Raw genomic sequence first — 72,089 nt, 5'->3', positions numbered from 1 at the left:
AAATATCATGTTAGCTAGAACATAATTTTACTTATGCATTTTACACATATCATATGAAATAAATCTATACAAATAAAATAGTCTATATATATATGTCCTTGCATGAGCATGATTCAATGAAATTTTCGGTTTGAAATATCAGGTATGTTTTACGGAGGGCTATAGTAAAGCCACAGGATTGTCTAATTCCATTTCTATACAGTGTTTAGATTAGTAGACATTAGATTGATTGCAATAGGCTCACGCATTCATGTTTATTTCCTGTCAATAAAATTGTCCTTGATAATTATAACAATTACTTATTTGCCTTTTCTTCCTACAGGTGGATAAAATTGCATTTTTTTTTTCCATTGGATTCATTTTCTTTGTATGCAGTTATCATTTCAGTGATAGTCTATATCCTGTGGTTTATGATGGCTATGTTGTTTTCATGATGTGAATTAATTGCCATCTTTATATCCTAGTGTATTAAGTTTCATATTACAATGGTTTTAGTTTCAAAATTACACTTTCTTCTTATAAGACTTTGATAGAGCAAAATTTGTGTTGGTATCATCCAAAATTAAATAGATTCATTTCAATATCATTAATTTTAATCATTTTCAAAATATATTTACTTATACAGTATCATGTATATTTGTAATCACAGTATCATGTATACACTGTATTTGTAATCACAGTATATCGTGTAAATTTGTAATCACAGTATCGTGTATATATGTTATAACAATATCGTGTATATATGTAATTATAGTATCGTGCATATATGTAATTACAGTATCATGTATATTTGTAATCACAGTGTTGTTTACATTTGTAATCACAGTATCATATATATATTTCAGAAACCAGAACGAGTTTTAAGTGTGCCAATCTTACATTCCGGAGGAAACCACTTCCGGCCAGGAATATTGGAGCTTATAATTCATCATATAGATCCAATGCATAAAGACAGTAAGAATAAATTAATATATAGGAGAATTATTGATTGTTCATTAATGTTGATTTAGTTAGTTCTAAAGCCAGGATAATGATACCATAAGAACTGGAAGAAAAATCTATGACATCGTGTGGAATACACTGTTGTTATAGAAATCTGCTCAATCATACTCTGAAGTTATGAATATTGACTGTGACTGCGGGGATGGAGCCCATTTTGAAAAGGATGATTTTTCACGCAACAATATCAGTGATACAATGCAAATAAAAACAAATAAAAAGATAACAATTCTACCTTCACTTCTAAGGAGCCTGAGGACTTAGAATATATTTGTTTGTTGATGTTGCCATAATATATTGGGATATCTTTTTTTGTCCTTTTTCCACACATTAGACACTAAGATTGATTGGAGCTGGTTCAGAATATATGTATTAATCAAGAAAGTAAAGCAGAAAATGTTCAAAAGTTTTTGGACAATGACAGACAAAAATGAATGTCACCTTAGTAAATCGAGAAACCTGATAAAGGGCTGACACCTATCTGGTCAACATCAACATAGTTACATTCTCAGCCCTCAAGTCCATTAATAAATTTGGTTACCTGTAGACTGTGTGATTAGTTTATACACAGAACATTTTTGTTTATTAGCAACTAAGTTTTTATAATTAGTGAATTTTTACAAAGCCTTTTTGTTAATTTTTTGTACAAGATAAGTATTTTCAACATAATTTTTTACAAGGTGAGTATTTTCAACATGTTTTTTTTTTCAGACATGTAAGCAGTATTGGAAATTATGTTTTAATCTGTTGCATTAGTGTGATAGATTTTTACACCAGTATATTCTTTAAAATTACTATTTTAGGCTAAAAGTAAGTTTTTGATAATCCAACTTATTTTGTGATAAACATAAATGAACAAAGACTGTAAAAATGCATAAATTAGTGACTCAGAAATTAGAACAATCTTCATCGTCAACAATTAAGCATAATTGTTAGTTAGTGCATTTGGAGCCAAGCTCCTGTTGGTATTTGTTTCAATCATATACTGTTAAATCACTCATTATCGTGGGGGTTTAATTTTCGTTGTTTTTATGGTTTGAAGAGACCTACGAATTCATGTCCTCCATGAAATGTAAAATTTCAAATAAATAACAGATAAGCACTTCTTCATCCATGAAATCAAATCCCCAAAACCAATACATTTTCCTCAAACCACGAAAATTTGACCCCATGAAAATACTGTAAAAGCAGAAATATTCATGGGGGTTTGAATTTTGTTTATTTCGTTGTTAACAATTATCACCGAAAATAAATCCTACACAAAATTTTCATATGACTATATATTGAATAGGGTTACTTTTGAAACAGGGAAAATTTTATGCCCATGAAACCTTTTTAGATGACGAATCAACGAAATTTTATCCCCACAAAAATTTGTGTTTCTACAGTATGTGATTGTACAGTAATAGTCTGTACTTGAATTACCAGACAATCCACAAAAGTCTGTACTGCTATTTATCAGTATAACAGTATGTATTGTAATAAACTTACATACTTTCAGGTAAACCTCATAACAAGGCAATGCACCTACATGCCATAGCAACATTAAAGGTCATCATAGGAACGACCCACACAGATGACCCAAATGGTGTCCACGTAGACAAGGACAATAACACCATACAGGCCAATGGCAAGGACCCGGGTCAGCCAGTGGCAAATGGCCGAGCCATAGATCAGAACAATCGGGCTGAAGACGGGGTTCTGCTGACCGTCGATGGCGTCGCTAAACAAAGCTCAGACACGGCCTCAGGCTCAGAGGACAGAGCTACGGCAGATATACAAGTAAGGAGCTGTGGGGGTTATACTGATTGAATTACTGTAGATCAACTTTCCTTCGTTTAAGAGTAGTTTCTTCATTTTTCAACAGAGAGATTTTCCATGTTTTTCTTTGTTTTTTTTTTTTTGCATATTGCATGCTTTGTGAATTTACGGAACTCAGAAAGGAAAGGTGTAGAGTGTATTTGGATAAAAAAAAATGTTAGTTCATAACAATAAGAATATATGTTCACAATGCATTAAGCAGTAATTAGAAAAAAAGATTGAAAAATGGATTGATGTACAGACTTTAGGTAAATATGTTTTACTGGTATTTCTCCAAAGGGATTGAGAAAGTGAAGTTTAGATTCATTAGGAATATCACATTCAAATTTATATTTATAATAACAAATAAATTACAATAAATTTCTTCATAAAATGAGAAATTTTGACAAATTTTCAGGATATTTTTACCTTTCCTAAATGCAAATGGAGAATTTACCTGAAAGATATCATTAATTATACTGGTATATATAAACCAAAATGAGAATTATGTACCAAAAAATCAACTGCTGAGATTAAACCAGAATATTTTTTATGTGACCCGTGGAAATGAAAAGTTTTTTCTATTGGTCAAGCCTTATGAATAAAACTCGGTCAGACATGCTTGATCTGTTCTCTCTAATTTTCTGCTGCTTTTGCAAAAAAAAATAAAACCCTAAAAGCAGGAGATCACAATTTTCTGAATTTGCTTGTTTTAATTTCAGACACTGGAAGAAGAGGAGGAACCTTTAGATTTAAGCTGGCCAAAGGGCTGGAGGAGTAGGATATCTTATATCCTCCTGGCCCCTCTAGTGTTCCCCCTCTGGATTACACTGCCAGATGTTCGGAGAGAGGTATTACAGCTACAAATTTTTACATTATGGAATCTCAATTCTTGTTAGATTAGACAACATTAAAGGTTAGATTAGATAAAACAGATGAATCTACAGTAACAAAACCATAGAGAAATCATGTAGATTGTAGTATCGCTATTGTATGAACACAGGTCACTGATTTGAAATTATGTCTGGTAATAGCTGATGTAATTGGATTTTATTGGCTCAGAATTGTAACAGATGCCTGATCAATACATAGCGATAAGTGAGTTTGTCCAGTGTCAACTGACCACCAGTGACAGAACAGATATACAGATTCAGCAATCGATTGATTTTTAGCTTAAGTGCACATAAGTAATGTTATGTTGTAATTTTCTGTTCTGGTTAATTGTCCTCGGATATCGATGTGACTTTATCATCCTATTTGTTATACAGCAGTCAGCAGCATGTATCAAAAAATACCTCATCACATCGTAATGTTTTTGATTATTCATTAATCAATATTTATAAGTTATTGACCTTATAAAACCCCAAAATTGACTCAATGATTCTGTCAATCCTTTAAATGTAAGGATCTTATACCAATCCCTTTAATTACGCTTGGGATCCGAAAGCAGTACATTTCAAAGATGCTTTTAATGAGGTAGCCTTGATATGCTAATCAAGCTTGCATATTTAGTTTACTTCTTCAAAATCCTGTCACATTATATCAGGGATTAAATTAATTTAAGACAGCTTTCATTTTAAAAATGGAAAAATGGTTTCTTTTAAGTCACACAAAAAAGGAATAATCACTTGTTATCAACTTAATATTATTTTGTCAACCTTTTGAAAGTGTTTGAAATTCTTTGTAATATTTGACCATTATTCACTGTAAATTATGAATTATCAATGTTTAGGAAAAGAAGAAATGGTATTGGTGTACTTTTTTCGGGAGCATTGTGTGGATTGCCATCTTCTCCTATCTGATGAATTGGTGGACCAACACTGTGGGAAAGACAATTGGATTAAGTGATGTGGTAAATAAACATACTAGTATACTAAGAAAATGCTCCTTTACACTTGATATTCTGGTAATTGGATCATGCTCTTTCTTAGATAATCAGATTTTTTATGTAAGATATTCTGGGTATATTATATATGGTAGTACACGAAGATATCATGTGCTAAGAACCAAGATCGAAATTGATGATAACTTTTTTTTTCAGGTGATGGGGCTTACAATCCTTGCAGCAGGAACTAGTATCCCAGACTTAATTACAAGTGTGATTGTGGCCAAGAAAGGCTTTGGAGACATGGCTGTCTCAAGTTCTGTTGGAAGCAATATCTTTGACATCACAGTGGGGTAATATTATCTCATATATCATAGATAAAAGTTTGTGACTAAAGCTCCTATTTAAGTCATCTTATAGTCCAAATCTAAAGGTTCACTGATCCTCTGAAAAGAGAGGTAACTCTCACAGGGTTTATTATTCTTTAATAAAATTGTCAAGATTACTGGTCATTTCTGTTACTTTTCATCCCACAAGGTATGCTTTAATTGTAAATTAGATTTCTTTTGGAAAAATCATTAGCATTAAAAGGAAAAGAAGAAATTTTTAAATTCAAAATTTAAAATTGAAATTTTTTAATGGCTTTATATAATTTTACAGCCTCCCAATTCCTTGGTTACTCTATGCGGCAGCCTTCCAAGAGCCAATCAATGTGGACAGTACGGGAATGGTGTGTTCCATTGTTCTCCTTTTCGTCATGTTAATCACCGTCATCATCTCAATAGCTGCCAGTAAATGGAGAATGAACAAGATCCTTGGTTTATCCATGCTGATCCTATATGTAGTGTTTGAGGTACTAAGTGTCCTGCTGGCCCTGAATATTATCATTTGCCCAGTGGAAGTTTAAAGGATCTCTCTCTTTTTTTTTTTTTTTTTTTTTTTTTTTTTTTTTTTGTATAACTTTGTTGAATTGGACTGGTTTAAATCTATACCTAGAATTTGAGGCCAAAAGAGCAAATATTTTGCAAATGTGAAAAATTCGACAAAAGGTTTTCAACAATTTGAATTGTGTGCATATTTATTTAATGTTTGTATTCTGCAAACAGAAATCTGTGAATTATCATTATGAAATATGTGATGTTTTATAATGTTTATGTGATTTCAAAGGAAGGGCAGAAAAATAGCAATTTTATGTTGAAGTTTTGAAAATTTTAACATTTTCTTGTGATAAATTTTATTTACTTGCAAATATGTAACAAAGCCTTGATTTATTGAAATACAAATAGCATTTTAATACAGGCATGACAAACCATTGTCGGAATCAGAATAGCTCTGACAAAACCAATTTATATTTCCTTATAAGATTTTTTCATTTCTTGAAGAATGAATAATTCTTTAAATTGTTTTCATCAGTTATTCATTATCAACTTGTTATAAATGAGCATTGCTCCATACACCATGACACATACTGTTTTCATCTTTAGTTACCTATTTTAAATTTTGTGTACAGTATTTTGAGAGACTTTAATTTTTGTCATTAGAGATTATTTTGTTTTAGTATTGTTCCTATTGCAATAACTGAACCATTTATTTTTTGAAACATGATCATGCAATTTGATATATCATAAATCTTATATGTACAACTCACTCTGAGGCTAAAATTATTTAAGTTAATAATTATGGGGAATGTTGACAAAATACATTTTTTTGTTTTTTTTAATGATCCATGACAAATATGTAGTCATGATTAATTTGCATGAATGAGGATAAAGGGTCCAACTTTTGGCTCATCTCAGCTGAAGATTCAATCAGTTTTTCTGATTAAGATTTTGTTTGTCCTCTGTTAGTTGCATACCTGTTTATGGATTTCTTCTTCATTACAAATTGAACCACTTCCAACCAAATTCATGTGTTAATGAAGAAAAATTTGGTGTGTTCGAAAGAACATATAATCAAAGTAGATTGTCTGGAGGTAAATGCAAATAAGATTAGGAAAATTCATGTTGTTGTGAGCAATATAGTACAATATGTCTACTTAAAAGGAAATATTCACAAGTACTTTGGATGAAAAAATTGCTTACAGTAAATCATTGTTATCTTGACAAAAATTGAGGCAACAGTATTATTCAGAGATTCAAAAGGCATATAGTATAATGAAAGGAGAAAAAAAAATCCATAGGAATTAGAATGGTCAAAGTGACATGCAGATTAAATCCTGAATACTGTGTAACGGTATTTTTACTCCTAAGTAGAAATAATTAAAACATAATAAGTGGGGTGAGTGTTGTGGCCTATGGGTCTCTATTTATTGATAAGCAATCCGACCAAAGGAAATCTTAGTGTTGAGCTAGTCATTTAACTTAACCATTGTTACAAGCATGTTTTATTTTTACACCAAAACCACCCACAGTATAGAATTCCATTGTTTTTTATATATTTATTTTATATAGTTATTGTTGATATTATTTGCTTCTATTTCCCCCCAAAAAATTCTCTTTGCCAGTCTTTTAGAGAAATGAATTATAGTGAATTTTCAGGGAATTAATATTTTTTCAGAGAAATTTGAGTCATTAATTTTTTTTTAAACTTGTATAGCTTTGCAGGCCAAAGTTATAATGCTTATTTAGTTTGTTTTTATGATATAATGAAGTGCAAACCATGACTTATTATTTAAGGATTACAATTTATGTTTTTAATTAAGGTAGAAACCAACTGCTACAATATTGAAAAAAAAGTTCTGTAGAAAAATATTGCATATTTGACTTGGGTTGTTTCAAATCCATAGGGACATTACTTTAGGTATTATTTCGTTTCATTTTGTTAGAGAAAATGTACATTCCTTTTACTCTAATTATAAATCACCATCAAGATACAACTGCAGGACTTAATTCATGATTCGTGACTGTGATTTGCATTTGCATCTTAATATTTTATATATGCATTAAATTTAGAATTTATCAGTGGATGAGTAAGACTTAACAGACAACCAATAATTAAAATAATTTACAAAAGGTAGTATTGCTACATTTAGTAATAATTTTTTGAGTATTAACTGACCAGTAAGACTTAACTCTGAATAAGGTGATATGAACGTTCTGTCTTCCATTGGTTAAATAAATGTATTCTTTCTAAAAGTGGTGGGTAAAATCTGAACAGAAGCAGAAAAGAAGACATATTACATATTTCAATAAGCTTATTTTTAATGCTTTAACTTTTATTTGCATGCATTAAGGACAGGAATTAATTTTAAAAAACTTTTCTCTGTTTTTCCAGTATTAAAGTGTTAAACATGTACATGCACATAATTTAATTAACTGCTTCTGAAAAGTTAGTATTTTAAATTACAATGTATTTGTTAAGCTTGTGAAGCACCTTATATTTTCCAGTGGATATTGCAGTTTATTTATTGTGTTGGTATTGGACAAAATATCCTGTTATTATTATTATTTAATGGTTACACAAAGATCAAACTCTCTTGGGGGGGGGGGGGGGGGGGGGGGCTGAGTACATTGAAGATTACTAAGTTTATCATATTTTACATTTGTTGGCTACGTGATTGACAAAGTTCATTAGAGGTTTTTAGCATTGACACATGGAAGGTGTTAACTAAGTGTTGTATTTTTGTTATAGTGTAAATACTTAACGCCTCTACCTAAAGAGAAACAATTTAACACATTACTATCATCTTTTGGTCCTCAACTCAGATAAATGTGATCATCTGTTTTGTGACTTCATTACTTTTAGGAATGATATATTCAGGGTAAAATTTTCTACATTTTGCAGATGAAAGGACTTTCAGATCTTGAGGAATATGCAACGTATTTTAAAACTTGGTTATCCATTCATTATTTTTCATGACATTATATATTTAAAATTACAGTTACATCAGACGTTCTTAAACAAAAAATCAGCATACATTACTGGAAGTTTTGAAACAATATCAAATGGTGAAAATCCTCGTGTTTTTCCATAGTTTCAGCTGAAATTTCCTCAAATTTTAAAATAAGTGTACAGCATTATAAGAGTCGCAAACTTATTGGAATAATTAAGTTACAGAAAATAGAAATCAAAACTACATTGAGTATACAGTCTTTAATTTCCCATCAAAAGTAGGATGATGATAAGGTATCAATATTGTATGAATTATTATTGGTCATGTACTTAATGGTAGAATTTTATTCGTAATTGATATTTGAACACAAATTATTCAGGGTAAATATATACATGTATTTAGTATTTATACTGAAAGAAAAATTATTTTGATAAACTGACATATTGGCAAACACAACTGTCACAGTGATAAATTCTTCACAGACACATACAGACCATTTAACTTGAAATCCATGTAGTGTGGAGATTTAACAGTAATATTGTCATTGATAATACTTTTAAGGATTTTTGATTACCTCTGTCAAATACCGATCACTGAACTTATACTAACTGTAGTATGCTTTAAGTTGATTAAACCTGAATGTGGTATTTTAATAACAGAGTAATATCTACATGTAGTTTGAATATTGAATGCTTCTCCAGTTACAACCATGATTAAGATATAGAATGTCAGTGTTTAGATATGTGAATTTTTTTCCAAGTATTTTTGCTCATATCTCTACATTTAGATCAGCTATTCTAGTTTTACTGTTGAAGTTGTTTATTTCAGAATTATTGTATTTGATGTTTATTGTTTTTACATTCAAGTCTCCGTCCTTTATAACAATAAATTGTTTTGAACATTTAGTTCAATGTTATTTTTTTTATAAATAAGGCACCAAATGCAGCTAGGCATTTTAGCAAGATGTCACTCTAAGGGGAAAGAGTTGTGAACTGGTCTGGGCCAAGACTGTAATGAGAAACTGAACAAGCTTTGGTTTGACAATTTGCTTTGGGGTTGAAGGTCTGTTTTATCCTCTAACAAGGTCAAGGTCACAAGGTTCAACTAAAAAAATCTTTACACATACTTGTGTCACAGGGTCACAGTCTTGTTTTTTTCAGTGAAAACAAAACTGGTTTGGTCTTGTAATTTAATTATGGATACATAAAAAAAACAGGCATCCAATATTAAAGTCCGAAATAAATAATGTACATCGATTGAATCGATGTGAGGTATAACATACGATCTGTTACCGTAAAGGCACAAATGCTTGGGGTGGGGAATTTGGCGGGTTTCTTGCTTTATATAGTGCACGAGTTAGTAAAAACATGCATAAAAATTAGTATAGTGAAATCCATTGGTCCATGGTAGGTCCGTATAGAAATGCTAAAAATAGAAATTCACCTGTACAAAACAAAACATTTGCACATGGCTCTCACATACCTGCAAAACTGGTTGTATTTGATTGGCTATGCGCGCCAATCACAATACGATACTAAATATTTCGCAAAGCATATATTTAATAATAATATTAATTTAATTACAACTGTGACACTTGTACAACACAATTTTTTAAGCTCATACTTAACAGGGAAGAGTGCATATGACCTTAGGACATGATTTTTTAAAGAGAACTGATGATTTCAATTTTTTCATTATGACTTAAATGAAAAGTTAAACTTGCAAGCAACAGGTATTCACAAAACTTTGTTGCATCCATCAAAATTCTTGTCACTTGGACATTAATGAATGATCAGAGGTGCAATATGCACTGTTAAAACTTTTATCTCAATAAAAAGTTCTTTTGTGGTCTGTAAACCGCTTGGTGAAGAACTAAAACTCTCTGGGAAAGAAAATTTGGACATACCTCTCTGGTATGTATACCTGAATTTTTTTTCTGCCAAGTGACAGTTCTGCAGCTACATGTATGTAAACCTCATTAGCACCATATATTGCATTCACTTTCTTTTAAGATATCAAATGAAAACAAAATATTTATACATTATTTTATTAACTTGTATAAAGTACTATATTTGTATGTTTCATATTTTGATAAAATTTTATGAAATGGTGCTGTACAAAATATTTTAATAACTCCAGACATGCCTACCAAAAACCAATGTTATCCATAATTTTCTAATAATTTGTGCATAAGATTTGAGTTTGATGCAGAAGATTTTCTACTTTCTACGTTCTATGCAGAAAATTTGAATGAAATTACATAAATTAAATTAAATTAAATTATAATCGGTGTACTCTCAGATGACACACCAAAATATGATACTCAGACATCATGTCACATTGGACAACTACACAAAAAGTTGAGGTGCAAATTTATTTCCATAACTATCCCATATGCCCATCTCAGTACTGGTGTTTGTGCATGTCTATTTGGGCAGATACTCACTGTAATATACTGTAAATGTATTTTATTTGACGTGTACGATATTTGACGGAAATTGATTTTTCAGCAAGTTAGCTTAGATTTGATTTAGCGCTTTCTGAATGTGCTTTATATGAATATATTTACACTTTACAGGCATTTACCAATGTACTTGATTTAGCAGAAGGTGCTTTCCACAAAAGGTGCTAAATAGAATACATAGCCAAATGTAATACATTTACAGTAGATGCTTGAAAATGGTATCACAATTTTCTATCACTCAAGCATCTGTACTGCTCCATTGAAAACAAGAACAGTCAAAATCCAGATATTAGGAGATTTCGCATTTAAATTGTAGAGCGTATTTAGGGGGTCAAAAATTGTAAAAATTACAGATAAATCGGGAGAGTAGGCAGTCTGTATCTCCTATAAAGCTATATAGTTGTATACTTGTATTTTACATTTTTGATTACATGTTATGAAATGATTTTGTATAAAATATTATCTATAATGTTGATAAAATGAATCTTTTATAAACTGCACTCAAAATAGTCTTATTGCACATGCATTTCAAAATATCACAGATAATTTTTAACACAGATAAGCTTTTAACGCGTTAAGTAGTTAAGATGGCCACCACAGTACAGTCTGTATTGAGTGAGGTTTGAGATCAACATTGATGTATCCTACAGAAGGATCTCGAAGTGCTAATGTGACATCTTGACTAGATCTAAAATACAATGGAAATTTATTTTAAAAATCAATCTGATGAACCTGATTCAATGCAATAAAATTTGGTCCACTGGCAATTTCCAGTGGCAAACCTGAACAATCTAGGAAAATCCTTAAAATTTATGGTTTATTTTTTTTTTAAATCTAGATCTTTTTAGAAAAAAAAGTGTTTGTGAAACACTAATGCCCCCAATTGACAGCTCAAGGCCAAGGTAAATGTTTTTAAAATGTAGGTCAAACTCCAAGGTCAAGAGTTCAAAAATGTTGGTAACCAAAGAAAGGTCTTGTCACAAAGAACACAAAAGTGAAATATGAAAGTCCTAGCTAGCACCAACAATTCAGAAAATATTGGAAAAGGTTAAAGTATTTCAAAAGAAGGTCATACTCCAAGGTCCAAGGTCAAAAATACTGGTACCAAAGAAAAAGTTTAGCACCAACCGTTCAAAAGTTATAGGCAAGGTTAAAGTTTTTACAAATGTGGGTCAAGCTCATAGGTCAAGAATGTTGGTACCCAAAGGGAGGTCTTGTCACAATGAATACACATGTGATATATGAAAACCCTTGCACCAACTATTCAAAGGTTATGGCCAAAGTTAAAGTTTTTCAAAAGTTGGTCAAAGGTCAAGGTCAAAAGGCCAAAAATATTGGTACCTGTACTCAAAGAAAGGTCTGTTACATGGAGTACATATGTGAAATATAAAAGCCCTAGCACCAATTGTTCAAAAGGTATGGCCAAGATTAAAGTTTGGTAAAATTTTGCAAAAGAAGGTCAAACTCAAAGGTCAAGAGGTCAAATGTGTTTGTACCCAAAGAAAGGTCTTTTCACAAGAAATATACATGTGAAATATGAAAGCCTGAGCACCAACCATTCAAAGGTTATGGGCAAGGTTAAAGTTTTTGAAGACACACAAACAGTTTAACAGACAGACAGGTGGATGGACAAACCAAAATCTATATGCCCCCAATCTTTGATTAAGGAGGCATAAAAAGCTAAAAGCATTCAACTTTTTATGTACTATTAAAAGCTAAAATAGACTCACTTGTTCAGTAAAACACAGACTATGGCCTTGTCTGGTCTTCGGAAGCCTACAATCTGGGTATCTTTCTCAAGAGCTTGGCTTGGTACTAGTTTAATTCTCACTGATCCAGGAAGGATAAACTTACTGTTTATGGCATGCAAGGAAAGGAAAAAGAATACATTGTACAATTCCTATTAAAACTAAAACCAGAAGTCTCTGATGAGACTGTAGCTCTACTGGTTGTATTTATAAAGGAAGATAAAAGTAGCACTTGGACTTGAAACTTTGCAACAGCAATAAATAGAATAATGATCCTTGGTTTAGTCTCTTTTTGGCAAGATTTATTATTATATCAGACTAAAACTGTAGGAGGAGTAGCCTTTTAAAACAATTTTACTGAAATTTTGATTTAAGTAACCATGGAAACATCATTCAACAAAATCAAAAAACAATAACACCAATTATGTATCTCTGTAGTCTACTTGTATGCCACATTATTCTGAAATCAGACAAAAAGTGTAGGAGGAGTAGCGTTTTGAAAGTATTTCAAGAAAATGTCTATTTTTAGTAACCATGGCAACACCATTCATCAAAATCCGAAACTGGTACAGAGAATTATGTATCTTAGTGTAGTTTACTTGTATGCTAAGTAATACTAAAATCAGACCAAAACTGTAGGGGTAGCATTTTGAAGGTATTTCAAGGAAATTTCTATTTTTAGTAACCATGGCAACATCGTTCATCGAAATCAAAAACCGATAAACAGAATTATGTATCTTATTATAGTCTACTTGTGTGCCAAGTTATACTGAAATTAGATCAAAACTGTAAGAGGAGTAGCATTTTGAAAGTATTTCACAGAAATTTCTATTTTTAGTAACCATGGCAACACCGTTCATCGAAATCAAAAACCGATACACAGAATTATGCATCTTAGTATAGTCTACTTGTGTGCCATGTTATATTGAAATCAGATCAAAACTGTAGGAGGAGTAGCATTTTGAATGTTTTTCACAGAAATTTCTATTTTTAGTAACCATGGCAACACCGTTCATCGAAATCAAAAACCGATACACAGAATTATGTATCTTAGTGTAGTCTACTTGTGTGCCAAGTTATATTGAAATCAGACCAAAACTGTAGGAGGAGTAGCATTTTGAAAGTTTTTCACAGAAATTTCTATTTTTAGTAACCATGGCAACACCGTTCATCGAAATCAAAAACCGATACACAGAATTATGCATCTTTGTATAGCCTACTTGTGTGCCAAGTTATATTGAAATCAGATCAAAACTGTAGGAGGAGTAGCATTTTGAATGTTTTTCACAGAAATTTCTATTTTTAGTAACCATGGCAACACCGTTCATCGAAATCAAAAACCGATATACAGAATTATGCATCTTAGTAAAGTCTACTTGTGTGCCAAGTTATATTGAAATCAGATCAAAACTATAGGAGGAGTAGCATTTTGAATGTTTTTCACAGAAATTTCTATTTTTAGTAACCATGGCAACACCGTTCATCGAAATCAAAAACCGATACACAGAATTATGTATCTTAGTGTAGTCTACTTGTGTGCCAAGTTATATTGAAATCAGACCAAAACTGTAGGAGGAGTAGCATTTTGAAAAATTGTTTACAGACGGACAGACAGACAGACAGACAGACGGACGGACGACGGACACATTACTATCGCATAAGCTCTTCTGGTCTCTGACCAGTAGAGCTAAAAATTATATGAAACATTAATCTCATCCTCCTATTGATGGTTTATTTTCATATTTTAACTTGCAACTTCAATAATACCCATATGTTCAACTTCCTAGTGGTGGTAAGGTTTAATTCCAAGTCTTTTGGATCCATCACCTTGATACTGGGTTAAATCAAACCAGTTCTACAGAAACTTATCGACAGTTCTTCACCATCCAAATAATCATTCAGTGTTTACATATCATAGAGTTCAAATTTGGTGCCTTTGAATCTTAATTTACATGTATCAAGCAATTTCTATTCTGGCCAGATTGTGATGCAAATTATGGCCTATACATGAAGATTTAAAATGTCCATCTTTATCAATGATTTTATTTAGCTCTTTCATGAGTGATATTTCATAATAAGTTGTACTCTCATTGGGATCAACCTTGAAATTTATGTTTTTGAACCTATTGGATAAAAAGAATAACATTTATTACTCTATTTCATGTAAAAGAAGTCACCTTCTATCCGCAGAGCCACTTTGAGTTATTGATGGTAAATTACTAGATTATGCACTGCATGGCTGCATTTTGACTTCAAAAGATCAAGGGTTTCAAGAAGCTGAGAATTCAAGAGATCAAGAGTAACTTTGCTTAATTACATGTATATACATGTAGGAGAAAAATTTGGGGATCAATAACTTCTTGAGATAGACGTTTGACCCATAGAGAGTCACCTATACTTTGCAACTGGGCCATACTATCTTTAATATCTAAAGGGAAATTACCTAAAGTGCCCCATAACATAGAACATGGGTTGTTTATAGAATTCATCTGTCTTGGCATTGACTATAATTGGACTGTCAACAAAGTTTTTCACCCAATTTGGTCCACCCTCCATGTCTAAGGCTATATTCCAATCTGTCCATCCACTGACAAAGTTATTCAGATCCTACAAAATAAAGATCCAACAGCAACATTCAGAAGAATAATGTTGCTCCTAAAATCACAGATGCTGCAAAATACTTCATTCAATGATGTTTAATGATGGAAATATTGGGAAATGTTGAACAAGTTCAAGCGAAGAAAAAGATATAATCATTCAATAATGACATTCAATTTTTTTCTGTTTGAAGTAAACTTCTTTTATTTTTTCCATTTTACTTTGAACAGAATAAATGGCCACTGTTTTTATGATCAATACCTGCATTATATCGTGAGCATAATCCTCCCCTCTTTTCCAGCTTCCTAGGGCTACTTTAGGGTAATTCCATGGCAGGGACCCAGCACAGGCCTCTGTAGCCAGTAGGAATTTATCTGGAAACATTTTGTGGGTGCTAGACAGGGCCAGAGTGGGGGCAACAAAATCTTGGTACCAATGGACCGCTATCCCTGACACAAACTTTCTGGCCTCTTCACTACTGAAAACCTAGTGTACATGCATCAAACAGATCAGAAATACACTAAGTAATTTACTGATGATGTTATAAGGACAAACATTTCTATAGAATATATGAGTCAGTTGGCTTTTGGATGAATTATCATGAAAAATGAAAATAATTTTCACTAGGAAATTGCCTATGAGGATTACATGCACTGTAAACAATAAATAACTTTTTTTCCACAGGATTTAGGAAAGGGTACCTGTTCTGCCCAGTAGGGTAGCTGAAGTCTGGAGTCATCTAAGATCATTAGCTTTACATCACCTAGAGAGTTCTGTTGTAAAGCGGGTCCAAGATCCTTAACGATAAAATCTCTCTGCATTTCTGGCGTCCAGCCCATCGCTTGGAATGGAAAGTTCGTAATCATTCCGTCAGTAGGCTCATTCTGTCCTGTCAGACCCCAAATAGGAATTCCATTATCTGCATAGGCCTTTAGAAACCTGAAAATAATTACAACTAATTACAATTAAAATTTCTTTCATACACTTTTCAATCATTTCTAGTATGTTGTCATGTGATTTTTAAGAAACTGTCCGCTGCTCATATATTTTTCAATATCATGATTCTTTAAGATTTTCCACAAACTTTTGTTAAAAATATGTCTTCCTTAAAAGCAAATCCTTATTTGAGGTTGATTAGATGTCAGAACTAAGATCATTTACTTTTATGTTATGACTCTGGTACAGCTGAACTCAGTATCTAGAACATTGACATCTCAATACCATGGATATGTCAAAAATAATCTCTGTTTTTTCTTAGTCCCATTGTGTTTCACAAAAATTTCACAAATTAAGCTATCCATATCTATACCCAGCATTTATGGAATTACAGGGCTAAAATTTTGAACCCTTGCAATGGCAGAAGTTAACATTATTTACAGATTAGCACTGTGATCTAAGATATTTTATTCATAATATGTGTAGCAGTACCAAGTCTGGCTCTTCTAGGAGTGGCACACCCCAAAACACAAATTATAATTATTATAAACAAGGTTAAACATCAAGCATAATCTTACTTCACAAAATACAGTGCCCAGGATTTGAAGTATGGTCCACCTGGTTGTCCAATCAAGGAGCCCTTTCCAGTCATGTTTTTGTTGGTCTTCATCCATGCTGGAGCACTCCAAGGACTAGCAAATAAGGTTAAATTCCTCTTGAAAGTCTTCATTACTGCTTGTGTGATTGGTATCTGCCACAATATAAATAGATAGATATGTTACTCTATAGATAAACTAAGAGCTTATTCCAGGCAAAATATAAACTGATGATGACATTCTAATTTCTAACATAAGGTACAACAATTAATGTATGTTATTTATGCAAGACTGAAAGATTCCGAAGTCCGATGGTCACCACCAAAGTCCAATGGTTTTGCCAAAGCCCAGTGGTCTGCGCCAAACCCCGCTGGTTTGGTGTCCTTCAGACGCCAAAGTCTGATGGCTCATTTCCTATGAGATACATAGCCTTAAAGTACAATGGTCTCACATGGCAAAGTCCAATGGTGCTGAGAAACAATCAACATTTAAGATGTCACAATATTCCGATGTCAATCCATGACACCATTTTCTGGCATTAAAAGCCAACAATTCAGGTTGAGTCCTTCCATACAATTTGACTGATTTTGCTTAGTACTTAGACTCTTCTGAGATATGAGGGTTAGTCCTTGCACAAAAATTGACTAATAAGGGTTAGTCCTTGCACAAAAATTGACTAATAAGGGTTAGTTCTTGCACACTATTGGACTAATTATGGGTTAGCTTCACAACCATCTGAGAGATTTAGGGTTAGTTCTTGCACACTCTTCTACTGAATAGGGTAAGTCTCGCGTCCACCATAGAGATTTATAACATTAGTCCTTGCATGTTATTCTACTGATGATGATCAGTCCTTTTCCCACCCAAAAAACATATAACTAGGTTAGTTGTTGCGCACTTTTCAAGTAATTGCTGTTAGTCCATCCAAGAGACTATGGTTAGCCTCGCACCCACTTGAGAAATTAGGGTTAGTAGTACGATCATATTTTGTTGTACATGTATTCCAGTGAATGGTCAACCATTTCACTTTGGCAATCAAATATTTAATAATCATTTGTATTTATTTAAAACCATCAGACCTTGGCCTGGTGCGGCATTGTAATTGGGGCAGTAGTACTGTAAAAGGCAAGGAAAAAAATGTATAACTGGCACGGGAATTGAACCCAGAACCCTTGCATCATTAGTCAGATGCTCTAACCACTGAGCCACCCAGGATTATGTAAATTATGTAACAGGCAAGGAAAAATGTTTGGATGAACTGGGAATCAAACCTGGGACCCCTGCATCACTAGTCAGGTGCTTTAACCACTATCCACAGCCCAAACCATTACATTCCTTCCTCCTTAAATTGTCTTTGCCCTTGAAAACACAACCCTGGATTTTATATGCACCTGGAAGGACTTTCACCTGCAAGTCCAGGGGTGATCAACGGAACTAAACAAGAAGTCTGTGAGCTAACGCTCACTAATAATACCCCCGCTCTGATGTAAATACACAAGTTCATTTATGGACAGACACAGGGATAAACAGGAAGTTGACATCAGATTTGTACAAGAATAAATTCGGCCATATAGCATGCCTAAACAAAGAGTGTGCTAAAATTTCAAGAATCTGTGATAAGTAATTGCTGAGAAAACTGTGACCAAAATTTGTTATGTATGGTACGGACAGAAGCGCAGATTAACAGAAAGTTGACATCAGATTCGCACAAAAATGAATCCCACCATATGGCATGCCTTAACAAAGAGTGTGCTAAAATTTCAAGCATCTGTAAGAAGTAATTGCTGAGAAAACTGTGACCAAAATTTGTTATGTATGGTACGGACAGATGCATGGATAAACAGGAAGTTGACATCGGATTCGCAAAAAAATGAATCCCACCATATGGCATGCCTTAACAAAGAGTGTGCCAAAATTTCAATCATCTGTGATGAGTAGTTGCTGAGAAAACTGCGACGAAAATTTGTTATGGACAGACACACAGACAGCTAGACAGACAGACGGACGGACACAAAAGGGTAAAACAGTATACCCCCCTCTCCTCCGGAGCGGGGGTATAAGTATGTAACAGGAAAGGAGAAGAGTATGGCTGGACTGGAAATCGAACCCGGGACCCCTGCATCACTACTCAGGTGCTACCCAGGCTGATATCCACAGCCAAAATTATTACAGTACTAAGACTTGTTATTAATGTTAATTGTTTATTTCACAACATCAGACTTTAGTGTGTCATACCATCATGGTTTGGTGCAAGACCACTGAACTTCAGCGGGACCATCGGACTTTGGATCCCATTGCACTTTGGAGTTGTGCAGTGCTGTACCTTATATTTGAAGTCCTCTTGGGCTAAGGAAAATTTGGTCAAGTTAAAATCCCCATCTGTGTCATCGTAGGAATAGGGGTGTGTTGAAAAATCACAGCTGGCCATAGGAATTCTCCCAAGTGTATACTCAATACCTGGAATATGAAAAGAACTAGATGTGTCCGGGTGACAAGAATGCCCCCCGCTGATATGCAAGTTTCAAATATGAAAGTCCAAGAGTGTGAAAATAAAATGGGTGAATATGGCGCAAAAATAAAATATCATACTGCTGCTTTTGTTTTCTGGAATCAGTTGTCTATACTGCAACATATTTAGGCTGTGTAAAATAGTGATAACTTACAAGCAAAGTAATAAAAAAGGTCCAAAAACAGTGAATGATTCAAAATTCTGAAAATCTTAGGCCCATAACTTTTGTAAAAATGGTCCAATCAATATAAATCTCATATACATTTGATCTGTAAGTCATCAATATAAAGAGACAAACCAAAGAACATTACCTACAAGGACAACAACAAAAAAGGTTTGGAAAACAGTGAATTATTAGAAATTTTCAAAGTCTAAGGTCTATAACTTTCATAAAAATGGATCAATCAACATGAAACTCAAATTTGACCTGTAAGTCATCAATGTCAAGAGACACTCCAAAAATCAACTTATTATATACAAGCATGCCAAAAATAAGTCTGGAAAACAGTGAATTATTTGGAGTTATCAAGGGGCTGTAATTTTGCAATCGGTGCAAAACTCGAATTTGATCTGTAAATCATCATCAATATCAAGAAACATACCAAAAATCAGCTCATTATCCTCAAGCATAGCAAAAAAAATCAGGAAAACTAGCTATGATAGAATGACGGTATAATGAACAGAAAAGGGTAACACTATATATCCCAGCCACCTCACGGTGGTGGAATGAGAGTGGAAGTATTTTGCATAAAATATTGTAAACATTATATGAATCAATAATATTTAGTCCACATTGTAATTCTCATCTGTTTTACTTAACCCACAAGCTGTAGATGAATTAAAGCCTCTGTAGACAATCTTTCTTAGCCAAGGCTTTTCTGTCTGCTCTGCTCCTCTGATAGCATCAAGCAAACCAAAAACCTTGGCAAGTGAAGACAGGATATGAATTCACCCATATTTATCCGGCCTTAACCTGGATAAAGTGTGTAGCACTGAGTGCCATTAAATAAACATAATCAAGTATCATTTTCCTTTGAGGCTACCTTCTGTTGAGTAGTAAGATGAGAGTAGATTCCGCTGTGTGTTAGCCGACAGAGACTGGATGTTGATTCCAGCAGCATCTGTGAAGGCTCCACCAAACCCAATAATGGACTGAAAGGTTGTATTCTGGTTCACCAGGATTTCTGTAAAAAAGTTAAGAATTCACCGGATTGTATGGATTAGCTGGTATGGATGTAAAATTGTGAACCAATTTTGGTAAAACTGGTTCATAGAATTACATCCTCATAATCCTGTGGATCCTTATAAATCCATAAGAATTGACCATGATTCCACAGTATAAAAGTAGTCTTCATCACACATATGAATAAAAATGTCACAAAAAAATATCATTTAGCATTCTGATCCTTTGAATTCTGCAGTATATCAATTAATTACCTTTTCCCTGTTTCTGTTTGCTGGCAGAGCCATAACTATGAACTAGACGGTTTCCTGTGTTGTCTGACTGATATACAGAGTAACCTCCCTTGCTAGCTTTTTGGGGTTCTGTGTTCTCTACAGTATCACAGTAGGTTGAATTACAAACACAGACGTAGGCATTGTCACCAAAAGCCTTTAACATACACCCAAAAGTCCCTGTAATAAACAAGTTCTTTTATTAATTAAAACATGGTCATTAGTGCAACAGTAAACTTCAAGTACGATTCCTTATGGTAGATTCCTTACTTTACACATCAAGTACTTCATTTGAAGCACGGGTGCCTGAAATTGAGTTAGGTACCTTTGTGGTAAAAATAAGTAGGGGATACCCCGTATACGAAACAAGAGCCTGTGAGTAACAAACAGGTTGGGCACAATTCCTTTTTCGAGGAAGTATTACTATAAAATGGGATTATTCCTCTTTTCAGTAATAAAAAACATTACTGTATACGGGAATTTTAGTCATTTTTTTAAAATAATGCCCCAAATCCATTTATTAAAAAAAAAAGTGCATGAAAAATACGATGTGATGTGTTTAAACTTTATTAAACCAACCTCGCTGACAAAAAAATTCGGTCCTTTAGTGCTGCAGACAGGAGTAAGATGAGATTTAATGATACGATATCATGAGTATTCTTCAAACAGATGTGAATATTTCCCTTATAAGTATATTATTATTTGTTCAAAAACGGAAAATTTCATAGCTTGCTTTCGTGGAGGTGACATCTTTTGAACATGCATAGGAATTTAAACTCACGTGCAGCAGACTTTTACTTTAATTTTCCCTGTTGATAAATGGTACGTAAAGTATGGGATCTTATAGAATATTCATTCTATTAATAAGACCATCTTTGAATGACTATCTTTTAAAATTTAGTATTTCAAGTAATTTTTTTCATCTGTAAAAGAAGCAGTGTATTAAACATTATTTTTACGATGTCTTTGAAAGAAATGATGTAAAATTAAATTAGAATGAATAATTTCATGAACAAGTTAGCAAGTGCTGAACATATTCAATCTCACAATCTGAACACAGATAAGCTTCCGTAAGAAATTTATATCGTAGAAATATTTCATCACTCCTTTTCAGCTTTTTGCAGCGACAAATATTGTAGTTTTGAGCATTATATAACATACACTTAATAGATTATAAATATTTAGAGAATGTGAAAATATTCTTGCACTTAATCTTTTATTCAAAGCAAACACAAGAATAGAGGGTAAACGAGTGAAAATTATCATATACAGTTATGTTTTTATTACTGAAAAGAGGAATAATCCAGTTGTATTGTAGTACTTCCTCGAAAAAGGAACTGTGCCCAACCTGACAAATAGGATATAAAAATGACAGGTTCTTAATTTAAAAGATTTTGTCCAGTCACAGGCCTCTGAATGATTCTATCAATAAGCCATTATAAGATTGATCAGAGTGATATATATATTCCCTCTATATATAAATACAGTGAATTTATTTATAGAGGGGGTATGTATATATCCTGATATCATTCTGATCAATCATATAACGGCTTATTGATAGAAATTCAGAGGCCTGTGGTTCAGTTGCTTATAATTACTTTTACCTTTTAGATTTTCTGAGTACGCAGATAGTATCAGAGCAAACAAAACATGTGTTAAAACAATTTTCACTCCCATTTTCAAGTTGTCTGCTAGATTCTATCATTTATGGTTCATGTGACTGATTTTGTAAAGCATTTGGTAAAAGTAGAGTTTGAGACTCCAAAACAAATGCAACACTCCACTCTTCAGTTTAATTTAGCAAAGATTACAGTAATAAGTCATACATCACTATTCTTGAAAATTCAAAAGCAATGTCCAGACTATTTAATCGAAAATTAATTCACTATCAGGGACATGATACTACTTTTACCGCCAACTCTAAGTGAACCTAACCCGACTTTGATAAAATAAATAAACATCGGGATTGATATTTTATTTTTTTATCAACATTGTTGCTATGTACAATATGGAGGCAAAGTGGTAGAGTTGAAAAGCATGAAGTAAAAAAAAAATGTCGAAAACTGTTGATGAACATGTATCGGTAAAATATTGTTGTTAACTACAATAGCAGTTTTTTTTAAATATCATCTACATCCTTATTAACCAGCCCCTTTATCATAATGAAAAGAATATTTATTTTGATTCGCTTTGTTTTTATCATATGGGCCTATTATTAATTGTACATGTAGTTTTTCCCCCTTTTTTAGGGACTGCTTCCAGTTGTTCCTGGAAAATGGATATGGAAAGAAGAAACAAAATCATTGGACTTTGTCAGGTTAAGCACTGTGCATTATTTGTATTTTTGACACTGGATAATTTGGGGTTATTTCGAGCTTACAGTAGTGTCCAGGAATGTTCGAAATTAATATATATATTTTCAAAGAAGGAGTTATTTGAGCAATTTAACTTTTAAACAGAATAGATTATTTCTGTAAACTTAATTTGACCACACAGGTGGTCTCAAATCACAATTTTACATTGGTCTCAACACAAGAAATTGTATGCATTCTACAGATGTTAAAATTTATTGATATGTTGAGTTATTGTTTAACTGACAAATTGCTGTCCAATATATATTTTTAAAACTTTTTTTACAGAGTCAATGCTTACAATGTTATAAATATACTCATTCTACACTTCACTATGAAATTTTGATCGTTTTCCAGTGCAAATCCAATGGCAGAGAGGGACAGAAAGAAAAGAACAAGGGAAGGAAACAAATTAAAAGATAGGTCAGTATTTTCATGCAATTTCAGGAAAACATAGATATTACCAATTTAATCAATTTCATTGATCCCAGTATTAAATCAATATTTTTATTGTTTGACTGGCTTGCTACAGTCAAACTTCATCATCTTGAATTTATTGGGGCTGAGAAAATAACTCTGAGACATCAGAGGATTTGAGATATTGAGGTTAAAATACATAAAGAAAAAGTAGTTGTAACTATTGTGCCTATCCAGTGTCAAAAATACAAATAAAGCACAGTGCTTAACCTGACAAAGTCCAATGATTTTGTTTCTTCTTTCCAATGTTCAATGTTCGGATTTCCAAAGTTCAGCTGTATTTTCATGTTTTTTTTTATTCAATTGTGAAATATTTGCTCATCAAACTTCATCAAATTTAAAATCCATTACATTTACAGTAAAACTTGGTTTTAAAGAATTTTTCATGAATCCCCTTGGCAACTTTTAACTCATGTTCGCTATACAGATATTAAGAATCTCAGATATAAGGAGGTAAAATTTGAGGTCCCAGTGACTGCCTTATACCTGAATTTTACTATATGGGTACATGTATAGTAATATTTTCTTTCAAAATTTCAATATCAGACAATTTGACATATTCAGAGTGTAATAATTTTACATTTGAATGAAAAAAAAATGTGATTGCTAGTTACATTCTTTTTATTCATTTGAGAAAATTAAGAAATTACATGTGTGATGTCTAACACAATTTGTTAAATGTAATAAAATTGATAATATTTTTAAAGAATTATATGATCCACAGTGAATGTGGTCTACAGTAAAATTACTTGAAAATTTTTTTAGTGAAAAATTTGGGAAATCATTTTTGGTTTATGATGTCATAAATACTAAAATGTCAGTGCTTTAGTCATCATTTTTTTTCTCTGTGTCATTTTACAGTTACATTAAGCACAGCTCTTTCATTTCACTGAAAGTTTTGTGTTAAGTCCAGAATAGACTCATGATGTATCATTTCTTTAATTCCAAATAATAACATTGACAACATTTTAATAATTTAAGGTTCTATTTCAACAGTTTTTAATTGTGTAATTCAGGGTAGCCTCCAGTGTGGCACGAGGTGGATACAATAGAGGTCAAACCCGCAGAAATACCACAAAATCTCCACACCCTCCTATAAAACAAACAACAGAACATTCCACAGTCACACTGGACGATGTCAAGGGAGTTGCGTACAGCCTAATATCAGATGGAGAAAATCTGTCAGACACATTTGAAGGAATATTTCAGTGAGTTTAATTAGCATCTCAAGTTGATTCCTGTTAATGGAGATAGCAAAAGATGGACTCAAACAAACACACCAAATGGAGGTTCCAAATGATCACTTCTATACATTTTATCATTCACCATAACTTTTTAGTGTGAAAATGGCAAGTGCAATAATACTCAAGTTGAGGTCCAAGCACTTTATTGGAAAAAGAAAAAAATACTTGCAAGGATAAAAATCTCTAATTGTTTGAATAAAACACCAGAGTATACATGTATGAAACAAACACCTTAAACAACTCATGCATTAATTGTTGGAAACCCATGGTTGATTATGGCCTACACTGAGTTTCTGGGCAAATCTGGCTGTATTACTCATGCAGCTATCTGTGTATATAGTAAGATTTAAAAGACTTAAGAATAAACTGAATATTACGGTAACAATATATTTAAATGGTAAGCTTTTATTCTTCATTTAAGAAAATATGCTGCTACATTTCTAAGCACCAAATGACTACCATGCAGGTACTAAGAAATTCTTATGTACAGTGTATATCTTTAATAATTTTTTCTTTTTGTTTTTCAGCACAGACCAATTTGATAATTTCCTACTACACCTACTGAGCTATTTTCATTGTTTCTTTGATAAACTTCACCAGGAACATAAAATAAACACAACAACATACATGTGAGTAAATCTTAAGTCCGAGGGCATGTCTTTAAACTTTATATTTTCAATCCCAAGATATATAATGATGATTCTTTTTTTTTACACCATTTGATTTTAGAGAACCCAGTAAATCAGAAAAAGAAGCTTATGAAGTAGCTTGTGCTAAGCTGAAGGTAGCTCATCGTTTGTTGGGTCAGTCGTACTGTCTGCTGGTGTTAGGTCTGGGACTGGAGACCGTTCATCATATGGCCTGTGGAGGGTAGGATTTTAACTTCAAAAGAGAACTTCAAAGTGAAAGTTTTGTCAAAAATTGTAACAAAAGGCCACAACACAACTGCTTTAAGTATCACTTATCAGATTACTAAGCCTTGACTGGAAATTTGGCCTGTATTTTTCAATTTCATTCATATAAATTCATTTATTTTAATACATTTTTTTAATATTTTAATTATTTTTTAGATCACGAGTCTCATCTACCCTGAAAGATAGGAGCATGTTTGAGGTAAAATAATAAAGCATGGCTAAGATTTTCTCTATGCATGACTGACTATATAAACAGTGACAGTGGACAATTCATTACTTGATTTTGTGTTCTCTTTGTCATCTCCAATTTATTAAAGATAAGTATGGACTACTTCAAACACAAATATACACAGTATAAGTTAAAGAATTAAAAGAATTATGAAATTGGATTACAATAGTTTGGGTGAAATGACACACTAAATGTCAAATACAAGTTTCCCAGTGTACAGCAAACAACGTTAATGATCGTAAGAAACTCCGTTCATTTACAGTTGAACCTCGGTATCTTGAATACTGATATCTCAACAAAAAAAATGGATACATCAAGTGATTTGGAAGTCCCCAACCACAAATTCTTTAAATATTTTACCTCTGATATCTTGAATCCTCGGATATCTTGAAGTTTTTTCTCAGTCCCATCAAGTTTGAGATAACTGTGAGATACTGTGTATAACATTATGACAGCTATAAATTGTGATTTTTCAGTGATATGCATAAGTATGAACAAGTAAAATTGACTTCTTCATGTTTCAGACACTTTATTCATTCTGTGCATACTTTGTATGGATTGCATTCAAAAAGAAGGAATATGAAAATATCAGGAAAGAAGTCGGAAGGTGGGTGTTTTGTCAAAAGTATTGTCTGTGCACCAATTGCAAATTTATGCATTTAATTAGTAGGAATTTGACATTTTCACCTAGATTTTTACACAAGGACTATGAAATATACATGGAGGTGTGACTTTTCACGAGAATAAGCGGTATAAAATTTACAAATGTAAAGTATAAAAAGTTGCACAAGCAACGTGTGAATGTAAAAGACACAAAATATTATAAAGTAAAACATTAGCAGACACACATCAATTGGAAATACATGTATTTCACACCAAAAGCCTATATATGTGTACTTCAAAAAGTTAAAAATGCCTTAATTTTTATGAGCTCCATTTTATACAAGCAATGAGCTACAAAGTTAAAGATAATTTGTCAGTTTATATTGGTTTGTCAATTAATTTATATTGAAACTAATATAAAAGAATCCAAATAAAGTTTACTGCATAATTATATTTTTGCTCTAATTCATGAGTTCTTTTTTTTTTTTTTTACAGATTGCTGAGATCTGATACATTCAACCCTGCCATTAGAGTCAAAAATGCTCCTGATGGTAAGATTTTCCTGCTTTTTTTTTTTTTAAACCACAAATGATTTTGAAAACTTGATTGAAGAAAATCTAATGGCAACAGATTAAACTATCCCTGTCTGACTGTAATTGCATGCAACTGCGAATTCTTATTCTTGTTTCCTGTTTTTTTATCACAATAAACACAGGGTACAACTTAAATGTCATTTATCTTTCCATTTGCAGAGAAAGATCTGAAAGATAAAAAAGACAAAGAAAACAAAGAAGAGAAGAAATTAACGCCAGCGGAATACCGAAGGCTGCATCCGTAAGTTAATGTTACTCAGTACAACTTACACTCTAGCTGGCAAAGAATGCTTATATGTAGGCCAGTTTACCTTGTTACAACGTAATAAAATATTAAGTTAATTACATATACTCTATAGCTAGTGTGTGTGTGTAATTATTTGAAAGCGAGTCATATTATGGCATTTTTAGGGAGTCATTACACTAAAATACAAATCGTAATGCATAGTTTTGATGTTGTCATTAGAACACTGAAAAACTATTGGTAATTCATGGTCGTGCCAACAAGAAGCTAGAATGTGTTAAATTTTTATATGAATGTAAGAAACATGTATTAAACTTTTATTATTTTTTTTTTATCTGCCCAAGAACATCAGAAAAAGTAGTTTTAATTTGAAAGCATTACCCAGAAGTTAAACCTCCTTGACAGCCAGGCCATATGACGCATTTAACTTTTTTTTTATGATAAATCTCCTGATTACACATAAATCTTGTGGTCAAAGTTACATTTGTTAATGTGTTCAATTTTGTTAAAACGTTTTAATTATGAAGTCATTTTATTCTTAGCAATTTTGATGAATGTAGTGTTAATTGCAGATCTTTTTATTTCTGTTCTAGGAAGCGGCCAGCCATCAAATCAATAATACAGTAAGTATAACAATCTCTATATGCTGACAGTTTTTTCCTCTATGATTTGAATGTTAATTCTTTTAAAGTATAATCCAATCTTTAACACAAGTTATATCACAGGAGAAATCTGCAGTAATGTGCCTGAAGTTAGAAAACAATGAGACAAACCATACTTTTTATTTTATTTTTAACAAAATTTCAGTGTGGTAAACATTAATGAATTGTTTTTTCCTCCTTGCAGTCAGAGATCCCCTGCTATTGTAGCAGTCTTGCCATCTCCAAAAGAGGAAGCCCATTGGCTGTTTAAAATGAGAAATGCATTACCACCAAGGTAATTCCTTAAATAAAGAATAATTAAACAATTTCAACTTGATTCTAGAGGAAGATATGGAGCGTAACTTCAATTTTGACAAATTCACTCTAATCAGATAGGATTCTTGGAGAATTAGGGCCAAAAAGATTTGTATTTTACATATTTTGTCTTTCAACCTAAAATCCTGGCATTAAATAGAAACTAGAGACATCATATTTTTACAAGCCTTAAAGCAAGTTTTTTTATGTCTGAATAAAGATGATGTTCAGAAGTCAGTTGTCAAGTTGAAATCTTGCAAACGCACACTCCACCCTGCCCCCTCACTGCCCCCACCCCCTCCCCTAAATAAAATGGCATTGTTTTATTTTGAAGTGAGCTGGAGAAGATTGGACGAGGAGAGGATGAGGAAGAGGAAGAGGTGTTAGAGGAAAATCAAATTTACCTCAATAAAAAAAACATCAAGTATGGACTAATTAGAGGAAAATCAAATTTACCTCAATAAAAAAAAAACATTAAGTATGGACTATAGAGGAAAATCAAATTGATTTCAATTGAAAAAAATCAAATATGGACTACTTTGGCACCTGTCAAAGTTTTATCCATATCAAACTTAGGAGACCTCTTAAAGCATCAAACCAAAGAAAAACTTCAAATAAACAAAATTGCTTAGTTATCTACAAATATACTAAAGCTTTGAAACTTTACATACTTTTATCATATTTCTGATCTTGTCTTTGTGATTTTGAAAACTTGATAAATGTAACAGTGAAGAATTTTTCAGAATTGGGATTATTGGTGAACCCCTGGCCATGTTTAACCTTCAAACACTGTCTCCTCTGGGGGCTGACAATGAAGATGAGGAAAACGAAGAGGAGGGAGAAAAGCCGTGAGTTTCTTCTTATACCAGCTGTACCTCAATAGAAGTCAAATATAATTCAAAGCTTCAGATGCGTTTTCATTTAAATATGGATGAATTTAAATTAAGATTCAAAAATCTTAAACATGGACATTTTATTTTAGCCCCCATGTGGAAGAGACATCAGGAGAAACAGTTCCTCCAGGTAAAGTTTAAGATGCTGTAAAATGGACTCCTCTTAAAATTCAAAAAAAAAAAAATAAAGCATTTCAATGGCTCATTTGAGTTATTATTGCAAATAGGCTTTCCTGATCAAAGTTGATTTAGAATGTGTTTATCTGTCCATATGTGTATCAATCTTTAATGTAATGTAACTTCCTTTTGATGTACATTCTGTGTACGTGCACTTTCCTGCACCAAGTCTAGGCAAGTGAAGATGTAGCACTAAATCCAATATGGTGAATGTCAGTCATCGTTGCAAGCCACGGGTTTTGTGTCCATTAGAATGGACACAAAACCTGTGACTAATTGCGACGATGAATGTCGGTATGATTGGAAATTTGACAATGATTTTATGTAATACAATGTAATATTGATTATAACAAAAAATTAGAAGTCACATTCAAATTGTCTCAGGATTAGGCAGTTACATTTGAAATGGATTTTTTTAATTTGTACCAGTATTTTAAATAATTTAGTCAAATATTAACACATTTCATTTTTTTTTCTCCATTGTAAAAAATCTCTATCAGCCTCCCAAGATACGCACTACACTGCACTTTGTAAGTGCACTTGATTATGCAATACAACTTCTTACAATGGTTTACACTGGTGTACACCCAATTAGGCTAAATCAAACACGCCCACGTTTATTTTTTCTTTCATTAAATGATACACATGTTGGTAGGGAAGAATATACAGAAAGTAGAAACCAGTAATTATCTATATTTGTGGTTTATTTTAATGTCAGCTGAACTCATTACACATTGCAGATGAAAAGGAAAAGAAGGAATAAATATTCTATACCTACACACAGGGTAGGAATTATCTAGCCCTCTAACAGGCTAGCAGTGTGTTTAGTGTGAACTGTTTTGATGAATATCTCCTGTTTGATATGTTCCACACGTATAGTATTGTGTGCTGTTTTGTCCAAATTAAGTCACATATCCCTCCCCGTTTGCCAAATAGAAACATTTTTTCACATCTCATCTGTCACTTTAGACCCACAGTATATATTCTAGTCATCTTTGATATCTTTAAATCCTTATGAACTCACCTGAGCTGAAAGCTTGAGTGAGCTTTTCTGATCACCCGTTGTCCTTCATCTGTCTGTCCATCCTTAAACTTTTCACATTTTCAACTTCTTCTCAAGAACCACTGAGCCAATTTTAACCAAAATTGGTACAAAGCATCCCAAGGTAAAGGGAATTCTAAATTGTTCAAATGAAGGGCCAACCCCCCTTCCAAGGGGAGATAATCCAGAAAAGGCAAAAATAAGGTTGGGTCATTAAAAAATCTTCATCTCAGGAGTCAGGAACCACTGGGCCAAAAAAAAGGCTGAAACTTATGTGGAAGCTTCCTGAGATAGTGTAGATTCTAAATTATTCATACCATGGCCCCCCGGGGATAGGGTAGGGCCACAATAGGGAATCAAACTTTTACACAAGAACCACTGGACTAGAAAAGCTAAACTAATTTTTGAAGCTTTTTGAGGTAAAGTAGATTCTATATTGTTCATATTATTGTCGTTGGAGGTAGGGTGGGGCCACAATAGGAAATCAAAGTTTCACATTGAAATTTATAGGAAAAAATCTTTATAAATCCTTTTCTCAAGAACCACTGGGCCAGAAAAGCTGAAACTTGTGTGGAAGCTTCATGGTGTAGAATAGATTCTAAATTTTTAATATCATGACCCCTGAGGTAAGGGTGGGGTCACAATAGGAAATGTAAGTTTTACATTGAAATATTTAGGAAAAATCTTTTTCTCAAGAACCACTGGACCAGAAAAGATGAATTTTAGGTGAAAGCTTTCTGAGGTAGTGTAGATTGTAAATTGTTCAAACCATGGTCCCCGTGGGTAGGGTGGGGCCACAATATGGATTACATAAGGAGAAATCTTTAAAACTCCTCTACTCAAGATTAGCAAAGCTATGATGAATTATATTAGAGTGGAAGCATCCTCTGGTAGTGTAGATTCATTTTTGTTCAAATCAAAATGGTCCCTGTTTATAGGTTAGGGCCGTAAATGACAATCAAAATTTACATAGTCTGGAATACATGTATTTTGGGGGGAAAAAAACTGACGCAGAACAGCAGGGTCAAAGTGACTCAGTTGAGTGTGGCGAGTGTTGTGGCCCATGGGCCTCTTGTCGTTTCTTTAACATGTAAATTTGGGTGTATTTTAGGAATGTTACTTTTCATTGGACTCCTACAAACATTTTAGTGAAAGTGTATCACATGAATGTGAATCCATATTTAATGGTCTTGAACTTTCCTGAAGTTACGTATATACACCATTTGTGTACTGGTAGTACTGCATGGTTTTGTAATAATAATATCAGTTGGAATAAGTACAGGTTACTCGGATTGCTTTTCTAGATGGGCTGAAGCAACGACAAAGGTTGCTTAGCAACATGTTTACAATGTTTGGTAAGATAGAATAAACTGCATGAAATCTTTGCAATAATCCCTAAAAATGAAAATAATGCGTAGTCCAAGGGACATTGTAAATTATCAAAAAGCATGATAATAGTGTGTACATCATTGGTATTCAATCATTTTTTTAATTTCTTTTATTCAATGAAAACTTAAGGTCAAATAGTTCTTAAAATATATTTCCATAAAGAAACATTGTTTTTGCAAAAACATGGTTGAGTATGTGTAAGATGTTAAATTTGTCATCAAGTAATTAGTGGTAACAGTTTTTTTATTTTTTTAAATTAAATTTAACATCTTGATTAATGTGTGATTGTTTGTTATACTAAATGTGATTTGTACAGTTTAACTGAATTCACCTAATTTAGATGTATTTGATTAATTCATGTGAACAATTTCCATTTATATTTCTACTAAAAAGGGTTTTAAATAGAATTTAGTAAAATTCTTTAATAAATCTTAATGTTTAACTGTGACTTAATTTAAATTTGTAATATACATGTATATAGGGAGAGGGTGTAATAAGAACTTGTGCCGAATCCCTTTTTAATTAGAAAAATTTTACAATAAAATATGTTCAAACCAACCCTTAAATGTGAGCCATTCTTGACCTTACTATTGCCATGTGGGTAACATTTTGTTCTTTATTTTCAACAGAGCAGAGAGTCAGCAGACAACAAACAGCAGTGTCCACTGCCACACTAGACGCAGAGGAATCATAACAACAAATAATTAGGACATTAATTAATTAACACTTAAAGAAAGGACAAATAATTTACAATCCATTTGAATGTTCAGTGATTGTGCACTTGCACAGTGATTTCACACATGTACGTGTATTTGAATAAATTGTACATCAAAGTTATATTCTCCTTTATTGCATTGAAACTGATAAAATATGACTAGTCTATGGGCTTCTATAAATAGATATAATTTTATAGTAATTTATCTGAAGTATACTAAGTATATCTGTGCAAAGTTTTGTAACCGAATATTCTACGTATTCACTTTTCCCATTGTGAATAAAAAAAAAATGACTAGAGTTTGAACCTATGGTCTTTTGATTCTATAACAGTCTACTACATAGGTTATAATATGCTGGTCTTAATGAAGTACAGTTGAACTTGGGTATTAAGAACTTGAATATTAGAATAGGGATAATGTGAGTTAGTTGGAAGCCCAATCCACTTTTTTTAAAAATATATCTTAACCAGTTAACCTTGGTATCTCACATCTGATGTCTTAAAGTTTTATCTCTGTCTCATTGGGTTCGATAATAAGATTTGACTTTAATTAGCTGCATGACCTAAAATACAGTATGAAACAAGATGTGTTTTTGAAACACTGATGCCCCCATGTGGCAGCTTATAGCCAAGTATGAAGTTTCTCAAATGCAAGTCAAAGTACAGGTCAAGAGACCAAAAATGTTGGTACCCAAAGAAAGGTCTTGTCTCGAGGAATATACCTGTGAAATATGAAAGCCCTAGCACCAACCATTGAAAAGTTATGGTGAAGGTTAAAGTTTTTAAACGTAAGTAAAACTGCAAGGTCCAGGTCAAATGGTGCCCAAGGGAAGGTCTTGTCACAAGTGATACATATGATCCTGAAATGTGAAAGTCCTAGAACCAATTGTTCAAATGTAATGACCAGGGTTAACATTTTTTTAAAGTAGGTCAAACTCCAAGGTCAAGATGATTTTGAAACTTTCAAAAGGTCTTGTCACAAGGAATGCATGTGTGGAGTATGAAAGCCCTAACACCAATCGCTCGAAAGTAATGGCAAGGTTAATATTTTTCAAAATTAAAGTAGGTCAAACTCCTAGGTCAAGGTCAAAAGGTCCAAGTTGTTGGTATCCAAAGGAAGGTCTTGTCACAAGAATTACAAATGTATAGTATGAAAGCCCTAGCACAAACTGTTCAACAGTTAGGGCCAAGGTTAAAGTTTTTTAACAGTAGGTCAAACTCCAAGGTCAAGGTCAAAGTTGTTGGTATTCAGAGAAAGATCTTATCACAAGGAATGCTCACGTGAAGTTTGAAAGCCCAAGCACCAACTGTTCAAAAGTTATGACCAAGGTTCAAGTCTCATAAAATTTTGCAAAAGTGGGTCAAACTCCAATATCAGGGTCAAAAGGTCAAATATGATGGTACCCAAAGAAAAGTCTTGTCACAATGAATACACATGTGAAATATGAAAGCCATAGCTCCTAGCAATCTAAAGTTATGGGCAAGGTTAAAGTACTTCCGACAAACAGACAGACAGACGGACGGACGGACAGGGCAAAAACTACATGCCCCCAAATCTTCGAATACGGGGGCGTAAAAAAATCATCAGGCTTATGCTTATGATATGTACATGTACTGGCACTGTATTTTTTCTTTTAAAAAATCTTAGTACAGATACTGAATCTACATAAGAAATTCGTGAAGTGATCGTTCTGACTTGTTCTTAGCCATCTATTAAGCCCCACCTCCGCGTAATTAGGCAAAATTACATTTTAAAGGTAAAAAGATAGAAAAATACATATTTCATACATGTATCAATATAGTATTTGTTGCTGATGTGTAACATTGGAGTTGGAAAACTGATCATGTGAAGAAAAAGGTTTAAAAGACACTTTAAAAAAAAAAATTGTTGAAAATGACATTTTTAGGATGCGAAGACAGAGCAAAAAAAAACAAAAAACAACAAATTAGACTGGGCGACAGGAGATTGGAAAAAAAATAAGGTACCTTACAAAACACTTGAAAACTTGAAATTTTCAATATTCCTACACCTGCATGCATCATTGCAACAAAGAAAGAACTCACTCGTTGACCCCATCCAATATTCAAGTCTTCATAAAACTTCACCTATGTACGTCACATTAACTACGAGTATAACGAGTGTGGATGTAGGCGAAAGCCTGTCCACTTCTCTGAAGAGAATACCCCACACCCACCACCCCACCCCTGGAAATCCTGGGTATGTTCTTCTGTGAAAAAAATACCTTCAAATGGATTTACGGAGATATTCATGCCAAAAATAATGGCAAAAATATTTGATATTTTATTAGGGCTGGTATAATGTACAATATTCCGATACATTAATGTAATGAGTATCTTTATAAGTTATGTTAATAATTGTGTTTTGTGGATTTGACACAAAAGATTTCTGAGTTGTTACTTAGAAGCAACAAAGCACTGAACAAGTTAAACTTATTCACTCCGTGGTATAATCCCTGATTGAGATCACCCCCCCTTCTCTCTCTCTCTCTCTCTCTCTAAATTACTACATACTGTATGTGTGTGTTTGTGTGTGTGTGTGTGGGGGGGGGGGTAATCTTATCCGTAAGATTGTGCATAAAAATATCGTTGTGTGTATCCCTAGACTTATTCCAAAGACACCTTAAATCAGACTCCCTATATCTACTTTCTTGACAACTAAGGTGCAGCCTCCGAGTTTACCCGGATGGATACAGATTCACATTGTTGGGGAGGGGGGTTTTAAAGAACAAGAAAATGCTGTAATGTGTATACCATTGCCTTGCTTGATTATAATGTTACTTCAACATTTAATTACTCCTTAGAGAAAGATGAAGGTGAAAGGTGATAGATACATACTTAGTCAACAAAAAATAGGGGATTTCCCTGTACATGTACGTGTGTGTGTTGAAAGGGGGGGGGGGCAGTGCTTCTTTATCATCTATTTGAATTCACCTATATGATACTGATCGAGTCGCTTTGACGACTGGAGATTGGGATAATAAACAGCTCATTGGACAATTTGATATGTTTAATAAATGGCACTTGACAATTCCACCCCCATCCCTTGCTTACAAACAAAATACTAAAAATAAATAAATAAAAAATGAATAACTCGGATATTTAAGCACAAATGTTTTTGTTGTTCCTTCTTAGAGAACAATACGTGTATACATTTTGATTTTTAATAAACTTTTTTTTACGAAGTTTGATTTTTTCATACACATGTATTTATGCATTTGTCAGTTTCCTCCGTTTCTATTGCTAGTTGAATAAAAGTTGGAAAAAAAATGTTTATATCAAGTCAGTGATCAAATTAATTAAGACCCATGGACTTGTTGGCAGTTTTTACGACCAAGAGAATGTTTCAACAAAGACGTTAACATATCATTTTCATACAATTGATTAAAAAAATCAAATATATATGGCTATCTTTTATTTGGAGAGAAAAAAAATCAAGTTCAATTATTAGTCCGAATAAATTCTGCCCATAGGTAAGTTAACACATAAAATAAAATATTATAAAGGTATTATAGTTTTCAAGAATTTAACTAACAACAATGATAATCAGAAATAAAAATAATAAGGCAATAGCTGTCGCAAATTATCTAATAATATATAGTTTGTTGAATCTCAACAAATTAATTTTGTATGATGACAATCGATGTGCAAAGCTGTTAAAAAGTTCAATGCATATTTCATTATAAAACACAATATTGTTACTCTAATCAACTTTATGTTTTTTTATATATATATTTTATTATTTATTTCATTAAATTAAGGAAAAGAGCTAGTTTGACATATTTTTTTTACATTGTTAATAAATAAATGCACTTGCTTTTGCATATTTCTCAGTGATGTCATAACGGTATAGATCAACCAATCAAAACTCGCAATGAACCGAAGTTGCGCACGGCGTTTACATTTTGGGAGAATTTGGCGTGGAACGAGTCAGCCATTTTTGTTACTTGACATAGGGAATAAATTTTGTTTCTATGTGTAACCTAGTGGTCTGAACTCATAAAAACCAAAGCCCAGGCTGAAAGTGATAACTTTATTTTATAATGATATGTTTTAAATGGAGATTAAATCCCGTTTGCCTTGTGAACTTCACTTTTTGATGGACCCAAGGGCACTACTTCATAGTCAACTTGGTGCTGTAAATGACCCCGATTTTCTGTGAAAAACGAACCAGAAAGCGTCCACGGAAGCCGATTCTGTTAGAGATAAGTAGATAAATTGTGTATATAGACGCTTAGGGTAGAAAAACTGCGAATGAAGCATTATATTCTGTAAAGAATCGTTTCAACGTAGTCTCACCTGGACGTCAAACTATAATTTATTCAACATGTCGACTCGAACCCCATTGCAAACGGTTCATGAATCGGTTACAACGGAATCAAGAAGCAGCAATCGCCGGGTAAGTTAATTCTGAAACTGTTTCATATTTTTTTCTTTGCATGACGAGTTTAATTTTTGTGGCCGTTGTGCACTTCCTGGGTGACCTACTTATTTTGTTCTTTGCACATACACACAGCAAACCGATGACAATGCCAACCCGAGAATCTCATCCTCCGGGCGAAGAACGGATGAACCACACATAGGAAAATACAGACTTATCAAAACGATAGGCAAAGGAAATTTTGCCAAAGTCAAGTTGGCCAAACATGTCCCAACTGGCAGGGAGGTGAGTTTAACAATATACCATTGATGTTGCCTTGGTGGCGATTACTGCAGCTGTCAATTGATCAGCTGATTGTCAAAATATAGGAGTGATAAAATTATCTGCATACTGTTTATTTTTTTAACGTGGAAGGAAATACTGAGTCATGGCACTCTCAGTCAAGACAAATGTAAACAAACAGATAAGGTTGAAAAATATAAATGTATTTAGCTGTGTAATAAAATCATGCATGTTGTATGATGCGGATAATGAAATTACATCAGTTTCCTTTTTTCTGCATATGTGGACACAGTACACATTGATTTCTTAGTTATCATATTGACTCATATTTTATGCCACTTAGGTTGCAATCAAAATTATTGACAAGACACAGCTGAACCCATCAAGCTTAAACAAGGTAAGTCATGCATTGAATATTAATGAATAATCAATTCTTAGATGACCTTTTAGTATAAAAAAGGATACATTTATTAAAAGAAAAGTCATAATGAATAGATAATCAAGATTAAAAAAAAAAAAACGTAGCTGTATATCTAAGCACACACATTTTTTTTTTCCCTTTTTAACAGCTTTTTAGGGAAGTAAGAATAATGAAGAACTTGGATCATCCCAACATTGGTATGTCTTAAACTGTAATGATATTTGTATCCACTAAAACTTGTCTTATAAACAAATGCAATGTATGTTGTTTTGTTTTTTTTTAAATGAGATAAATCATAAATGAATTTCTTTAAAACCTTTCTAGAAGAAGAAAAAAAAATGATGTGTCTGAATTTTGTTTTCCAGTGAAACTGTTTGAAGTGATTGAAACAGAGAAAACATTGTACTTAGTCATGGAGTATGCAAGTGGAGGTCAGTTGTTAAACAGAAAATTTACTTTAGTGATTTTTAAATTGAATCAATATCCCAGTGAATGCCGTGGAACAATTTTCATATGAAGTCTGTTTTGAAATGCTGGCAGAAATGAATGTCACATGGTTCTGTCAATCAGCACCTCAGCCATAATTATGATACTTAGGCCACAGTTGATCAGATCAAATAATTTTGAAAATCTGGCCCACTGAATTTTGTGGCCATAGGCAAAGTATCATTAGGTTGAGCAGTTTGGTACCATGTAATACATATTGTAAATTGCTTCTTTGTCACTGTATCAATACTTCTTCATTTACTTTATATCATTAAAGTTACGACGGAACAATAAAATAGGTCTAATTTTTTTTTTGTTTAGATAACGAGGTTTTTATGGGTGTATGTAGAATTTTGGGTTGCTTTTGGGGGAAAAAGGGGGGCTTTGAGCAGAGTTACTTACAGCAAGATAACATTTTAGATTACATGTTAAAGACCTAGCAATTCTAAATCCATATTCACTTTTTAGTTTTACATTTTCTCTACTGTTGCAGGAGAAGTATTTGACTATCTTGTTGCCCATGGTAGAATGAAGGAAAAGGAAGCCAGAGCCAAATTTCGTCAGGTTAGTTTATGTTATAATCTTCATTGAATATGAATATTAAATATGTTTGTACTTATTTTTTTAATGTTCAGTGAATATGCTTATTGAATATGCCCTGAATATGCTTATCGAATATGTACGGTAAAGAATTTGAAAAATTGTTGAAAAGACTTTGGAAGTGTTTTGGAATTGAAATATGGAAAAATGTACATGCATGTATAAATTGCAATATGCACCCACAAGTATTAAATATAAAATGTCGTGAAAAGGAGGAAACACCTAATGTTGCAAATTATGCCATACTAAAAACAACAGTGAACCAAAGAAACATAATTTCCTGAATCAGGCCTCTATGTGACCTCTAAAATTTAGTGGCCAACTTGCTCCTAATAAAAAAAAAATTAGTCACCAATGCAAATTTTAAGTCGCCAGGTAAGTTTTTAAACTTCTTTTCTGCTCTTAATAAAGAAAAAAATTCAAAATCTTTTTTTTAGTTCAGCAATTTGATGCTCAACAAGTGAATTTAAAATGGTCGCTAAAATTTGGCGACTTGATAGAAATATTTTACGGGCCAATCATAATTTTTAGGTGCCATGGTGACTAAATTAATCGCCAATTAGAGCCCTGTGAATGTGACTATATTATGAAGTTGCATTACCTGTTGCTGTTTTATCAAAATAGGGAATAATTTTTTTTTTTTTTTTTTGGACCAGTTGGTTTTCAGTATTTTGCGTGAAAGTAGTATGCATAAAGATTAGGGTTATTCAAAAGTGTTCCCTTGGGTCCATTGGATAAAAAAATTCCTAAACTTGTACAATCTTGAATACATGTTTATTGTGTAGGTTTGTTTTTGAATTTGCCTTCAACACCCTGAAGAAAACAAAAGAAAAGTTAGAAGTATTTTGAGTGAAAATAGGGAGGGAAAAAATACTGAAAATTCAGGGATAAACAACAGATCCTCAGTCTTGTATTTGACATGCATATTTCCATGTAGGTTTACCATAGTTCAAATCATAGTCCTCTATGGTCAGACCAAAATACTAAAAATATGCATGCTACGTATCTGGAGAAATTCATTCAAAATACAAAAAAAAAAACACCAAAAACAAAAAAAAAGCAAAACAAACAAACAAATTGCACACATTGCCACATATGAAGAAACTTTTAGATTAGGTAATGGGTCTGTGGGAAAAAGTGGGTGACAAAAGGGGGTCCAAAATTTTATAAAGGATTCAATTGGAAAAAATCAAACTGTCTGGTGTATAATTAGCTGCAGAACTGTGGTGTTATGATTTTATATTAAAGTCTTTGACCATAACGCTACAGGTCTCTTAATGCAAGTATTTGTGCAATTTACGGCACAAGACTTTCTGCGCACAGTTGTTTTGAATTTTTTGTCGGATGGCAAAAAATTGAGGAAAAAAAATGAGTTTATTGGTCTGTAGAGATGACTATAAAGGGTTAGGAGGTAGATATACAGATTGGTTAAAGAATATGGCTAGAATTAGGGAGTGAAAGGTAGTTGATTGACCAATGCTGGAAAGTGGAGAAATTCTCACCAACCATGTGCAGAAAATCTTGCACCGTAAATTGCACCATATTTGCATTATGGAATCTGTAGCATTATGGTCAAAGACCTAAATATAAAATCATAACGCTACAGTTCTGCAGCTAGTGTATAATGGGATAACAATAGTTTAGGGAAGAATTGGGTAAGAGCATTTTAATGATTTACCAAGAAATATGTACAAGGAAAAATTTTCAAAAATCCCAAAGTTGACATAGAAACTTGTATTCATAAGATTCTGTTAATACATTAATAACAAATCTATATTTATCCTATATCAAGAATCGAATTAAAAGAAATCACTCAAAATGTACATATATTTGCTTTTTACGAAAATGATAGCCAGCATAATATGTACTGATTGGTAAAGAATTACTAGTTATTTGTAACTGTGTGATATGATATTCAGTATTTTAATAAAATGTCTGAGGATGAAATTAAAAGAAAGTTTCCTCCATTTGATAGAGATTTTTTTCTTGATGCAAGGCCTAAGAAAACAAAAAAGTTTCTTTACATGTACCTGACCAACCCTAAAAATGTTATGCATCAACCCAATTTTTTTTTCATTGTAAAATTCAGAAATTGCATGTCTGTGTATTTTCCTTTATAGTTTATGGTTGATAGGTCATAAGGTCATTTTTAATAGCCTTTTTTGGAGCTATCAGGTAGATTGTACAAAATATATTTTATGGCTAGAAGAAGAGAGCTTCAAACTGTTTTTTAATATGTAAAAAAAAAAAAAAATTAAAACATGAAAAATAAAATCCTACTTAGGCCAGATAAAATTAATCTTTAGATTCTCATCCCCGCCCGCCCCTCTCAAAGTGCCCCGCCCCATTGTTTTTTATTTTGTTTTTTGGATGCCAAGCGTATTATTTTCATGTATTTTTATGCAGCAAGAATCTGGGTCAAAATTTAAGAGTTATCTCCCGTCTGTATTAAAAGTCGCGTGGCGCTATTTATAGCAAAAAAAAACTATGTGAAGAATGGAGAAATATCGGCAATAAAAGCAGTTTAAATACGTAAGGAAAAGATAATTTGTCAGTAAAGAGAAGGCAGAAAAGCAAAAATAACATATAAACACATCTAGATACCATCACTGGCATGGGCAAGTTTTTAAAGAGATTTTAACCAAGTAAAAACAGACGAAGAAAATACACATGGTCAAGTTTTAAATAACGATCTCCAGTTGTATGTGATTTTGCATTAAAAAAAATAATAAAACATCGTCCAAAGACTTTAGAGAATAATAGTGCTAAGGAAATGTTAAATCTTAAAACTGTTAAGGCCTAGGCTTTTCAGTAGAATATTTTACAGATTTACACAATCCTGTTTTTGTAAATATGATATATTTTAATGTCGAACATGTCAAGTCTCAAGAACGATTGAATGTATGAGGACAGTAGAAGTCTGTGATATCTGTATATCACACAGAATAGAAGGAGTTGTTGGTAAAACTATAAGGTATTTGGGGAAAGGTCGCTGAGCAAACATGCATATGCAATTTATTAGGATCAGCACCCCATTTTGTTTGGCGTGTGCCGTATCTGTGTACTTGATTATTTGTTAATAAAACTATAAATATTTTAATATTCTATAACAAGAATCTTCTGTAGATATTTAAAAGAATATGAAAATAAAATTTATTCATATTGGCATTAACATAATGTAAAAATTATGTGTACGAATGTTTTGTTGATACATTCATTTATAAAAAATAAAAAATAAAACCCGCCCACCCGCCCCATTTTGTTAGCAAATTAGGATGAGAATCTAAATTTTAAATTTATATGGCCTTACAGACCCTATTTTGTGTAAGCATGTAATAGTAAGTGATCATTTTTTTTTATTGGGCTTTAGCAATGTCACTGATGAACTGTTTGATTATGATATCCAAAAAAACATAAAAAATGATTACTTCCTGAAACTGGCCTGAGATGTAAGTGAATTCTGATAAAGCCCAAGTAAATATCAAGTGATTGTGAACTAGCATATCTTTTTTTTTATGCATCAACTAATGATTTTAAAAAAGTTGAAATGTGGAATGTGGCACTTAAGATTTCATTCACTTCAGCCTACTTAGTTCAGCCCAGATGCATCAACACTTGAGCCTGATTTTGACCCAATTAGACAGTTGAGTCTATGAAGTTTTGGTTCAAGGTTTATATAAATTGATACCAATCAGTTTAAACTGTCTGTCTTTCCTTCTGAAGGTATATGCAAAGGAACACCCATAGCAAATGAAATGTGCTGTTTTAACAAAAGAATTATTTGTTTTTCAGGGTTTTTTTTTATGTTTTCTTTAATTTTTCTGTTTTGTTCAATATAGATAGTGTAGGCTGAACTGTCATTGCTCTGCAGTGTCAATGAACCAACATAGCTGACAGTCTGTGTTGTTGCATGATTATGCTAATTGAATTCTTTGTAATGCTTCTGTTTTTCTTTGAAGCAAGTTCTGCTTTTATGAAAGGTCATAATATTTGGAGTTCTTGCTTCAAAAAAAAAACAAAACAAAAAACTTGCTTTTTGTTTTATTTTGCCGTTTGTTTTTTATACGTATAGTAAGTCAAAATGAAGGGATTCAGTAACCAAATGTCAGAAACCCAGTTGACTGTCCATAGTAATAGAGTTACACTCTTAACAGAGATGTCAGGTTTCTTAAACTTGATAAAAAAGTGATGGAACTCCTATTCTATGAATTTGGTGGCACAGTTTTCAATACAGCACAGAGTTCAATACAGCCCTGTTCACACTTAAATTTTGTTTTCCTCTTCAGCATGAAATATATGTTACAAATATATCGTTTGATCAGTCAATGTCTTTATGACTTTATAAACCTCCAGAAATAAGGAAAAATTGAATTACGATTTCAATTTGGAGGGATTAAAATCTAAAGAAGGTTGTATATCCATTTCAAGTGATATTAAAAGTCTTATCGATAAGTATTTATTTCCTCGGTATTGGTTTATAAATAAACAGATGCTGTGATGACACAAGGATGTTCATATGACTCACAGAAAGGACATTGTACATTGCTCTCTTTTAAAGCCATGCCTAAGTATTTTATTGTTGTGCAGATAAGCATTGTTAGTTTACTATTAACATGATTAAGCAACCACAAAGACTGGTTCTGTCAGTTTTACTTTAAGTTTGGGAAAAACTTGAGGTTTAGAAATTTTATGCTTAGATGTCATGAAGGTCATAAGTTATCATGATTATAAATTTACTTCGAGTTTTATCTCTAATGCAGGAAGACAATAAATTTATCAAGAGAGATATAAATATACATGTTTAGATAGATTTTGCAGAAAGGTGCACTCCAGATATCTAGGAAAAAAAATACAGAGAGATGTATTGATTGATTTTGCTGAGGTTGCAGATCTTTATCTTTGGATTCAAGGCTGTGTCTTTGAAGCAGGAATATTGATTTAAAGACTGTGTCCAGCAAGTAATGACTTTCTTTTTGTTATTGTTGTAGATTGTATCATCTGTGCAGTACTGCCATCAAAAGCATATAGTCCACAGAGATCTTAAGGTAAAAGGAGTTTTAAATATTCTGTGATAAGTAAATACCTCTTTTTCAAGTAGGTAAATTGTATGAACATGTATGCTACCTGTTAGCATTGGAAATGTTTTGTCACAGGTAAAGCGTTACACCAGATTAACCCAAGGGCTAGGGATAAATATGTGATACATTTGGTACATAATGATCAGATGAAGTCAACCATAATGTAGTACCCTGTTTCGCTAAACTAGCCTGTTACATGAGACAAGTACACAAGTATGCATTAGGCGGGTAGGATAAAAGGCCAACTGTCTCAAACGGTTAAACATTCTAGACTATGCACCTGAATATCACATTTCTTGGGGAATTTGGCTATTATAACCTCACAACAAAGTTGTTAAAGGATTTATTAAAGTGCATATATGCATGCACTGTGTGCCTCAAAAGCATACATACTGCACAAATGAGGAACACAATGATTTGCATGTAATCAGATGGCCAGTGTAGCAAATGTTCTTACTTGCAGAAATACCCTGAGGAAGGTTTTCTATAATACAAAAATCCCCCCGGATTTATAATATTTGCTATTTTTGAAAATTTTTCTCCTACAAAATTCAAATGTTATATTGGAAATTCCCAGGAATCACTGACTCTACTGTTGGACAACAGAGTTTTGGTAGACACTAAAGAAATGGAAGGGAGAAAGTTACATACTGATTTAATTAAAGAAAAAGGATTAAGATCAAGATTACCTAACAAATCAGTTTAACTCTCCTTATATAAAAGTGCTACTTGGATTAAGGGGCAATAGTGAAGTAAAAATTCAAAGGCAAGAGTTCAGAAATTTATACTGTAGGTTAAGTGTTTGTAAAAGGTGCTCACTAATCACAGATACTCATGTTTGTAGTGCTATTGTTTTGAACTGCCTGAATTGCCTTGTATTTATAAAAGTAGTAATTATGTCAAATTTTTGAAAGTTCAATATTGGAAAGCATGAGACTGGGAGAATATAACAATTTTTTTTTTCTGATTCATTTCAGGCTGAAAACTTACTGTTAGATGGTGATATGAACATAAAGATTGCTGACTTTGGTTTTAGCAATGAGTTTGTTCCAGGAAATAAGTTGGACACATTCTGTGGGAGCCCTCCATATGCTGCTCCAGAATTGTTTCAGGGTAGGAAGAATTTTTATCAGCAAATTTCTTTTAATGACCAGTTATTTAAAAAAAAAAAAGGGGGGGGGAGGCTCATTGGCCACAGCACTTGCCTGAATCACCTTGGCTCTGCTTTTCTGAGAAGATTGTCATTTTCTAATTAAGATCATTGATCCCCTGTGGTGACCCCACCTTTGCCCAGGGGCAATGACTTGACCAAACAAAATATACATGACATGGGGTGTCTTCTTATATCCAGGTTATATCAACATATATGATTCTATAGAGCGCTGTTGTGGGATTTTTTTTTATGTATCCGGTTGTTTAACCTTGACTCCCTTAAGTGGGCTTACTCATACTTAAGAGATAACTTGGATGCAATTCAGTTACTGTGTGATTAATTGTGACCCACTGCTCTTGAGATTTTTAAAGATTTTTGCAGTATTTTCCCATTAAAAATTTTATCAGCTGTTGTAGCCCCAATCCAAAGGGCCGTGATTTGAACAGATTTGAATCTGTCATACATGGGAATTTTGAATACCAATAAGACTCACTATGGCCCTTTCCTTAAGAGGTAGCTGCAGAACTGTAGCTTTCTGGTTGAGATAATTCGGACAGATAAACCAGAGAGCTACAGATCCAAGCATTGTAAAAACCTTCGATTTACACTGTCGGTTTTTTGTAGCTCGCTTCGAGTACTATTTCTTGTATTTTATGTGTTCCCTCAATTTACAATTTATATCCAATAATTAACCATATATTTTACTCCCATTCTTTATACTTTATTTATTTTTCAATGGTTCCAAATGGCCCTATGTGGTCTTGGAATATCATTTTAAAAATTTCCCATCCCGACACCCATGTTGGGAGTCTTTCAAAAAAAAGTTTTTAAAAGAACATCCATCTGCCGAGAAAATGTGAATAAAAAAGTCTGGAAGTTCAAATATCATGTATATATATTCAATTGTCTATAAAGAAAACAATATATATAAAAAAAAAAGAGAGAGAGAGATAAAAAAAACGATCGGGCATGTTATTTTTTGCATTACACCAACATGGAGCTCGGAATGCATTTTTTTAAACTGATACTCCAAGACTACGTACGGCTGTTTGGAATCGTTGAAAGATATGGGAGTAAAATATATAATTTTATTATCGGATACCACGTTTGTAGCGTTGGAATGCATAAATTAAAGAAATAATACCCGAAGCAAGCGACAAAAAAGTGGCGGCGTAAATCGAAGTTACAATAATTGGGTCTGTAGCTCTCTGGTTTATCTGTCTGAATTTTCTCCACCAGAGAGCTACAGTTCTGAAGCTAATTGAGAGGAAGGGGTCCGGAGAGGAAGATATATTTTTTTTTCTTTTTTTTTTTTGAACATATTTTATTGACAATGTGTCAAAGGGATTGGACACAAGTTCTAAAAACTTAGATAGTCCTCTCCCATAGATAGTCCTCTCCCATATATATATATATATATATATATATATATATATATATATATATATATATATATATATATATATATATATATATATATATATATACATATATATATATAAAGATTTTTTTTTTCTGGATAACCCCATGTTAAATGCTGACCCCCTTATGTGACCCCATCATGCCCCAGGCACCATATGAATAAACTTGAATTCACATGATGTGGGTATGCTGACATATCAAAATGACTAATTGTGGGCCTGGTGTTCTTTAAAAGAAGAACTTAAATATTTTATTTTTTCTCTTGAATACAGTGTAAAACTTTTATTCCCCTATTGTGACCCCACCCTAGCCCCAGTCACCATAATTTGAACAAATTTGAATCTTCAACAGACAAACTGTGATCAGAAAAGCTCACATGGACCTTTTGCTCAGATGAGCTTAATAAAAAACTTTATTCTATATATACCAGGATACACAAGTTAATAATACATGTAATCTTGTTCTATATACCATGATACGCAAGTTAATAATACATGTAATCTTGTATATGTTGTGCAGTTTTCTAATTGTTTAGAAAGATGACATTTGGGGAAGGATTACCATTTAGAAGGTTGCTTCTTTTAATTGAAAACTTTTTGTTGTAATTTCATATAGGGAAGAAGTATGATGGGCCCGAGGTGGATGTTTGGAGTTTAGGAGTTATACTGTACACACTAGTCAGTGGTTCTCTTCCATTTGATGGACAGAATTTAAAGGCAAGTGATAAAAGTAATGGATAATAATGCTCCAATTTTGTAAGTGATATACATGTATATTGTAATCTACATACACTGGAGGTTTTTTACTTAATAATGAAGGGAAAAATTTAGCAAGTTTACCACCTTGTTTTCACAGGGATTTATCTAGCCATATAACATATGTACATGTATATTCCTCAATACCGTCCCCAAGCATCAGTGAAAGAGGAGTATTGCTGAAGTCTGTTGTTTTTTTTTGGGGGGGGGGGGGGCATTTCTTGATATTAAAGAAAAAACTATTTTGGCCATGGCAATGGCTTCTATCAGATTGTACTTAAGGCCAGAGTTCTGTTTTAAACAGAAATTTGCCTTTTGGGGGCAAATTCTATTTCATCAGAATATCTTTTCTTAGAACCAAATTAAGATTTTCACATTTTATTTGACTACTCCACAATTTCTGACTGTGGTTACATCCGAGTTTTTCGTCATTTCTCAAAGTCTCTTTTTTTCCTGTTTTACTTAGTTTCTTTCTCTTTTTCTTTTTTAGGAATTGAGAGAAAGGGTGTTACGTGGAAAATACCGAATCCCATTTTACATGTCAACAGACTGTGAAAATCTGTTAAAAAAGTTTTTAGTATTAAATCCTACTAAGAGAGTTTGTCTAGAGGTAAGGGCTTCTATTCAGAGTAACAATTCTTTATTTTTCACAATATATGCTTCTTTTATGTACACTGTCATTCAGATGTGTTAAAAAGCACCCGACCTGAAGTGTTATCTTGATGTACTGACAAGGTCAAACCTCTCAGGCTTGATATTGAATTATGCAAATGAGGTGTGAAGATAAGGAAAACAAAATTTTCAAATATTGGAATAAGAGTTTAAGGTGAATTATATACATATACATGAGTAGGATAAATGAGATCATGAATAATTGGACTTTCATGAAGTGACATGGCTATATTTATCTTCACAATTTGAGACTGTAGATAGCCATTTTTTAAATTCAGATGACATGACCTATTTTAATATCATTTCTTTGAACTTTATGCTATCACAGAATATTATGAAGGACAAGTGGATGAATATAGGTTGCGAGGATGATGAACTTAAACCTTTTGTAGAGCCCCCTGCAGATGTCCTTGACCCCTTGCGGATAGGTAAAAAAATCCCTGACACACACTTGTATTGTCCTGTAGTGACAAGGGGCTCATTGTTACCAAGATTTCTGGAGAACCAGCAAGAGGGGTTGTAAATCATGCAGCGTTAAAGTTGCTATCAGTCTCTAAGAAATCTTGGTCAGCAAGCACTCCGCTTAGAAGCAAGTTTGAACAGTTCATCAAATGACTCATGATTTGCCTTGGTTAACCAATTAGAATTTCACATGAAAATAAAAAAAGAATTCAAACAGATGTGCTCCTACCTAGACTTATCATTGGTGATTAGATGAGCCTAGTTCATGCTTGCTTGATGTCAACATTATGTGTTGTTTTTTTTTATTTCATGGCATTTCTTATTTTGTGTCAGAATATTATGAAAGACAGATGGATCAATATGGGTTATGAAGAACGGGATTTAAAGCCCTACAAGGAGCCACCAAAAGACCTCCTTGAAAATAAACGAATAGGTACATAGATTTGTCGGCTGCAGACATGGCAAAGACCAGAACATGCATGTGTGCCCACCGTAAAATTCTTTTCAATGGCCAAGTCTGAGAGATGACACATGGATGTTTCATTTCTTTGCTATGACGTTTTCTTTGAACTTCTATGATAGTACTAAATTTCCACTCTTTTTAACTGAAGTGTTATTCACCCTTGTATAACCAAGTCTATCAAAGGGATTTATGGAGATTTCAGTAAAGTGTTCTGTTTTCTCATTAGTATTGAAACTATTAAACTAACTAAAACATCGTAGAAAAAGGTATCTTATGAATGAATCAGCTACATTTAATTATGATCAGTAAGCAATTAAAAAACTATGGAGAAAAAAAAAGAAGTGCAGCAGTATCTTTTATACCATATTTAATACAGCGGTTTTCCTACATTTTTGAACCAGAGGGTTTGTAACAACCTATCAGGATTGTTATTTGGATAAGGTCAAGGTCAAGGGATTTGAAATACAGAATTTTCCATATAAATAATTCTATAATGAAATATTTAGATCTTATTGGATTGAATGTTGATTATGCCTAGAAAATAACTTGACTGAGCAAAGGCATTTAGACAAGGTCAAGGTCACATGATTCAGAAGTGTCAAATTCTAAAGAATTTAGATATAGACAAAACTCCGTATTAGAGGAGCATCAGGAGGTTATACCTGATACAAAGGTTGTTTATGACCTTGAACTCTGTCATGATTCTAGGCTTTCATTGATTCAGTGACTCAAAGGTAAATGTTTCTGGCTTTTGTGGAAAGTGAAATTTTCATACTAAATACAAAGGTTGCTATTATCTTAAGATTTACAGCCATTAACCAGCCATATTTATTCAAGATGTAAAGGACAAGAAATCTTGGAATTTTTTTCTCCCCGCAAGAAGGCAGAGTTCTTTCAAGCTATTTCACAAGTTTTATGACATTTCTTTGCTTGCCTGGCAGGGATTATTAATCCCATTAGGTCAGTTCTAGTATTAATCAGTGACCATCAAAATATCTAGTATCATCTAGTATCCTGTTTTAAGATATTCTTAATGTTTGTCAGAGGTTTGGGAATTTGGGTATTCTGTGTAAACTGCTTGTTAATTGTTGTTGAATGATGTGTCCTGCATGTACCACCAACAAGAAATTTTGGTTTTCTGCACCAAAATAAAAGTGCCATTTTGTCAAGTTTTAATCTTTGTGTGTTCATTTTAATTTGAGTTAAATATTCATGCATTTTATCCTCTTTCATGTTTTGACCTGGAAAATGAGGAAGGTGTAAGACATTCAGATATACTTAGATACTGTTAGTTTACTAATCAACTTACAAATTGCTGTGAAAAATAAACTTTCTAACCCTTTAATTAAGTTAGATGGGACAAGAAATGCTCAGTATGTTAGAGGTACCTGTATTGTGTAAAACTTCATGTAGAAATATCTTGTTTCCAATAAGGTTTTCATATAAATCCCTTTTTTCTGTTGAACTTAGAATTGATGCTAAACATGGGCTACACAAGGCAAGCTGTAGAGGACTCCATCACACACCAGAAGTATGATGACGTCCAGGCCACGTATCTGTTGTTAGGGAGGAGGACATCAGATGTAAGTCAGACCACTAAACTCCATCATTGATGTACACTTGGAGTTGTGGTACAGAAATTAAGTAAAAATTCCATGATATTACAGAAATTATCCTCAGCTGATAAATGTCCTTGACCTTGTATAGCTGATTATTTATTTTCTTCACAGTTGGAGGGCAGTGACCGCTCTGGCAGTAGTCAGTCATTAAGACATTTAGGGCAGATGTCCTCAAATAGGCCACATAGTGAAAACACAGCCAATAGTCAGTCTCCTAACAAAGTGACCCGTAGTCAGTCGGCGACCAGTAGTGGCACCAATCAAGGCAGGCGACGGTACAGCCAAGGCACAGAAAATAATGGTAGTATCAAACGTAAGCAGAAAAGATTGCATGTAATTGATCATAACACACTCTTAATATGTTTTACTTGATCTGAATTTAAAAACAAGAGAAGAACTGTCAATTTTACTTATGTCTCCATCAGTTAAGGACTCATTATTGAAGTCATTGTCCAGATTAAAGATAGTCTAGATTAAATGATGTAAGATAAAATGCTTTGTAAAAAAGTGTGCCTTAATGTGTATGAACTGAGGAAATAGTAATTAAGTGGAAATTTCATCAGATTAACAATCCTCTGCTCTCAATCCTTGTGCAGATAAAAAAAAATCAGTGCCAAGCAGAATTAGTAATCAAGTCAAAGTTTGATGGTTGTTGAAATTTTTAGGGTTTTACCAATTTTTTAGGTCACCTGAGTAATTCAGGTCACGTACTGCTATCAGTTTTTGTTCATCATTATGTGTTAACATTTGAAAATTTTCAGTTTGTTCTTTGAAACCGCTGCACCAATTTCAACCAAGTTTGGTATATAGCATCTTTTAGAAAAGGGAAACAAAAAATAAATTTCATGGTCTCTGCCTCCCTTAGGCCAAAATCATCAAAATTAATGCAATCTACAAAAATCTTTTTCTTCTTTCCTCCTAGACATCAGGCATTTAAACTTAGTTTTATTATAAGCATTAAGCCCTATACCCAAATTTTGAAATTTTTGGTCCTATGGGTGTTAGGTGGGGCTCTAATGATCATATAGTGAAAATGCATTATCTCTTTGAAAATCTTCTCTGCTCATGGGTATATAGCAGACAAACTAAGTGCATGGTAATGATGAGCAAGATTGCTTCTTCCAAAATTGTGAAATTCATGGCCCCTGGGTTAGGATTCTAGAATAAGGGTGGGGCACTATTGATCATTTAGTGAAAATGCATTCATTCTATCTACTGCTAGGAATTTACCAAACAAAGTTGTTATAATGATTAAGGGTGCCTCTTTCAAAATTTTGAAATTCATGGCCTCTGGGTTGGGTTCTGGAGTTACAGGGCTCGACATTAACTTTTTTCCCTACTTGTCCATTCAGACAAGTGACCAGGACATTTACTTGTCCGAACTTCAACTTCACTTGTCCGAACATTGTTCAATAAAGATACAATACTGTCAACTTGAAAACTAAAATAAAGTCCATTACATGTGATTGATTAGTGATGTTATCTATAAATACAAAAAACATAAAAAAGCAAAATTTTATCTAGACTTTCTATCCTGACAACAACATAAATGTTCACAAATGAAACTGTCAACATCAAACAGAATCTAAACTTCGTAACTCGGCGTAACTTCCATGCCTTTGCAGTAGTATGCAATTAGTGAACTTCGATCCCGATCGAGTGTGAACTCAATTACATAGCAATTCATATCGGGATCAAAGTTCGTTTTTTATGTACTGCTTCCGTCTTTACCGATGAACTTTCAACAGTCGTTCTTTTTATTATTTGAAGACTTCTTTACATTAAAATGCACTTGTCCAATCGGACAAGTGCCAAGCAATATTCACTTGTCCGTATTTTTTTTTCACTGGTACCGGACAAGCGGACAAGCGTTAATGTCGAGCCCTGAGTTAGGGCAGGGCTCTATTATGGTTATGTGTATGTGTGTGAAATTTTCACTCTGCTTTAATTGAACTTATTCCCCTTTGTCGTTTACCTATGATGATGTAACTGATAGTAAATCAAATAAAAGAATTACACTGGGTTTTGCTGATTAATGTTTTGAGCAGCATGTCTTCATCTACAAGTTTATTTTGTTTTATTATATAAGTATAAAATTGCCATTCTGTGGATCCATTGCAGGATTTTGTTATAATCAAATGACTGACAAGGCCTTTGAGCCTCTTATTTATTTTCAAAATTAATGTGAACATCCTAACCAGAGCTATTTTTCCTCTCCTTTAGTGTTGTACCGATAATCAAAGAACATCAATATGGTACCGATTCCGATGATCGATTATAATTTTTCATAATCGATCATTGGAAACATACTTCTGATACAATACATTCCAGAATTATCCATTTTTGGTTTAAAATTTATTTCTTCTTAATGAAAGAAAATGGCTTCTGCATCTGATACTAGCCAATTAGCACGAAGCAGAGGTGATTAAGAACTGAAAGGTGCATATGTAGAAAGTGTAAAAGAAGCAAAACAACAAAGAAAATATTATATATTTTATATATCCATGTTAAAGAAATATGAAATAATGGTAATAGTCTGCTTTTTATATACAAAACTATGACATCCGATTATAATGGGTAAAATCGCATCGGAAGCAGTAACCAATTCCAACCGATGATCGATTATGAAAATTAACCGATGTCCCATCACTACTCTCCTTGCTAAGGCATATTTGTTAAATAAAAATGGGCAATACTTCAAAGTTTAATTTTTTTATAGTGTAACGGTAAGTAATGTAGTGTTTCAAAATTCAACAGAACAAAACAAATGGTTGTGAAATGGAATGATGAGGACTTATTTTACAAATATCCTCAGGACAAAAAATATCCATGTTTTCTTTTGTGAATTTGTAGGAACTACAGGACCATCTAGTTCTCAATCATCATCACACACCCCACGTAGGCAGAACACCATCGATTCTTCCTCTACCAAGGAGAATGCCCTTTCCGGGCGGAAAACTCCCTCTGGAGGCCCCATCATGGAATCTCCAAAGGTAGGCAACTCTGGAAAGTAGAGAGAAATTACTGCAATTATATCCTCAATTTTACTGTAGATATGGCACCACTTCTTTAATAAATAAATATATGTATATTTTGAGAAGTTGACATAACAACATGAGCATATGAAATGTAGCTAGATTTTAGTGGAATGACTATAATACATGTATATTATTAAAAAACAAATTATAAACTGTCAAGCATGGTAAATGCATGAGAATACATGTATATCAATGATAATATATCAATATACATTGTACCAGTATATTATTTCGTAATGGTGAACAGGGTTTTAAACAAGAGGCCCAAGGGCCTTAACGGTCACCTGAGTACAATACAACAATTTAGAGGATCCATAAACTGATAAATGAAGCTTTGTTGCCCAACAGCAAGAAAATAGTATGATTAGCATCAACAAAATAATTGGTCTAGTATCTATCTGCCCCCCCCCCCCCCCCCCATTTATCACTATTCCCATGCAGACTATTAACAAAATGTCTATTATTCAAGCCCATATTATTCCTTCTCACAATGGCCTCTCTTGGCCGTTGAAGAACATTTAAAAAGATAGGTTATTTTTGTCTCATTTTTATTCATCTATTATTTCCAAGTCATTAAAACTATGAAAGTACTTTTTTTATTATACAATAAATTTTCTTGCATAATTCTCTTATTCTATTAAGCTTTCAAATACATTATGTAAATTGATTAATTATCAAAGGTGAATGAAGGGGAATAACTTTGCTCAGTAGAATACAAGTTAATAGAGCCCTGGCCAGGACCAGAAAACTTGACTAAATGGTCCAGGTGTTCAAAATTCTGGTAAAAATACCCTTGCATATTAAAACTTTTACTCTGTTTGTCTTGAACATCCAAAGAAGCATAGACAATTTTCAAAGAAATGCATTTTCACCATATTATTAAATAAATAAAGCCCCATCCTTACACCAGAACATCTGACCCATTGGCCACGAACTCACAATTCTGGAAGAAGCACCCTTTCTCATCATAACTATACACTTGTTTCTTTAGTTTATAACCAGGAGTAGATAAAAATTTTTGAAAGAAATTAAGCATTTTCACTATATAAATGTAATCAATAGAGCTCCCCCCCCCCCCCCGAACCCCTGACCCAGGGGCCATGAATTTCACAATTTTGGAAGAGGCATTCTTCCTTATCATAACCATGCACTTCCTTTGTTTGAAAAATACCCAGGAGCAGAGAAGAAGATTTTGAAAGAATTCATGCCCTTTCCCTATATAATCAATAGAGCCCCCCCCCCCCCTCTAACACCAGAACCCCTGACCCTGGGGCCATGAAATTCACAATTTTGGAAGAGGCACTCTTGCTCATCATAACTATGTACTTAGTTATTTTATTTAATACCCAGGAGCAGAAAAGATTTTCTAAGAATTAATGCATTTTCACTATATAATCAATAGAGCCCCCCCCCCCCCAACACCAGAACCCCTGACCCTGGGGCCATGAATTTCACAATTTTGGAAGAAGTACTCTTGCTCTTCATAACTATGTACTTAGTTACTTTATTTAATAACCAGGAGCACAGAAAAGGATTTTCATAGAATTACTGCAATTCTACTATACAATCAATAGAGCCCCCCCCCCCCCCAACACCAGAACCCCTGACCCTGGGGCCATGAAATTCACAATTTTGGAAGAGGCACTCTTGCTCATCATAACTATGTACTTAGTTACTTTATTTAATACCCAGGAGCACAGAAAAGGATTTTCATAGAATTACTGCATTTTCACTATATAATCAATAGAGCCCCGCCCTAACACCAGAACCCCTGACCCTGAGGCCATGAAATTCACAATTTCGGAAGAGGCACTCTTGCTCATCATAACTATGTACTAAGTTACTTTATTTAATACCCAGGAGCAGAGAAGAAGATTTTCAAAGAATTCATGCATTTTCACTACATAATCAATAGAGCCCCGCCCTAACACCAGAACCCCTGACCCTGGGGCCATGAAATTCACAATTTTGGGAGAAGTACTCTTGCTCTTCATAACTATGTACTTAGTTACTTTATTTAATAACCAGGAGCACAGAAAAGGATTTTCATAGAATTACTGCAATTCTACTATACAATCAATAGAGCCCCCCCCCCCCCCCAACACCAGAACTCCTGACCCTGGGGCCATGAAATTCACAATTTTGGAAGAGGCACTCTTGCTCATCATAACTATGTACTTAGTTACTTTATTTAATAACCAGGAGCACAGAAAAGGATTTTCATAGAATTACTGCATTTTCACTATATAATCAATAGAGCCCCGCCCTAACACCAGAACCCCTGACCCTGAGGCCATGAAATTCACAATTTTGGAAGAGGCACTCTTGTTCATCATAACTATGTACTTAGTTACTTTATTTAATACCCAGGAGCAGAGAAGAAGATTTTCAAAGAATTCATGCATTTTCACTACATAATCAATAGAGCCCCGCCCTAACACCAGAACCCCTGACCCTGGGGCCATGAAATTCACAATTTTGGATGAGGCACTCTTGCTCTTCATAACTATGTACTTATTTAGTTTATTTAATACCCAGGAGCAGAGAAGAAGATTTTCAAAGAAATAATGCACTTTCACTATATGTTCTATATAGCCCCACCCTAGCACCAGAACCCCTGACCCTGGGGCCATGAATTTCACAATTTTGGTAGAGGGCTCAATGCTTATTACTATGATGCCAACAGTTTGACTGCTTGATGTCCTGGAGTAAAGAAGAAGATTTTTAAAGATTGCATTATTTTCAGTGGTTTTAGCCCCACCCCTCAGGTCCCAGGGGGGCAGGGACCATGAAATTCACCATTTTTGTTCCCCTTCACCCATAGATGCTATATGCCAAATTTGGTTGAAATTGGTTAAGCGGTTTCAGAGAAGAAGCTTAAAATGTTCAAATGTTAACACACGACGCACACCGCACGACGCACGACGCACGCCGACGGACGAGAACAGATAGCAATAGGTCACCTGAGTGACTCAGGTGACCTAAAAATTGAAATGTGAAAAGCATTCTTAAATGTAAAAGATTACGGTTGATAGATCAATAGAACAAAATGTAAACACAACAGACCTAGAAAGTTCATGAATTATAGAATATTTAAATTATTTTTTAAATACAGAAATGAAAATCTAAAGTGGTTGTAAAAATTAAAAAAAAAAGAAGAAAAAAACCCCACTACCTTGTATCATCTCTCCTGAAGTTACTGAACTAGGTGTACCTGAAATGAATTTGTTGAAAATTTTCATTGGTTAAAAATATTAATTTTACATAAATGTGGCTATTCATGAAACATGAGGAAGGAAAATTACTCAGTTTAAAGATACCAAGCTCTCCAATTTTGTAAGAATTTTACATATGATAATCCTTAAAAATTTTCCTCAGAATTATGACTGTTTCAGACATTAAGTTCCTACCTATTATACTTTTCTTCCTCAAAAATGGAAGAAACTTGTATATATATACCTCAGTGTTAAAAAAAAGAAGAAGAAAGAAACTGTAAAACATTACAACCAAATTTAACTAATAGAATAAGCTTAAACTTCTTTTTTATGGCAGAAATGTGCATTTTATTTTATTTTATTTATTTATTTATTTTATTTATTTATTTATTTTTTTTTTTTTGTTAAAAAAAATCTGTTACCATTGCTAGGGACAAAGATGATGTGCAGATACCGGTATTATGTTTCTAAAATAAAAGCGTAACTAATGACAATTGTCTTTCCCTAGAAAAGCATACACTGTTAAAAGGGCAGAAATGACATTCACAAATTTATGCTAAGAGCAGCTTCTCTGATTTTCAATAATTTTTTCAGGGAAATATTTCTAGCATCATGTCGTTAAAAAAATATATATGGATGTGGCTGTACATAGATAAATGTCGTTGTTTTTATGCTTGACAGGAGCAGTTATACCAGTGTGTCATATTTTAACAGTCTCCTTTTCTTTTGCACATGGAGATAATGAAATGATCACCCCAAAAAAAAAAACCTACAAAATCTTGTTTAAATAGCTGTATAATTAACCCAGCTTGTAGAAAGTGTAAACTTTATGATTTCAGTCTCTGCTTAACTTTTGAAACTGTGAAAATTCTTAGCTAACATTTGAGAGAGGGAAAAAGTTTTATTTCATTTTCTGTTTTATATGAATACAGCAATGTATCATCTGCTATCGTCAAAATTAGGTCTGAAGTGGCAGTAACAATGTCTGAAATACCATATTTTCATGGAAGTTCTACTTAACACTTGCCACTGAGCTTTAATGATTGCCTTGACTGTCTCTGTTCAAAAATTGGCAACTTTACATCTCTACTTTACAAGAATTCATGATATCTTCAGTGGAAGCTAGTTTATATAAATAGTGAATAACATTCAGCATCAGACAAACACTCATGTTTTTATGTAACATCATTGCATTGGAGTGGTGTCAATGTGTTTTAGTGATTAATAGTGGCATTAGCTTTGATATTGCATTAACCTTGTGATAATGTATTAGTAATAGCCGTGCATGCTAGAATACTAACCCTGTACATGCATGTGCAGATTTTGCAGTTCTAAACTTGTGCATGAACTTAAGGTCAAGGACTGTAATATTGTTGTCAGGTCTAAAAAAAATTCAGGTCAAGGGCTATAATGCCAATGTCCTGTTTTAACTTTTGTCATATACATGTATCTAGTAGGGTAGGAAATTCTTTTCACACACTAATGCACATAAATACTCAATTACTGAATTCAAATTGCCACCTTAATTAACACTTTTAATACACTTCCCTGGTGAAAGGTATATAATTAACATCCCCAAAATAGTGTATAAATTATCCCATGTAATTGTCACAGATACTGTACGAAGGTTTCATTAAATTTCAGAGATCTCCTTTCGTACGAGAGAGTATCAAAGGACAGCAGGTGATGTTTACTTATTCCCAACTGATCAAAACAAAATTAATCCTTTAAACAAAAGCAACAGTTCCTTTTATAAAAATCACAAAATCATCAGCATGCTTATAGAAAAGAAAAGAATTGCTTTGTATACACAGAATAGAGAGTTGCAATAGCATGTGTTCCTTTTATGTAATGCTTCATTTACCATCAAAGAGTTTCTTGTTGCTTGTGTAGCTTTTAAAATCTGCAGTTCACCCAATCACTATCCACTGTGCAAATCAATGAAAAAAGAGCCAAGAGTTAATAAAACCCCTGTTTTTTTTCTCCCCTTTTACAGATCAGTTCCACACCAACCCGTTCTACAATGCCCAAAAAATTAACTTCCTCCCAGACCTCATCTTCTTCCTCGTCTTCAGCCAAGAACAGCTCCATTCACAGTAGTATTCCCCGCCGGACAGGCCGCAGTGAGACCTTTAGCCCGGGGGATGTTCGTTCCCAGCCATCCCAGGAAAAACCAACCCGCACAACTAACGGCCAGGATCTCAGAGGGTATACAATGTTTTAACATTCATGAACTTTAGAAGAAATATTTTCTTCTTTGAAATATTCTGTCTAGTATATAAATGCTATAGGACTGTTGATAGAAGTGTAAACTTTGTTCATTTTAAATACACTTAATTCATATGTATGTATGATTTATGAAAAAAAAAAAATATTGGATAAAAGATATGTTGTTTGTAGACCAATGTCCAATTCGACTGGTGGTACAGAGAATCCATCTGTCCGGCCTAAAAGCCATGTGAAGTCTGCAAGTTTAACACAATCCCAAGTGGCTCGCGTCACAGACCTACCTCCTCTTAATGATGGCGACAATTTTCGACCAACGTAAGTGGTGCACAATAGAAGATAGGTATTCCTGGTAATCGGATTAAAATCATATAGCCATGTAGTAAGATAAACTAACTGTTCCTGACCTAAATTACAGCTATGTGTGTGTTTATTAGTGTAGCATTAAATGTTCTAACACATTTGAAAGATTTTGAAGAGCTAGGTGGCAGAACTTGTTGAGACACGATTACACACTGCAGTAAACATATAACCTTATATGATTTGAAGAGAAAGTTCAACACTTGAGGGTGTAAAAATCAAAAATGAATAAGGGTGAAAAATTCAGAATTGGAGATTTAAGGGTGAAAAAATCAAATATGGAAATCTTTGGTGGTAGTTTAGCATTTTGTCCTATATAAATGCTCCCTGTTTTTTAGGACTGCCCCTGGAAAAACTTTACCTGTTTCTCCTGTACCACCCAAAAGTTATCTGAATAGAACTGTTCTCAGAAACACATTCCACGGTGGTCCAGTGAGAGACAGACGGCAGCCCAGAACTTACAATGGACCCGATCACACTCAGGACACATCTGCTATGAATGCGGCAGGTCGCATGTCATTTTTCAATAAACTAAGTCAAAAATTCAGTCGAAGGTATGTATGCTTGAAAAATGGATGCATGGGTCTTATCTCTTGGTAAAGCTTAAAAGTGCTTTTTTTCTATGTAAGGTGAATGCTATTTTATATAATTTGAGGACAATTTAGGAATAAGCAGAGACATTATATATAATCAAGAAAGGTTTCATTTGATAACAGATTTATCACTATGATTGTGAACTTCATCCCTTTAAAGTCTTGCCGTATATATAGAATACTTAATTTGATATTAAATAGTAAAATAATCTGAGATCTTGTTTAAATTAAGTAACATGAGGAGAATTCCCTCTTTTTTATTTGACTCTTTTTTTTTGCATTTTATCTGTACAGTTTATGTTTGCATCATAGCATTGAAATAAGTGCATACACACTGTTCATGATACCTGTTATTTTTGGCTTCACTAACTTGTGTATTATCATAGAGAGAACTTGTATTGCCATAGTTGTATTGGTTCACATTGTACAATTATACATGGTTTATTGATTCTTCATCTCGGGGCTATAATCACAAGTGTGTTGACCAAATGTGATAAAGAAAAAGGTTGCATGTATTCCCTCATGGAGAAGCATTCTTCCATTAATGTAGAGACTTGTAGATAAAATTAGGAACAGATTCCGATTGTTGGCTGTGGGTGCTGAATGCAGCGTTGTGGTTTCGGGGTTGATCTGGATCACTAGTATTGCACCAGTACTGTTTTTTTTTTTTTCTTCTCTTCTTTTTTTTTCACAAACTTTGAATCTCATCATGAAAATAAATCTGATGACTTACTCACCCTCTTTTTCTTTAGCTTTTAATTATGTTGCTGCTGTGTGTGAAGAATTGATTTATGAGATAAAAAAAAAAATTCTCTCTCTATATATATACAGTTCTACATTGGTCCAATCATATTTCAGGGAAAACACAACTTTGAGTGGGGAGAAGGTGGATCAAAAGTCATTGAGTCGTGAACTGTACGTGTCCACTCTCAAGTACCTATATTATTTCATTAATTATTGTGAAATTGAGAAAGAAATTCAAACTCTGCCAAACTGATGATTGGAGTTTATGTTAACTACTGGCAGATTGCTAGAAACCATGTATAATTGTTGTATTTTATTTTTTTTTTCTATATTTATTGTCATGGTATTCAGTTTGATCTTAAATATAAAGTATAAACTAACATCTTTTTTTATCTTGGCTACCCTCACAACACTGAGACCTTAGATATCTGGAGTACATATATATATTCAGAGCACACATTCTAATCGGACAATATCTTATACAGCTGATTCTTAGATCTGGAAATTCACTGGCCTGTAAAAGTGGAACAGGGACATTATCTATAGGTGTATTGACACCTTGGTTACCTATTATATTTGTAATGCAAGACAGAAGTTTGCATGTGTGTTGTTCTTAACTTTGTTACAGGCTTATTTTGATGTATCATGTTAAAACTTTGGAAGTGAAAATTTAAAAATTAAAAAAAAAAAAAAATAAATAAAATAAAATAAAAAAAAATGAATTTAAAAAAAACAAAATTTAATATAAATAGTGACGAACTGATGATTGAAATTATAGAAATAGCAGTTATTATTAAGGAAAATTATTAATTTGCTACATATAGTGTATACTTCATTTACTTTAATTTTAAGAATACATATGATAATCCTTAGCATTAGGTCAAAGGGATCTTACTGGGCAAGGTTTATGATAGAATATTCACCTCAAAGACCTTTCTGATATTGGGGTAATGGGAGTCAGCTGTATTTTCAGTCTGCTTATCCATACTTCCTTTATAGTATATCAGGTGGAAGACATTTATCTCATTTCACAAAATTAATTCTCACAATTTCTTCATGGCTTTTATTGTGAATCTTTTGGTTTTCTTGAATAACTCTTGATCAGGGAAGATAAAAATTTACACCAAAAAAAAAACTTGAAATTCTCCTAAAATACTTTCAATATATCTGAAAATTTTAGAATGTGTATCTAGACCAAAATTATACTAAAATCATGTGTATTCACATGCATGAAAATGATGCTACTCAAAAAGTATCAATTGCATGGTGCAAATTATCAAATATATGGAGTATGATATCATAGCAGAGAAAAATATCCATGAATTTGACTTTTGGATGTGTTGCATGAAGCGTTTGATCTTTGTGACTCTTTACTAATTGAATTCTGTCATCAAGTGCCAGTGTTGGAGGGATAGCCATACATTAAGTATTACATTGTTGTAATTTTCAGCAAATTGTTCCGCAGGTCAGTAGCAGAGGGACAGTCCGACAACCCAATGGTCAAACCCAGGTCACTGAGATTCACATGGAGCATGAAAACCACTAGTTCAATGGACCCTAATGACATGATGAAGGAAATAAGGAAAGTGTTAGATGCCAACAACTGTGATTATGAACAGCGGGAGAAGTTTTTGTTACTGTGTGTACATGGGGACCCTAATACAGACAGCTTAGTGCAATGGGAAATGGAGGTCTGTAAGCTTCCAAGACTCTCCCTCAATGGGGTACGATTCAAACGGATTTCAGGGACCTCTATAGGGTTTAAGAACATTGCTTCAAAAATTGCCAATGAACTTAAACTGTGATGCCATGTTAAAGTGCTGGAATGTTGAACGATTTGTTTGAGGAACATGAAGCGGGCCACATTGGGATGGACCAGATCCCAAAGGCGTGTGAGAGTTTGTCGGTGGACAGATTATAGATATTAACTCGTCTGTGGTAAAATTTATATAACAATCGCATTAACAGATTTTTATTTTGTACAAATGTGTAAAGAACATATAAAGTATTTGTATGATAAAATAAATGGAGCCCACGCAGAAAGCTGGGTTGATAATGTGTACACAAGTATGTATATTTAAGACTGTGTAAATGGAAAAAAAAAAAAGAATGGTGTGTGAGTGTGTAAGTTATGAACTTTGAGGGATGGGCACAGATGGATGGTTATTGCCCTTCACCTGCTAAGTCATATCAGAACCAGCTGTACTATCTTCAGAAAGTAAATTAAGATGATATGCTTTATCAGTAAATATAAGTAAGATGGGACTGAATCAACTTCTTTTTGCAACAGTTCTTATGGGGGTGATGAGGTATTATTTGAAATGCTTGGGCTTGTAAACTGTGATATCATGTGAAAGTGCCATCCCTCTAAGTGTCAGTTGTCTAGTGCAATTTACTTTCCAAAGGTAAAAATTGTGAACAAATGATACAGGCAGTGTTCTTTTAAGAATTTTTTTTTAATCATGTCTGCATGTGTTTGCTATATGCTTCCATGAAAGAGTTTTAACCTTCATAATACCTAGAACAGATAGCTTTGGCATATCCATGCTTACAGAATATAAAAGATGGTATTTCAAGCATAATGTTTTGTATCAGTCAGAGACAGTCACATTTTCTTATTATTTTCATGGACAAAATTTGATTCAAAGTACAAATGAGATTAAATTTGTAGAAGTAGTATGCAGTATTCTGCAGGGGTTGAATACTAGCATAAACTTGACAAAACTACAGTTTTTCTTCTGTTTTCAGTGTAACTGTGTATACACTTGGATGTTTAGTAATTGCACTCTTGTCAAACAATATTTCTTTGTTAGTAAGCCTGTTTTGTTGTATATCATTTTATATTAATCAAACTAATTAACAAAGATCAATTATTATTTTTTTATTTGATAAACAACAAGTTGAAGTTGTGTTCATGTAATTTGAAAATAGCCACCTTCTATTTATAATTAAAACATTAATATGTTTAGGTTAAGGTTGAAATGATGAGCACTTTCTGGATACAGTGATTTTCTTTTACTTTCTTTGGATGATTTTCAGCTTTCTGTTTGCAAAACAGGTTGGTCTGCATTAAGTGTTGTAGACAAGATCACCATGTACATGTACCAAGCAATAGTGCCAAGAAAAGTCATTTTTCCAGTTTTATATGCATCACTTGCACATGCAATTTTCAGAGGTGAATTTGTTGACTGATTGTTCATAATTTTACTTTCAGCAAATGCCACTGTGTGACAACTCCTTGATTAAAGTATCTTGCAGTTTATTTAAATTGAGATCTTTGTTACAATTCTTGGACCAATAATGGTGAATTTAGTTCTCTGACAGTATTTTTGTATGTTACAATAATTTTTGCATGAAATGCATTTTTTTGAAAGGCTTCTTTTCTTAATAATTCTTTTTAATAAAAAAAGAAGAAAAAAAGACAAGTAGGATTTATTTCAGCCATGTCTTTAATATGTATAATTTATTTCTACTTAAATTATTTTTTAGGAAAAATTAGTTGGTACCTGAGTAATAATTTTGTACAGGAGCTTATTTGAAGCAGTACTTAAATTAATCTGCAAGTTCACATGAATTCCACTCAGGAAGGGAGCTTTTCTTCATTTTTGTCTCACTTTATCATGCACAACAGGGTGTTAGGAAGGTACACATGTGGTCATGGAGAATGTGATAAATGACAGGTTTTTTATTTTGACATTTGAGACTTGTTAGCGATTCATAATCTGTACTCAGGCATCTCAATAGATTGTATTGTTTTTATGCTTTTTTGAGTCATTTAAATGTGGTCTAATATTAAAGGGATGTAACATTGTATGTAACCCCCAATATGCATGGAAACAGGACAATCTGATTTTGATGTCTGGACATTGTTGTTTGTTACCCAGAGTTCACCCTATCAGAAATTTAATCTTTTTATCAATTGTCATACAGTTACTTTTAGTTCATCATGATAAATAGTGAACAGGCAATTAAAAATTTCATGAAATGATGGAAATTGTATGTTCTTTTTTTCTGTAAAAACCTGGTTTAGGAAGAAGACATCATTGTTCATGGTAAATAGAATGTTCTATCATTAAAATGATAAATGTCCTAAGGACCCGGTTTAACTGTGGTGAGGGCCTGTCCCAAGACACAGTAAGATTATTCTAACTATGTTCATGGGGGATCAGTGTTCATGGATTTTGTGGGTAACCCTACCCACTAATATACATCCTCACAAACATTGATACACACTTACAATGAGTACAGTAGAGTTGTTTATCTAATCCAACATACAATTTATCAATGAAAATACATCCACACAAACCAGTAGAATTTTAGTTACCCATGAACATTGATCCCTGCAAATGGTGATTCAACAGAATTAAGTGATTCTGAAACTTCTGTCATGGAGTGGATTTGCAGATTATTATAAGCCTGTTAACAATCTGAGAGTCTAGTGGCTTTGTGATTCTCCTAAAAACAATGTATGTTCTTTAGATCCTTCACTGTTTAATTTCAAGTGTACATTTGCTTCATAAACTAATTTGTGGGCCCTTTTGACAGTGGATTAACAGGTCAGGTACACTACCTTCTATGGAAGGCACTTTTCATCACGTGACTATGTTTTCGTCAAACCAATTCCCCAATCAATTGAAGGAATCGCAAAGCATGACGGGCTACTACATGTACATGTTTACGATTCAACAGCGACGTGGATTTTGTCGGTCTACTGCATAATATTTACTTGGTCACCGGAAAAAATGTACTGTTTCTTTTTAGGTTACCTGAGTCACTCAGGTGACCTATTGCTATCCGTTTTCGTCCGTCGGCGTGCGTCGTGCATTAACTTTTGAACATTTTTAACTTCTTCTCCAGAACCGCTTAACCAATTTCAACCAAATTTGGTATATAGCATCTATGGGTGAAGGGGAACAAAAAATGTGAATTTCATGGTCCCTGCCCCCCTGGGGCCTGATGGGTGGGGCTAAAACCACCAAAATTAATGCAATCTTTAAAAAACTTCTTCTTTACTGCTGGACATCAAGCAGTCAAACTGTTGGCATGATTGTAATGAGCATTGAACCCTCTACCAAAATTGTGAAATTCATGGCCCCAGGGTCAGGGGTTCTGGTGCTAGGGTGGGGCTATATAGATCATATAGTGAAAGTGCATTATTTCTTTGAAAATCTTCTTCTCTGCTCCTGGGTATCAAATAAACAAATTAAGTACATAGTTATTAAGGGCAAGAGTGCCTCTTCCAAAATTGTGAATTTCATGGCCCCAGGGTCAGGGGTTCTGGTGTTAGGGCGGTGCTCTATTGATTATTTAGTGAAAATGCATTAATTCTTTAAAAATCTTCTTCTCTGTTCCTGGGTATATTAAATAAACTAAACAAGTATATAGTTATGATGAGCAAGAGTGCCTCTTCCAAAATTGTGAATTTCATGGCCCCAGGGTCAGGGGTTCTGGTGTTAGGGTGGTGCTCTAATGATTATTTAGTGAAAATGCATTAAATCTTTGAAAATCTTCTTTTCTGCTCCTGGGTATTAAATAAACTAACTAAGAACATAGATATGATGAGCATGGCTGTCTTTTCAGAAATTGTGAATTTCATGGCCCCAGGGTCAGGGGTTCAGGTGTTAGAGTGGGGCTCTATTGATTATTTGCATTAATTCTTTGAAAATCTTCTTCTCTGTTCCTGGGTATTAAATAAACTAACTTAGTGCATAGTTATGATGAGCATGGTTGCCTCTTCCAAAATTGTGAATTTCATGGCCCCTGGGTCGGGGTGTTGGTGTCAGGGTGGGGCTCAATTGATATATATATAGTGAAAATGCATTATTTCTTTGAAAATCTTCTCTCTCCTGGATATTAAATAAACTAAGTACATAGTTATGATGAGCATGGCTGCCTCCTCAGAAATTGTGAATTTCGTGGCTCCTAGGTGAAGGGTTCTGCTGTTAGGGCGGGGCTCTATTGATTATATAGGGAAAATGCATAAATTCTTTCAAAATCTTCTTCTCTGCTCCTGGGTATTATTCAAATAAAGAAAGTGCATGGTTATGATAAGGAAGAATGCCTCTTCCAAAATTGTGAAAATCATGGCCCCTGGGTCAGGGTTCTGGTGAAGGGGGGAGGGGCTCTATTGATTTTATAGTGAAAATGCATAATTTCTTTCAAAATATTTTTTCTACTACTGGTAGTAAAGCAAAGTTCTTCTTCCAGAATTGTGAGTTCATGGCTCCTGGATAAGATGTTCTGGTGTAAGGGGGGGGGGGGGGGGGCTTTATTTATTTATAATTATATAGTGAACATGCATTTCTTTGAAAATCTTCTATGCTTCTGGGCATATTCGAGGCAAACAGAGTAAAATTTTAGTTTGCAAGGGTATTTTTATCAGAGACCAATGTGAGAAGTAGTAATTTGGGATTAAAAATAGACATTTTGTTAATAGTCTGCATGGTAATAGTGTTAAATGGGGGACAGATAGATGCTATACCAATTATTCTGTTGATGCTTATCATACTATTTTTCTTGCTTTTGGGCAACATTTAAAGCTTCATTTATCAGTTTATGGATCCTCTAAATTGTTGTATTGTACTCCGGTGACCGTTAAGGCCATTGGGCCTCTTGTTTACTTTATAAGGCTGACATTGAAAGATTATATTCCCAAAGACACTGTTCCATGCTCACATTTGATATTGGAGTTGTTTTAGATGATTAATACACGTAGTTGCTTCCAATACTGTACAAACGCTTTGACGTTTGAATGTATATAAAAACATTTTGATGATATTGAGGAGCTAAATAATAATTGCGCACATTACACTGCTGTCTAAAACTATGTTCGTGTATATCACATGTAAAAAATACACTCACTGCTTTATAGACACAATAGCACCTACGTCTCTTTGAACAATAGTTTACGCCTTTGTATTACACATGTACAAGTTGATATAAGGCTTCTTAAAGAAAATTTTGTAAATGTGAGCATAGAAATGAAAGATAATACATCATTTCCAATATTTCTTTCAGTAATATCAAAAAAGAATTGAAAATGAGTTTCCAAGGGACAATTAAATTTCCACTTTATTTTCAATACACCTGAGTTTGTGTTGATACTTGTAGTAGCCCACAATGCATTGCGACTCATTCAAGAGTCGGTAAAGTAAACAGATAGCTAATTTACATGCAAATTTATGCCGACGTCAGAAAATCTAGTGGTCTTGACCTGATTAAGATTGAAGTAGAATGGACTGTATAAAATGTGAATGATTTTGGCTTTCCTTGACAAATTGATCTGAGAAAAGGCATTTGAAATGAAAATACTTTGAAAATCTCTGTTCTTGGGTATTTAATAGACAAAGTGTTTGATTAAAGTGAGCAAGAATATCTTAACTAAAATTGGGAAATTCTTGGGTTAGGGGTTCTGGGGAAGAGTTTGGCTCTTAATCATGCAATGAAAGTGCATTAATTCTTTGAAAGTCATCTTCTCTGCCACTTGGTGTTAAGTAATCAAACCAAGTGCATGATTATCATGTGCAAGAGTGCCTCTTCTAAAATTGTAAAATTCATAGCCTCTGGATTAGGAGTTCTGGAGTTAAGTAATGTATTGAACAAACAGTGAAAATGAATAATTTCTTTGATAATCTTTTCTGCTCCATGTAATTAAGCAGGCAAACTAAGTGCATGGTTTTAATGAGCAGGGGTGTCTCTGCAAAAATTATGAAATTCATGGTTCCAGGGAGGTGTTCTGGAGTCAGGCTGGGGCTCCATTACACTCATGTATCAAAAATTTTATCCAGCTGTAAGAAAAGCTAATCTCCTTTGTCATTCACCTATTATAATTAATCTCTGTAAAATAATGTTATTTATAGGTAAATGAATTATTCTGTAACAGATGTTGATTATAATCAGACTAACTATTCTGTTGAACACTCACTGGCCTTTTCCTCAGGTTTTGAAGCAACATATCTTTGTCTATTGGTTTATTTTGTTTCCTAAATCACCATATTCCAAAGATTCTTTACAGAGTTCTTTTATACTAAGTTGATTGTTAAGGCCCTTGGGCCTCTTGTCATGTTCAACCTTTGTTGATCATTTGCTATGTAGGACTTCCCATGCCTCGTCTAAGATGGAAAAGTAGTTCCCATGGTTGGAGAATGTTGCTGTATAAGCAGAATTTATAGCAAGGATTCAGTTTGAGCATTATTAGGGAGAGTTTTGAGACCCCTAAAATTATAAATAGCAATTCATTTTGTTTTAAGGGTAATAGTTATCTTTCGTAGCAATTTAATGTCAATAAATTCTCACTAAAAACCTATTTCAAATGAAGACAAATCGCTAAATTTGAGCCTTCCTCAAACTGATATGGAATCCATGATCAATGGAAAAAAATGAAAAGCAAAATCTTATAATGTCATTCACTTTTTTATTTAAATTGACTAGTATTTAAGACAATCATCATAAAAAAATGTAATATTGATGTTATGTAGTAAATATCACTAGAAAATATCTTTTTGCATGGTTAATGAATGCATTCTTTCACTGGCAACAAAATACATTCTTTTTGGTTCAAAACCATGTTTGGGTTCATCCTTATTTAAATCCTAAGAATTTCTTTATTGTCGATCTTAACGTTTTCTTCTTTGGCATACAACTGGACTTCTGAAAATTGAAATAGTCATTCAATTACAAATCCTTTATGAATTTTAGATCCTACAAGCCCAATCATTAATAAATCAGGAATCATAAAATGGATAACAAACAATAGGAATTGTAAACATAAAAGCTGAACATGACTTGTAAATACTCAATATTAGTTTTCTTACATAAGAATTATCAGCAGTATGGTATACCAAGTGAGAGGCATATATAGGGGCTCAAGAAATAAAGACAAATAAAGAAAAATATGGCAGGCAAAGATAAACCTCTTCCTTTTACGAGTTGTATTCAGCTTTTTTTAGGAAGAAAATGCTATAATTGCTAAAAATCATTACGTACCTCATCTAAAATAGGTGTAGTTTCATTTATTCTGCTCTCTGAATTTCTATTTTCTTGCACAACCTCAACATGCTGAAATAGAAATATTCTGTGAATTCTAAATGGAAATTCATAAATGCATGATTACACTGTTTCTAGTATTTCAGGTGAGCTTTTCTGATCACCCGTTGTCCGTCGTCTGTCTGTAAACTTTTCCCATTTTCAACTCCTTCTCAAGAACCACTGGGCCAATTTTAACCAAAATTGGTACAAAGCATTCTTCGGTGAAGTGGAAACCCCTAGAAGGGGAGATAATCAAGAAAAGACAGAAATAGGGTGAGGTCATTAGAAAATCTTCTTCTCAAGAACCCCAGAGCCAGAAAAGCTGACACTTAAATTGGGAATCATCCTGGGGGTAGTGTAGATTCTAAATTGTTCAAATCATGAAGTAACTCAGGTGAGTGTTGTGACCCATGGACATCTTGTTATTTCCATTGATCAACAAGAAAAAAAACATCTAATCAGCAATGATTTTTCTCTGATGGATCAGAAGTTTAACTTTTGGCACTCATCAAAAGTTTTCTATAGACTTAAACTTTAATTGAAAGTTTTAAATAATTTCAAGAAGTTATTTATGGAACTATAAAAAAAGAAATGAAATACTTTTCAAATTATACTTAACAATCTATCCCATAATCTTACCTTGTGATCAGTTTTGAATGTTTCTATGTTAAACAGGAATAGTTTCCTGGGTACAAATAGTTCTGGTTCTTCATCAAGTAACTGTTGACAGTCATGATTGCAAGTGCCCTGCAACACAAAGAGCATGTCTTAATTAGAGCTAAAATACATAATAAAGATTACTTTCAAAAGTAACATCTCAAGATGTATTTAAGATGTATAAATAGAGTCCTGGAAAATAACCACTTTTAACAAAAATTACTCACATTTTTGTTAACGGATTCTTTCAAATGTTTTAATTTCCTCCCTTGAAATTTGTTTGTCTTTGCATCTACAGTTACCTATAAAATGAAAAATTCGTCATGTATACTGTACATTACAGCATTCTTGTTAACACCTACATACAAGTACATTGTATATACAGCTACATGTACATGTAAACTCTCCAATACTCATTAAAAAATGAATAAATTTCCAAAACTAAACTGCCAAACATAATAATGAGTTTAAAAAATTGCTGACAGTTGGTCCCTTTGAGTTGCCCTAATATTTTTTTAAGTCATGAAGTACAATTACTTTGTTTCTTTATCAAAGCACAAAACAAGAAATTGAGAACATACATAATTAAATGAAGATTTTACCAATAACTCCTTGTGAATTGCAATCCACTTTGATTTTTCTGATTCCATAGACTGTCTTCTCTGCTGTATATTTGATGTCACTCCCTGAAAAAAAAATGATCAGAGTTTGCTAGACAAAAGAATTACATCCATCAATGTAAATTGAAACTTATTTATGCAGTCTAAAAATATCGAATAATACACCATTTATTTGGTATGACAAAGATTACAAAATTGAAAACATACCATCAGCTCTCTCTGAACCTTTGTCCATATTGTCTTAACTTTTTCCATCATTAGTCTTCTTTTAGCATTGGATGCTACATTCTGAGAAAAAAAAAATATTTAAAAAATCAAATATATACAGAAATTAGTATCTATTAATGGTATCTCTTTCTGAATTGCCCTTATATAATAGTATGTCTATAGTAAAATAAAAATAGTCATACTTTAAAAAACATATATAGATTAAAGAGTGAGAGCTATTATGAGTGGTACACTTACCTGAAGCTCTTTCAACATCTCTTGTCCAAATTCTCTCTGTCTTTGTCTCTGTTTTCTTTGTTTTTCTTTTTCAGACCAAATTGTCTGCATAAATATTGTGATGAGATTAGGACAAAGTCAAATTCTTAATTCAAATTAAAACATAAAATATGCAAAACATATAACTTAACAAATATTTAAATTGAAGATTTTACCATTAACTCCTTGTGGACAGCCTTCCTCTTTGATTTTTCCAATTCCGTTCGTCTTTTTCTGTCGTTCCTATTTGATATAACATCCTAAATAAAATAAGATTTTCAAAATTAAATTAAACAATTGTTATGCAATAAAAATCACTAATAATTGGTATTCTAGAATTGACCTCATTTTATTTTGAAGTGTTTGTCATGACATCTAATAGGTTTTTTTCTTTCATCAAAGTTCAAAAAACATGAAATTGACAAAAATATATTATTAGGCAATTAAATGAAAATTTTACCAATAACTCCTTGTGAATTGGAATCCACTTTGTTTTTTCTGATTCCATAACTTGTCTTCTCTGATTTCTATTTGATGTTACTTCCTGGAAAAATGATCAGAAATTGTAAAACAAATTAAGTCTTACAAATAATAAGATAAAGCATTAATTAGGTACATGTTTGGTTACATACAAAAAAAAAGTACATGTACCATCAATTCTTGGAGAACCTTTGCCCACATTGTCTTTATTTTTTCAATCATTAATCTTCTGTTAGCGTTAGTGG

General features: G+C 33.2%; 4 protein-coding genes and 1 long non-coding RNA gene across 18 annotated transcripts in view; 3 read left to right on the top strand and 2 right to left on the bottom strand.

Moving 5' to 3' along the window:
* LOC133200481 (sodium/potassium/calcium exchanger 2-like) overlaps positions 1 to 5,531 on the top strand; it is an 18,725-nt gene extending 13,194 nt beyond the window's left edge. The window contains exons 3-8 of the mRNA XM_061336274.1: positions 846 to 954; positions 2,501 to 2,781; positions 3,522 to 3,650; positions 4,532 to 4,651; positions 4,841 to 4,977; positions 5,285 to 5,531. Coding sequence (XP_061192258.1) covers positions 846 to 954; positions 2,501 to 2,781; positions 3,522 to 3,650; positions 4,532 to 4,651; positions 4,841 to 4,977; positions 5,285 to 5,531 — 1,023 coding nt within the window. The remainder of the gene's footprint in view (positions 1 to 845; positions 955 to 2,500; positions 2,782 to 3,521; positions 3,651 to 4,531; positions 4,652 to 4,840; positions 4,978 to 5,284) is intronic.
* Positions 5,532 to 10,536: 5,005 nt separating this feature from the next.
* On the bottom strand, positions 10,537 to 22,451 carry LOC133172554 (lysosomal acid glucosylceramidase-like). Of its 3 annotated transcripts, none has more exons than XM_061307472.1 (10): positions 22,361 to 22,451; positions 20,745 to 20,942; positions 20,351 to 20,491; positions 19,122 to 19,255; positions 16,781 to 16,953; positions 15,968 to 16,205; positions 15,528 to 15,752; positions 15,112 to 15,275; positions 12,651 to 12,773; positions 10,537 to 11,608 (listed from the first exon to the last, which is right to left on the bottom strand). In XM_061307472.1, exons 1-10 carry the CDS (start codon positions 22,437 to 22,439, stop codon positions 11,503 to 11,505), a joined length of 1,581 nt encoding a protein of 526 aa, XP_061163456.1. In that variant the 5' UTR covers positions 22,440 to 22,451; the 3' UTR covers positions 10,537 to 11,502. The 3 variants fall into 3 exon arrangements, with proteins under 3 accessions (XP_061163456.1, XP_061163463.1, XP_061163473.1); XM_061307479.1 differs by having other exon boundaries at positions 22,367 to 22,451; XM_061307489.1 differs by lacking the exon at positions 10,537 to 11,608 and having other exon boundaries at positions 12,647 to 12,773.
* Positions 22,452 to 22,757: 306 nt separating this feature from the next.
* LOC133200460 (protein phosphatase 1 regulatory subunit 36-like) lies at positions 22,758 to 32,711 on the top strand. 3 transcript variants are annotated; one of them, XM_061336251.1, is made up of 17 exons: positions 22,758 to 22,845; positions 23,012 to 23,079; positions 23,471 to 23,536; positions 24,607 to 24,798; positions 25,362 to 25,463; positions 25,564 to 25,704; positions 25,905 to 25,947; positions 26,502 to 26,584; positions 27,076 to 27,131; positions 27,333 to 27,414; positions 28,011 to 28,040; positions 28,264 to 28,353; positions 28,708 to 28,797; positions 29,117 to 29,221; positions 29,356 to 29,396; positions 31,790 to 31,840; positions 32,504 to 32,711. In XM_061336251.1, the coding sequence occupies exons 1-17, from the start codon at positions 22,816 to 22,818 to the stop codon at positions 32,566 to 32,568; spliced, it is 1,335 nt and encodes a 444-aa protein (XP_061192235.1). In that variant the 5' UTR covers positions 22,758 to 22,815; the 3' UTR covers positions 32,569 to 32,711. The 3 variants fall into 3 exon arrangements, with proteins under 3 accessions (XP_061192235.1, XP_061192250.1, XP_061192243.1); XM_061336266.1 differs by lacking the exon at positions 31,790 to 31,840 and adding an exon at positions 30,184 to 30,228; XM_061336259.1 differs by lacking the exon at positions 31,790 to 31,840.
* A 3,788-nt stretch (positions 32,712 to 36,499) lies between these two features.
* Positions 36,500 to 63,101, top strand: LOC133172486 (MAP/microtubule affinity-regulating kinase 3-like). Of its 10 annotated transcripts, none has more exons than XM_061307393.1 (20): positions 36,500 to 37,006; positions 37,124 to 37,273; positions 37,614 to 37,667; positions 37,840 to 37,888; positions 38,057 to 38,122; positions 38,671 to 38,741; positions 43,766 to 43,822; positions 44,833 to 44,968; positions 47,046 to 47,146; positions 47,676 to 47,795; positions 48,653 to 48,752; positions 50,253 to 50,365; positions 50,513 to 50,702; positions 53,255 to 53,394; positions 58,299 to 58,337; positions 58,651 to 58,862; positions 59,055 to 59,198; positions 59,579 to 59,794; positions 60,692 to 60,766; positions 62,028 to 63,101. In XM_061307393.1, exons 1-20 carry the CDS (start codon positions 36,935 to 36,937, stop codon positions 62,380 to 62,382), a joined length of 2,460 nt encoding a protein of 819 aa, XP_061163377.1. In that variant the 5' UTR covers positions 36,500 to 36,934; the 3' UTR covers positions 62,383 to 63,101. The 10 variants fall into 10 exon arrangements, with proteins under 10 accessions (XP_061163377.1, XP_061163401.1, XP_061163393.1 ...); XM_061307417.1 differs by having other exon boundaries at positions 50,513 to 50,714; positions 60,692 to 60,748; positions 62,043 to 63,101; XM_061307409.1 differs by having other exon boundaries at positions 50,513 to 50,714; positions 60,692 to 60,748.
* A 7,387-nt stretch (positions 63,102 to 70,488) lies between these two features.
* On the bottom strand, positions 70,489 to 71,159 carry LOC133200455 (uncharacterized). Its single transcript, XR_009722956.1, has 3 exons — positions 71,089 to 71,159; positions 70,864 to 70,947; positions 70,489 to 70,563 (listed from the first exon to the last, which is right to left on the bottom strand). It is a non-coding gene; the product is annotated as an uncharacterized LOC133200455 (long non-coding RNA).
* Positions 71,160 to 72,089: the final 930 nt, after the last annotated feature.

The sequence above is a fragment of the Saccostrea echinata genome, unplaced genomic scaffold (genome assembly GCF_033153115.1).
Source record: "Saccostrea echinata isolate AGI-Se365-2 ecotype Australia unplaced genomic scaffold, CSIRO_AGI_Sech_v1 ptg000002l, whole genome shotgun sequence".
In the NCBI taxonomy this organism is placed as follows: domain Eukaryota; kingdom Metazoa; phylum Mollusca; class Bivalvia; order Ostreida; family Ostreidae; genus Saccostrea; species Saccostrea echinata.
The sequence above is the reverse complement of the archived record's forward strand: the minus strand, read 5'-3'. Positions and strand labels throughout refer to the sequence as shown.

Excerpts from the sequence above, each read along its gene's own strand:
- LOC133172554 (XM_061307472.1), bottom strand. The coding sequence starts at position 22,439 with ATGGGAGTGAAAATTGTTTTAACACATGTTTTGTTTGCTCTGATACTA. Across the intron at positions 15,276-15,527 it reads ATGCTCACGATATAATGCAG|GATCTGAATAACTTTGTCAG; the intron begins GTATTGATCATA and ends TTTATTTTGTAG. Across the intron at positions 12,774-15,111 it reads TATGTTATGGGGCACTTTAG|TAAGTTTATCCTTCCTGGAT; the intron begins GTAATTTCCCTT and ends TGCCATAAACAG.
- LOC133172486 (XM_061307376.1), top strand. The coding sequence starts at position 36,935 with ATGTCGACTCGAACCCCATTGCAAACGGTTCATGAATCGGTTACAACG. Across the intron at positions 47,796-48,652 it reads CTAAGAGAGTTTGTCTAGAG|AATATTATGAAAGACAGATG; the intron begins GTAAGGGCTTCT and ends ATTTTGTGTCAG. Across the intron at positions 50,366-50,512 it reads TAGGGAGGAGGACATCAGAT|TTGGAGGGCAGTGACCGCTC; the intron begins GTAAGTCAGACC and ends TTTTCTTCACAG.
- LOC133200460 (XM_061336251.1), top strand. The coding sequence starts at position 22,816 with ATGTCGAAAACTGTTGATGAACATGTATCG. Across the intron at positions 29,397-31,789 it reads AGGAGAAACAGTTCCTCCAG|ATGGGCTGAAGCAACGACAA; the intron begins GTAAAGTTTAAG and ends TTGCTTTTCTAG. Across the intron at positions 31,841-32,503 it reads CAACATGTTTACAATGTTTG|AGCAGAGAGTCAGCAGACAA; the intron begins GTAAGATAGAAT and ends TATTTTCAACAG.